Source organism: Lonchura striata, chromosome 3, assembly GCF_050655825.1.
Source record: "Lonchura striata isolate lonStrDom1 chromosome 3, ASM5065582v1, whole genome shotgun sequence".
Classification (NCBI taxonomy): Eukaryota; Metazoa; Chordata; class Aves; order Passeriformes; family Estrildidae; genus Lonchura; species Lonchura striata.
The window spans coordinates 64980834-65037196 of record NC_140705.1 but is presented as its reverse complement, the minus strand read 5'-3'; the positions used below and the strand labels follow the sequence as shown (position 1 = coordinate 65037196).

The 56363-nt window shown below is 38.0% G+C and overlaps 1 protein-coding gene across 1 annotated transcript; it reads left to right on the top strand.

Moving 5' to 3' along the window:
* The first annotated feature begins 6591 nt into the window (after window positions 1-6591).
* SHPRH (SNF2 histone linker PHD RING helicase) lies at window positions 6592-55662 on the top strand. The gene is made up of 30 exons (XM_021527009.4): window positions 6592-6749; window positions 9031-9694; window positions 10098-10227; window positions 16525-16743; window positions 17054-17132; window positions 17908-18058; window positions 19212-19317; window positions 19796-20052; window positions 21403-22098; window positions 25278-25529; window positions 26328-26406; window positions 28826-28989; window positions 29080-29336; window positions 32128-32249; window positions 34677-34765; window positions 36491-36580; window positions 38562-38669; window positions 39166-39308; window positions 41128-41301; window positions 41613-41675; window positions 42726-42951; window positions 43818-43961; window positions 45176-45277; window positions 46092-46163; window positions 47920-48108; window positions 50522-50614; window positions 51186-51272; window positions 51702-51880; window positions 53667-53747; window positions 54911-55662. The coding sequence occupies exons 2-30, from the start codon at window positions 9062-9064 to the stop codon at window positions 55005-55007; spliced, it is 5082 nt and encodes a 1693-aa protein (XP_021382684.2). The 5' UTR covers window positions 6592-6749; window positions 9031-9061; the 3' UTR covers window positions 55008-55662.
* The last annotated feature ends 701 nt before the right edge of the window (window positions 55663-56363 follow it).

Sequence of the window (56363 nt, the reverse complement as noted above, 5' to 3'; positions counted from 1 at the left end):
CAGCCAGTTCTGCTGTCCAGCTGAGATCTACCTCTCTGTAATTCCCCTGTGGCTCAGTGTCGCATCATATCCACCTCCCTGGAATACTGCAGAGAGAAATACCCCTCTGTCTCCCATCACAAATGCTGCCTGGCACTAAAACACCCAGGTAAGGTGTAGCTCCCCTGAAGCACTGGGCAGTTTGCTGACAGCTTTGGGGCATCTCCTCGGCTCTTCCATGCCCTGTGCAGTCCATGAGTCAACACTGCCTGCTCCTGCAGCCCAGAGCCAGAGCAAATGCGGCGTGCTGCACAGCCTGCCCCCTCTGAAACCTACTGCTTTTTCTGACTCAGCTAGTCACCCAAGCGGGTTCAAAGGTGAATTTTGGACAGAGAATTTAATATAATACTCCTCTGAAGAGAAGGATTATTAACCCTCCACAAGGAAGTTACGTCAATCTTTATGTACTTGTTTTAACATCAAACCTTGTTAAACTCAAAGAAAACATCTGTGGTGGTATCTCTGGATTTCCATTGATTTCCATTGGTGTTAAATAAATACATTGATTTCTGGTTTGAGAACTGCAGATCTTTCTATACTTTTAAGTTGATAAATCAAAGAAATAATAACCCTGATAAAGTTCATATTTTCTTTGACAGAAACTACCAAGACTGCTTATCAATTCTTTATGAGGAAAGAGGCCAAAATAAAATAGTTCCAGAAGACTTCTAGACTAAATAATTTCATTTTTGTTTCAAAATCAATTTTATTTGCCTTTTTTTTATAGTATAAAACATAGGTAAGAATTTTGCAAGCAGCTTTGGTTTGAGTGTTTTTATATTAGAGCAAGTTATTAATTCAAATTTTCTCTTGCCAGAGTGTGAAAATCAGCATTTTTCACTGCCAAGAAATACATCTCTAATAGATAATGTCTGAAATATCTCTTTGTTGTGATCATCCTTCAGATCTCTTTCAAACCACAGTGCCCTGTATTATATTACAACCATCTATATTTTGAGCCTAAATTTCCAAATGTTTTTACTGATGTTATTGTAAACATTTTATTTATTTAATTTCAGTTTTATTAGACAGTTTTCTTAGGAACTTCAGACTTTTCCTTTGTTCATTTTTGTTACATTAAAAAAAAAGAAAATTATAAAAGGAATATTAAAGCAACAAAAATACCTTATTTAGGTATATATTTAAATAACTCCAAGAACTGGATTCTAAATCCTACACAGTAACTCTAGATGATGTCCTAGATGCAATGACATGGTTATTTTTTTTTCTGCTCTATATTTAGATAGTCTTTTCAACTGTCCTTTCCTCTTGGAAAAAGGGAGATGGGCTTAACTCCCACCAGTGACAGATCAGCTGCTGCTGTCAGTCGTGAGGTCAGGTGTATCACCTGGTTTTCACAAAACCAGCACGTAGCTCAGCTGAGTGGCAGATGGACAAGGGTGTACAAGAATTGTGCGCACACGTGAGCTGAGACAGATGGCCTGCAGTGTGCTATTCTGTGGGGTGCAGGTAGATTCCCCCAGGAGATGCTATACTAAGAGGCAGAAGGACACAAGAGATATGTTGAACTTCTCTGTTCTAAGGAAACAGTAAAGAGTGGAAGCCCTGAAGAAGTGAAAATGGGGAGGCTTGCCATCACAGCTCCATGGTGTTTCTCACATGCTGGGTTTTTATCTTACTGGCTTGCATGATGGTTTTTTGCACACAGTAACATTCTGCTCTTTGTAGCTCTCCAAAAAATATTTAAATCCTCCACTCTTTTGTCCAAATCAGCATTTTGAACTGTGGATGGTAGCGATTATATGATAACACTTTGAAAGTCCCACTATGATAGTTATACTATTTTCTATTACATATACACCAAACACTCTGGAAGTTGGTTAGAGCTTAAGCTACAAAAATAATTTCCCACCAGGCCACAGAATACTGCTCATGACTTTATTAATCTGGAATAGACTGGAACAATATTAAGCCTCCACTGGGGTCCATCTTGCCATTTCTGTCACATGGTATCAAAGGAGCTGAATATATTTCTCCCGCTAGTTAACCACCCAAGTAACACACGGGTTTGCTGAGGCACAGTATAACATACAGTCATTGTAGTGCAGGGAATAGAGTCTATCTACCCTCAGTTTCATTCACTTGCTACAAATATTCATATTTCCTACCAGAAACAATTTGGAGGCATACAATTTTGATTTTCTTTAGAAGATTTCTGTTTGCCTTTGCAAATAATAAAGGACTTTAAAATACCACAACAACTAACATGCTGTTTTCTCCAGCCTCCCTCAAAAAGGAAACCCTTTGCAAAGTAGCACATCTCCTGATTTTATTTGCTTAATCTTTCTGGGCTTTAAGAGTTGCTACTGAAAGCATAGGGGAATTTTTATTCACAGGCAAGGGAGGCTATGTTCTCAAGTGTGGTAAAAAAATCACATGGTCTTATTTTATGTCATATTCTCTTCTCTTTATACTGCTCTGTTTCATTTTGTTAGGTTAAATGGAAATTATCTTCCTTCATGCACTGAAGTTCTCTAGAACAGGAGAAAAATTACTGGGTGCTAACCCCTAGGATCCTTAGTCATTAGCTGCTGAATAAAAACAGGGATTTTTCCACCTGCTCTCAACCTTTATTTCAAAAGATCGGTTTGCAAGTGGCTAGACAGGAAAGCAAAACTCGTTCAGACAAAAGATGGACACAGCAGGTGGAGGCCCCTTTGTATCCTCCTAAGAAATGCCTCAAACACTCCTGTGGAGCCACAACAGGCAAGATAACAGTAAAGTGTTCCATGAGATATGCCACAAGAAATGTAGCTAAGAGATTTCCATGAGATGTGTGAATGCTGTGCTGAGGGAGAGATCATCCTTATCCTTGCAGTCAGATGGAAGAGGGAGTGCTGCTAAGGTGTCATGGCTCTGCTCTGCCCTTTCACTAGACCCACAGTCTTTGTAATCCTCTTTGTTCCTCTACGTATAAACTGCTACTTTTACATATAAATTGGCTGCCCTGCTCCCATTTATGATGGCAGCATGGTCTCACCTCCATTTCTTCCAAAAGTAAAAATGAGCATTTGAAATCCTTCATGACAGAGGCTGAGAATATAACCACCTCACAGACAAATCAACAGGCCTGCTCCTCTTTCTTCCCCAAAGCAGGGCAGCTCTTTGTGCCTCTGACTGTGTTGGAGTATACTCAAAAACTTCAGAACTAGTGCTCTGGTACTCCATTAGCTTGCTCTATGCTGGATGCAGGACAGATGCTCTCTTCTCTTTCCCCCTCTTGTTTTCTTTTCTCTCTCTACTTTTCTCCCACCCTCCTCTTTCTCATATGACATGGCAAGGTTTATCAACATAGTGTTTTGCTAACTGTGTGCCATCATTCACAAATGTGAATTTTTTTCTTCAAATAAAATCATTACTTGTTAAAGTGTTGTTTCACTGCACCTCTACCCAAGGGTATTTTTGAACCTGAGTCACTTTCTTCTCCTTCTTGTGTTGAAAAGCCCCAAGGGGTACTGAGTCTTTACCCAATAAGTGGGCAGGGAGAGCTGGGAAGTGACTTCTCAGCTTTAATCCAGCAGGGGCTCGAGCAGTGCCAAGACAATGGCTACCTGAGAAAGGCCAGAGCATGACTGCAATCTTGTTTGGAGTTATCTCCTCCTTCCCTTGGCAGGAGGACCATGCCAAGGTTATTTAGCCTGAGAACTAGGAAAGACCTTCTTATCAAATGAGGGTGAGAAAAAGAGAGGCTCAGACAGATATTGTCATGTAGAGCAGGCACCCTCTTGGGGCCATTGTGTTTTCCCCCCTCTTCTGAAAGCAGAAATGTTACTCTCTTGCTTACTTGTTTTCATGACATATAGATTAGAAAATAAAATTCAGTTTCACAAATGCTTTATATTCTAAATCTTTAAAGATCATCCTCACTACCAAAGAAAGCAGAAGTCCCAATCCAGGAGAGAAATTGTTAATAGAAGACATGGACAATATAAAAATAGAAGAACTAACTAAAGGGCAAGCAAGATTCATTAAGAGGTTTATGGCCCTGTGAACAGCCCTGTAAATAAGTCTGTGAACAGATCTGAGGCATGAATTGCTGTCCATTATTTTTACAAGTGTTCTGGAAGTGTTTTCTTTCCTGTTTCCCTTAGCTGGTGGAGTCCAACTTTACCAAGTGGAGAAGAGTGAGCAACAGTCACTTGTGGGACTGTCTCACAGCATCAGGTCATCAACAGCAGGTGCAGGACACTCACAAAGGAGTCACACCTTTGAGGTCCCATGTGGGGGGACTCTGTTGTCACAGACTCACAGCATGCCCCCCTCACTTCAATAAATGTGATGGAAATTGTCCTCCAGCTGCCCTCACTCCTACTGTCAAGACACAGTTCAGAATGAGAAAATTTGATATTCACATCTTACAACACAAACCTGGATGTCACGCCTTTAAAAGTAGCTGCCTACCCTACCTATGCATATGTATAGGGATGCATACCAGTAGTAGGAGTGAAACAGGGTACCTTCAGGAATTCCCAGCGAAGTGCAACACTTCAGCTGCTCACTGTGCCACAGACTGAATCAATAGGCATCCTGGCCTGTATCAGCAATAGTGTGACCAGCAGGAATGGGGAAGTGATTCTCTCCCTGTACTTGTGAGGTCACACCTTAAATTCTGTGTTCAGTTTTGGGCCTCTCACTTCAAAAAGGACATTGAGGTGCTGGAGGGTGTCCAGAGAAGGGCAACGGAGCTGGGGAAGGGTCTGGAGCACAAGTCTTATGAGGAGCAGCTGGGGGAGCTGGGGGTGTTTAGACTGAAAAAAAAGGAGGCTCAGGGAGGATCCTACCACTCTCTACAACTCCCTGAAAAAAGATTTTGGTCAGGTGGAGATCAGCCTCCTCTGTCAGGCAGCCAGGGACAGGATGAGAGGACATGGCCTTAAGCTGTGCCAAGTGAGGTCCAGGTTGGACATTAGGAGTAATTTCTTCACAGAAAGGATGACCAAACATTGAAATGGACTGCTGACAAGAAGATGGTGGAGTCACTTAAACAAGGACAGACTGGATGCGGCACTTAGTGCCATGATCTAGTTGACAAGGTGATCAGTCAGAGGCTGGACTTGATCTCAAAGGTCTTCTTCAACCTTAATGATTCTATGTGATTGTGTCTACCCTTTCATCTCTGTTCTGCAGCAATTTCCTGTTATAACATAGGACCGACCAAGTGATGCTTTTTAAACTAATTTTAATCTAGGAATGTGAAATTAAACATTGTGAATTAAAACAGCCAAACCACATAAGGTTGGTGTAAGGGCAAGCACTCCAAAACTACTGCACAGCATGGTTTTAAGCAACTCTTCTGAACCCACCCTTGGAGACAGGCTGAAAATGGCAGAAAATCAACAAGGTAAGTAAGGAATTAATCTGTAAAAACTAATACTAAAAAATAGTTGAAAGAATTGTTATAAAAGAGAACCCCACCTTCCTGCAGTAAAGGGTGTATTTACTATTTGTGTCTATTTGTGTATTTACTCCTGTCTCCAATTGTCAATCTGTGCATTTCACAGAATCATAGGATCATTTAGGTTGGAAAACACCTCTGAGATCATAGAGCACAACCTTGGACCGCATACCTTCTCAGCTATACCACAGTGCTAAGTGTCATGTCCATCTTTTCTTGAACGCCTCCAGGAACAGTGACTCCACCACCTTCTTGTCAGCAGTCCATTTCAATGTTTGATCATCCTTTCTGAGAAGAAACTGCTCCTAATGTTCAACCTGGACCTCCCCTGGCACAGCTTGAGTCCATGTCCTCTCATCCTGTCCCTGGCTGTCTGACAGAGGAGGCTGACCTCCGCCTGGCTACAGGCTCCTTCCAGGGAGCTGTAGAGGTGGTAAGATCCCCCTTTGAGCCTCCTTTTCTCCAGGCTAAACTCTCACAGCTCTCCCAGCATCTCCTCCTAGGACTTGTGCTTAAGACCCTTCAGCCCCTTCACCAGCTTCCTTCCGTAGTTTTTACTGAAGTGATATTTGCTGTTAAAAATTAATTAGCCTGATTTTGCCTTTTCCAGTGCTAACAGCCCAGAAACTCGCTCTTTTAATCGTTGAACAGTCCTCTCTCTTCTGCCGAGTGTTTCACGCACAAAATCACAGAGCGGGACACGATGGAAGGGGCCGCAGGGCTCCATCTGACCCAACCCCCCTGCTGAGGCAGGATCATCCTGGAGCGCACGGCACGGGACCGCGAGCAGTATCTCTAGTGAGGGAGACTGCTCAGCCTCTCCGGACAATCTGCTCCAGTGCGCGGCACAGTGAAATCCTCTGCCAGGTTAAGGGGAGCTTCCCGACCATTCCCTGGCTCCCGCCCCCGGGCCCGCCCCCGCCCCTCAGCGTCCCGCCCGCGCGGCCACGCCCGCCGGCGTGACGTCACAGCCCCGCGCTTGCCCCGCCCTCAGCCCCGCCCCACTGAGGGCACCGTCGCTTTAGCCCCGCCCTCTGCCCGTCCCGTCTCTTTGTTCCGCTGACGTCAGAAGGGGCGGGGCACATGCCACGGTTCCCGGAGCCCATTGGCTGCCGCCCGGGCCAGCGCGGGTGCGCGCGCTGCCCCGTTCCTGTCCGTCCCTCCGCCCCCTGCCCGCGGGCTCCGTCCGGCGCTGCCAGGGGCGGCGCCAGGGGTCTCGTGCCCTCGGACCCGCGGGGGCCCCGCCCGAGCCGGGAGGAGCCGCGGCCGCCGGGGCAGCAGCGCCGCCGCTTCGGTACGTCCGCGGCTCCACGCCCCGCTCCCCTCACCCTGCGCCCCCGGGGCTACCCCCCGTCCTTCGCTACGGCCGTGAGCGGCCGCTCCTCCCGCCTCGCTAGTCCCTGGCTGCGCGGCGGCCGTGCCGCGCCGGGGCCGGGCAGCCCGAGGCCTGTGCGAGTGGCCCCGGGTGGCGGCGGATGCCGCGGGCCCGCTGCGCGGCGGCGGCGGGTCACCGCGGCCAGGCGGGGCGGTGGGGCAGTGCCGGCTGCCGCGGGTAGCGCATTCCGCTGCTGGCTCGCCCTCCCGAGCTCCCAGTCACTTTCCTCGTTCGCGACCGCGACGGCTGCCCGCGTCCCTGCGGCGGGGCGCCGTGCGGCAGGCCCCGGCCCTGGCCGTGGGGTCGGCGAGCGCTCGGCGTGGCGGTGGAGCCGCGGGGCCGCCTCTGCGCACCGCGCGGCCGCTTCCCCTGCCCCGGGTGCGGCTGCTGCGCCTCGTAGGCACGGGCGTCTTGTGGCCGCTGGAGCTGGGGCAGCCCCCGCTCACACAGAGCGGTTCCTCTCGCTCGTCCCTCAGGCTGCTGTGCCCAAGCTCGTGCAGGCCGGGATGCCGCAGGGACCCTTCTGCCTCTGGGTTAAGTGCAGGGTGTGCTCGCCGTCGGGATTTCCTTCGAGTGCTATCAGCATCGCTCCGTGTACATGAGCATCGTTTCGAAAAACTTGCCCTTCTTTCCCTGAAGTCTGTTGTGTAATTTTGGGAGATTATCATTCCCTACAACGCCTTGAAAGAAGGCTGTAGCCAGCCAAAAAACTGTGATGAGAAGAAATGGCCTTAAGCTGTGCCAGGGAATGTTTTGATTGAAGCTTTGGAAGAATTTCTTTACAGAAAGGGTGATTAGGTATTGGAATGAGCTGCGCGGGGAAGTGGTAGAGTCACCATCCCTGAAGATGTTTAAGGCAAGATTAGATGTGGCACTGAGTGCTGTGGTCTAGTTGAGAGGGTGGTGTTCAGTCACAGGTAGGACTCATGATCTCAGTGGTCTTTTCCAACCTAATTGATTCTGTCTTTGAGTTTCAAACACCGGAAGATTTATATATTCTGCTATATTTCATTCAGCTTTCATTAATTATCAGTTCGTGTTTGTTAGTTATGTTTTTTGGGTTTTTTCCAAGACCTACAGATTATTCAGTAACAGGGAGTCTGTTCTGTTCCAGCATAAGCCCCTTTAACATTAGGATATGGCATAGTGGATTTAGTAGCTTGGAATATTTTCCTCTTATCTTCCTACATTCCTTTAAAAGTTGTATGCACAAGCTGAGTTGACATAAATATCTATACTGACAAAGTGTAATATGAAGTCACAAATCTATTGCTGTGTTCCGGCTTCTTGTAAAAAATATTTTCTAGAAAAAAGTTCCTACTTGCTTCAGTATTTAATTATAAGCATGTGGTTTTGGCTATGTAGTTATTAGTTTCTCAGATTGATTTAATATTCTATAATTTTCTTCTTCATATATACCGTTTAGCAGTTGTACTTTATTTTCTTGTATTTTATCCACAAAATCTGTTCTGTGCCCAGGTTCAGTTAAGGAATTGGATGTTTGTCTTGACTTAGTTTTGCGGTTAGTCAATATCAGTAAGGCTGTACATTTAGTTTGCTGATTGCTCCCCCTGAAATGTACAATAACTAACTAAGGGCTCTTCTGCAAGCAGTTTGTATATCCAGGGCCCAGGATGCACACTTTCCTGGGAAAATTATCAATACTAGCAGCAAGGTCATTGGCAACTTTGGAGGACAGAACTTGATAGCTTGGGCTCTAAACCATATTTTATGTAGTGATAGCTTCAGACTAGCCCTATGTCAAGTTTAAGTTTCAGCTCGATGTAGGCTTTGAAAGGAAAGAGGAATTTTATGTGTATTTACCCCACTCCCGCCCCCAGATCTCCTGTACTTCTGCACTTTTGTTTTGCTGGCTTCTTCCACCCCCATCTTTGAAGGATTCCCCTGCTTCTTGCTTTATATCTGTTCCACAAGATTCTGAGTAACAGCTCTGAAATGAAGCAGTCTTGTTGATCTTTATAGCTGTCTGGCAAACATGTAAGATCGAGTACGGGACCATGCTTCATGTCCAGCTTTGTGTGATGGCACAGGAATAGGAAAGCCCTTTAAAGCTAAAACTTCTGAACAGTTTGAGTGCATAGTGCATATATTTGGGTCCCAGAATTTTACACAGTGAAATTCTAGTGTGGCCATTTGATTTTGTAATGCCTGTTGTTGACTGACTTATTTCACCTTGCAGAGACTGAAAGCACTGCTGAGAAAACGGCAGAATGAGCAGTCGTCGGAAACATGCACCTCCATCCAAGGTGGATGAGGAGAAGAAGAAAAAGCTCTGCTGGAATATGCACGATGACCGGAGAAATGAGATGATGGCGTTAGATGATGAAGTAACTAATGAGGACGATATTCCAGTTCCAAGCACTTCTGCATCCTTCATTGTTATAAACGATGATAGCACTGATGAAGATCTTGTACAGAAAGAAGGCAGTGGCTCAAAATCTGTTAAGTTTTTGACAGTTAATTATGACCCTTATTCCATCTTGACTGCTATGTCTGTACAGCTAAATATTATAGTCTTGCCATACCGTGCAGATAGGTCTTGGAAGGCTTTGTTGGGAGAATTTGCTCTTCGTCTGCCTTCTGAGCAAATTCTAACTGATGAATTCTATGACAGGAGCTTTACGTTAATGAGAGGAGACTCTTATGGTAAGCTGCAGGTCTGTGTTCACGAAAGAAGTGAAGAAGAGTACAGTAATGAAACAAAAGAATACCTAGGCACTTATGAACAACGTATTCCAGTGGAAGCAACTTTAAGTGGTGAAATATTGGAAGGTTTGAGATGGTTGCAAAAGAAAAAGATACTTGGACTTTATCAAAGACCTGGGGAGGCTCAGGCTTTAAAGGTATACATTCATTATACTTGTTTTGCATTATGAGAGTTCTTTTTTTGTTTGTTTGAAATATAAAATTAAAACAGCTGAACAACGAAGTCTGGCAGCTGCTCTGTATTTAATATATATAATGTGATGAAAATGTACAGTTTCTACGTGGTTTGTAATGTTTTCAGTGTGTTTCTTCCTATAAGTATATTTTTATTTTTTCACCATTAGCAATGTATTACCTGAAGGAATCACAGAAACTTTCAGCTGTGTTTCCTCTACATGGTGTTTTTAGTAGATTCTTTATATCTGTCTGTACCTGCTAATTTTCAAACCACTGTTATTATTTTCATGCTCCTCTGATTATAATATTCTTGTCATCAATTTAAGAGTTAATTAAATTGTTAACTGCATAACCTTTTCACAGGTTGGAATTTACCTTCTTGAAGCTGGGCTAAGTAAACCAGAATTTCTCAGTGATGGAGGTGGAAGACCCAAAAAAGCTAATCAGATGATTCAAAAACTCATGGAAAAATTCTACAGTTTTTTAATTCCAGGTAATGCAATAAAATTAATTGTTGATGTACAGAACAGTTTTGTCTAGTGTAGTAGTTGTAAATTTAAGGGAAAATACTAGTTATTCCTGCCATCTGGAGCAACTTTTCTCTTCCAGGCAGTGTTATTAGGTGATTTGCACAATACTATTATCTGGCCATTAATCATATGCTAATTCATTTATGCTGAAATTAGAGGTGATAATTCCCCTTTACAGGTACTGAAGCATAGACATGTTTCGAGTTCTTACTTTTTTGGAAGTAAATACAGTTTTCACTGGTTTGTGGTGGTAGTTTGAACAGATCTACAGTATCTTCTCTGAATTATACAGGAACAGTGTAAAAGAACCAGGAATTAAATTTGGAAAACTTGTTCCCAGGTTAGGGGCTATCATACAACTGCAGAAATAGATTTCAGTTCGGTTTATATTGTAAAGCAGTTACAGTGTAAAATACTACAAAATTCAGCTTTGTGACAGTTTTGAGAATATACCAGTGCATATTTAGAAGAATGGGGCCTTCCTATAATTTTAGAATTAAAGGTGTGTTTGCCAGATTACACTTACTAGTAGCACAGATTTATAAAGTGATAAACAATGGCTTTATGTTGTAATGTCCTAGGAAACTTGTGGAAAAACCGAACAAACAACCCGAGCAACCTTTGCATCATTCCTGAGTGTAGAGTTGATTCAAAATTTGGACTGAAGACTGATTCAGTGACTGTAGTATACAGAGTGTGTTCTTGTGGCCAAAGCCTAACACCCACCCCAAAAAGGACTGCACTTAATTAGAAAAGGCAGAGTTGTTTAAAAATCAGGCAACTCAGTCTAAAGAGAAGTTAAAAGGAAGAGCTAACAGGATAAAATCTGTTACCTGCTGCAAAGAAGAAATGTGCAACTGTGAGGAACGACTTGAGATATACCAAGGCATGGGCAGATATAACTCAGTAAGTAGGGAACATACTGCACATAAGAAATCATCCTTCCAAAAACTGAAGTCCAACTGACACAAATATGCCAGTTCAGGTTTGAAAGCATGATAAATCAGATCCAATAAGAGGTCTGAAGAATAAATAAAGGTCTAGAAATTAATAGTAGTGGTTCTAAATCCATTAGGAGAAATACATTATTATAAATGCATTAGAAGCAGAATAGTTACCAGAGAATTCACAGACTTGAGATGTCTAAGGTGTATGATAGAGTGCTGAAATAAAACTAATGCTATAGCAGAAAGCACAATTTTCTTCTCTGCATGTCTTCTCATTGTGGAAGAGTTGGGGAAAGAGATTGTGAAGAAAATGATTGGTGACTTACTTTAAGGTCCAAACTAATTTTCTGCTGGAACCTAGGGCCTTTGCCTTCAGTGTGCTAAAAGATGTGTTTATAGGGACTACCTGGTTCTGTGTAGCTTACAGATGAAGAGGCTTTTTCTGAAAGGGAAGACATGCCCCTCAAAGTTTCTAGGGCAAGAATGTGGTCCTGAGAAACTGGGTTGTCATGCCTTAACTTTACAGAAGCCATGCAAGCAGCTCAGGTTTGTAAAGGAGGTATGTTGCCAGCTGGTAAAGATTCAGGCCATTTTTCAGCATGTACGTTTTTATGTGCTGTAAAATAATAATAGAGTCTTGATTTCATGCCAATGAATGCCATGTAAGTGATGAAGCAAAATAGCTGACACAGAGAACAGAAATAAATTATTGCAAATCACCAGTCAAGTCCTACAAAGGCATGTGCAGCTTAGTGTATTACTAACGCTTTGAGAAAAAGAGTGATTGGTGGAATGGTATTAACAATGTTTAAGTGTATTATTGAGCATAACAAAGATGAAGAACAACTGAAAGCTTGCAAGCAGACTAGGCAATGGAGTTTCAGTAGAAATTCAATAGATGAACAGAAAACAATACAGAAGAAAAAATTATGGTCTCTTTGCTAACTGTTGCAAGCAGGGTTGCAGTTCAGTAGGTAGGTGTATAGCTCAGTAAATGCATCAGCTTAATGTTCAGTGTTAGTGAAACCAAATAAATAGTAAAGAATTATCCTGAAAGTGTTAGAGAACAAAACATGATCGTTAAACCACTATGTAAGTCTATAGTGTGCCTTATGCTCTGCTCAGAATTCAGAAAAAGCATGTCACAGAAATGAAAAATATTTGTGAAGGGAGACCCGAGGTGATTATGCACTGTGAAATTATTTTCATTTCCTAACAGTTTTTGAGCACAACCTTACTGATGTAGCATAAAAAAATATACCCTTGATTCTGTGCTGATTAATGCATTTCTCTTAAATGTTTCTGACAACTTCATTTAAATGCTACCTGTTTTTAAACAGAATTAGTTGAGGTTTTATAAAATTACACCTAGGTATATATTTTAACATTTACAATATCCATCTAAAGTGAAACCTATACAGTAACATTCGAAGATGAAGCTTCTTGTTCCCCCCACTGATGAGCAAATTCTCATGCTGATGGGGTTGTGCACATGGATTTACACAAATATGGAGTATGACCTCTCTACTACATTTAATTTGAATATATTTTTCCTCACTGTACTCAGTTAATTCTGTTAATATCCTTCTAGATAGCTTAGAGACTTCGAGGCAGGAAGTTCGTCTGTGTTACAGCAAGCATAGCATAGGTGCATTAAGTAATCAGAAAAAAAAAGTTATAAAATATTCAATATGGAATCATTGAATCATTTAAGTTTTAATCCAGCACTGCCAAGTCAATCACTCAACCATGTCCCTAAGTGCCACATTTACAAGGCTCTTAAATATTTCCAGTAATGTTGACTCAACCATTACCCTGGGCAGTGTATTCTTATGATTTGCAACCCTTTATGGGAAGAAATTTTTCCCTGTTACCCAATCTTACCCTCCCCTGGTTGAACTTGAGACCATTTCTTCTTGTTCAGTTACATGGGCAAAGACTGACCCCCACCTCACTACTACAACCGCATGGGCAAAGACTGACCCCCACCTCACTACTACAACCTCCTTTCAGGTAGTTGTAGAAAGAACTAAGGTCTCCCCCCATCAACTTTTTGTCCAAACAACCCTAACACCCTCAACTCCCTCAACTGCTCCTCTTTACAGTTGTGTTCCAGATCCAGTACCAGCTTTACTGCTCTGTTCTGGATATGCTCCAGCACTTCCATATCTTTCTTAGAGTGGGGTACCCAAAATTGAGTACAGTAACCTCACAACATCCTTGTAGTCCTCCCAAACTGCCAGCCTTTTCTTCCAAAGGTCATAAACTCTGTTTTCCCTGAGTCACAGCCAAATCTGCCTGTTCAGGCAGATGTCTCTGCCGTATTACCTTTTTATCATACACCATTTACTCTCATTTTTCTTAAGAATAAATTCTTTGTACAAAGACGGTATTTGTTTGGTACTTGTTTATTTGCTACCATATGTGAGACAACAAGTTTTCCATTAATCTAGGCTGTTTTCATTAATACAGATACTGTTATACTGCAGTCTGGAAAAGGAAAGATCCTACTGTGTTGTGGTGTGTTTGGGGGGGGGCCCCAGGCTGTGAGTTTGCAGGTAGCAGCAGGCAGGCAAGGAGACTCCACACGGCTTTGAGGGTGCTCATTAGATGAGGGTTTATTGGGGGTCCTACCCCCAGGAAGCAGCATGGTTTCTGAGGGAGGGAAGGGAGAAGGAGGGGGAGAGAGGGGCCGAGAGAGCACTGGCCAGGAGTGCCAGCCAAGAGACAGAGAGCCCGTCCCTTTGGCACACTTACCAGGGAGATTCCAAGTGGGCGCAGATAAGGTTTGGGCCAATGGGATTACAGGATACTTCAGGGGAGGATTACAGGCGTGGAATAAACCATACAGTTTTGAGAGGTGAGACAGAGCATACCGTTTAACTAAAATGCAACACCACACTACTGCAGATGCAGTAGCAGGACTGTAGTTCAGTCATTGAAGGAATTAAATAGAGTACTTGAAAAGCATGAGAGGAACTGAATTTTTAGATAGTACAATACAATCTGTTTTTCAAATGTAAAAAAGATTAAGATGAGACCTCTGTAACTGAATTACATTTTGAAATGGTTGAAAGCATAATTAAATATTCACTGTTTAATAAGTAACTGAGAGAAGGATAAACTTCCTTAAGCGTCCTTTTATTCAAAATTCCTATGGTAGGTAGAACCATTTAATAATGAAAAAGAAATCTCTGAAAGAATGGAAAAAACAAGAAAGATGTTTAAAAAAATCCAATTACATTTAAAAAAATGCTTTGAATTATATTGCAGTCTTTGCTTTCCTGCAAAATTCTGGATAGATTTAGTTTATGGAGAAATCAATTTATTATGCTTAAAAATGTGAGATTTGAAGACTTATTTTAGCAAGTATAATGATAGGTATCATTATATATCAAATTCATTGATTGAAGTTATACTTTGCAATCACTCTAATTTTTTGTTCTTTTCCTAAAGTGAGTGGTATGTGTTAGAGGATCCCTTTAAATGGTTTCTTTAATATATAAAGCTGAGTGCTTTCTTGGTGCTTTTTATTTGGCTGGATCATTAATAACCCCACATGTGCACTTTGCATTCTTTACATTACAAGTCATATATATAGTTTTCATGAATATGTAGAAACTTAATGTCTTTCAGTATTCTCATTTCCCTTGACAAGCTCTGGAATTGTTCCTTTGATTTAAAAGGACTAGGGGAAGGCACTGATGGCTGCCATATATAGGCGTATAATTTCCTCCTTTTGTTTTGGAAATCATTCTTCACCTTCACCACCCATTTGAATGAAAGAAAGCTTTTGCTTTTCATGAGAGTCATAATACCAGCTTCTGAACCTTATTTTAAGATAAGGCTGTCTGGTTTTTACCAGGTACATCTCTTCCTTGTTAGCCCGAGGCATCAGAATTAAAATCTGATTTAAATGTGTCAGCCATTTGCTGCTTTATTAGAATGTTAAATATACTTTAAGGTCACTTCATGTTGAAAATTATAGCCCTTGACTTGCTTCCAGTTTTGGTGGTGTGGTTTTTATTTTTTGTGTTTGTTTGTTTGTTTCTAATATAAAAATTCTGCAAGGTGAGTTTATCTCCAAGGCTAGCTAGGATTAGAACCAATCTGTATTTTTTTTTATACTGATGTTTTAATTTTAGGCCTAAAATGCTGTTAAAACTTGTTCAGCAAGACTTTCATTCTCTCATATCTGTTTTCTAGAATGCCAACCCATGAATTTTTCATGAATTTTTTGTTCTATGTTATTTAGATTCTGTGTTTGCCCATATATCCAAATTATGTGAAAAATACATAAGCACAAGGCGTTCTTTCTTAGAGGGTAGAAAAGAAGGGTAGGCCTTCTATCCTGAAAGGTGCTTACTTCTCTTGAGGTGGGTTTTTAATTTTGAAAGTATGCTTTGTCTGAACTGATGCAAGTGGTGAGAATTACATGTTGTCCTACTGCTACAAGTTTCTTAATCAGATGAATAAATTAAGGTTAACTTTTCTCCTTTCTATAAGGACATTTAAATCTATAAATATTTAAATCAGAAGCATGAGATATTTGTGATTCTGTACCAACTGGAATTTTTTAGTGGAAAGTCTATTAAATAAATAAGTTCAGGTCATTCTATACCTAAATTTTAAAGAAATAGCTTTGCTGATTATGTATACATGTGTGATCACCTTAGCATGTTAACTTTTAGGTGTCCTGGTTCTAGCTGGGATAGAGTTAGTTTTCTTCTTAGTAGCTGATCAGTGCCATGTGTTTGGGTTCACTGTGACAATAATGTTTGTAATGCAATGATTTGTTACTTCTTACTGAGTGGTGCTTACCCCAAGTCAAGGACTTTTCAGTCCTTGCTCTGCAGGTGCACAAGAAGGGAGTGAGCATGGCCAGGACAGCCAAAGGGATATTCCACACCACAGAACAACATCCTCAGTTTATAAACTGGTGGGAGTTGGCTGGGAGCCACGAGTTGCTACTTAGGGATGGGCTGGGAATTGATCAGTGAGAGGTGAGCAATTGTATTATGCATGATTTGTTTCTTGGGTTCTTTTAATCTCTCTCTTTCTTCTTTTTCATTGCTATTACTGTTATTATTACTGTTGTTATTTTTGCATAGTTTTTCTTTAGTTTTGTTATTAAACTGCTCATTGTTTGCCACTGCTGCTAGCTGAGTCAGATGCAGTCATGGCATATGTTTAAATGACACTTTGCTTTGCTTATTTTCATATGTGTAAACTAAATATGTTGCTGCAAAATTTACTGAAATGTTGTCCCAAGTTGATTGATGATGCATGTCTTGAATTATTTGGTGTATGCAGATGAGCTGGAGGAAGATGAGGAAGAATCCGACACGGAACTAGAGCGACAAAATATTGAAGAGCTTTATGACTTCGTACGGCACACCCATCAACAGGATATCCAATTACTGAGAAAGGATGTGCAGCATCCTGCATTAATTCCCATTCTGAGGCCATACCAAAGCGAGGCTGTGAACTGGATGCTTCACCAAGAGAACCACACAAGTACTCCAAGTAGTGGCAAGTATATGGATTTGAAAAACTTGCATAATTGAGGAAAAGGTCAGCAGTAATGTTTCCTTGCTATTTGATTAGAAGTTTTGTGAGTTATTTCATTAGTATTATCATGAAAGCTGTTGTTTGGGTCATACACTAAATGATAAACTAGGTTTTGCTGAACAGCAGGTAATGTATCATGTTGGTCATGAAGCTCTGTGGAGGTGGATTTCAGCTTTTTTTCTCTTAATGTCACAAAAAGTCTGAATAATTCTAAGGAGTGTGCTGTTAATAGAGAAACTTCATCATAGTAACGTGAACACTTTCTCCGTAGAAAATGCGCTGCACTTCTTATGGCGGGAGGTGATCACTCTGGATGGAGTAAAAATCTACTATAATCCATTTACTGGCTGGTACGTTTTTATAGTTACTCTTTCTGAGGACACCTCAGTGTTGTACTTTGTGAAAACCATGTTGGCAGCTTTATCCTGAAGGATATAAGATATTCCATAACTTGTTTTTCGGTTAGCAACTAAAGAATTAGAATAATTATATCTTTAATTTGAAAAAAAGAACAAACTCGAGTATGTAATGCACAGATAAATATGTAGATCTCAAGTTGAAGATGTAATTATTAAAGCTTTTATTAAAAATGTCAATAATTCAGTGGTTTAATATTAACTTTAAATTTAGAGTATTGGAGGCTTTGATCTTCTGATCCAATGTTTTCAAAGTCCAAAGGAAGGCAGCAGGATAAAGCTTTTTATTAATGCTGGGTATTGCATTACTAAGCCTGTTTCTCTTTTCTCATTAACTTGGTCAGAATAGAACCTTTTGATTGCTAGTTTGCTTTTTATTTTTCCCTATGTAACTTTCAGGTCTTTTTCACATGTGAATATAAAAATATTTCAAATTTTTTGAGACTAATGCTATGATATGCTAAGGTTAGCAAGGCAAGACCTATTAGGAGGTGAAAAAATTGTAAAAATTCTGTCATGCATATTTGTCTTGGTCAGGTTCATACACCCAAAAAGCTTGCTAGTTTATGTTAATCTCAACTAATAAATGATAATGCCTCACCTTACAAACTTTGCCGTGCTGAAGCTATGCTGTGTGTCCCTAAATGCACACTTCTCTGTCACAACATTCTGTAGTTACTGACTGACTGGGAATATACTTGAATTTTAGCATTATCCGTGAGTATCCAACTGCTGGACCCCAGTGGCCTGGAGGTATTTTGGCGGATGAGATGGGTCTTGGAAAAACAGTAGAAGTGTTGGCTCTTATTCTGAATCATACTGGACCAGACATTAAACAAGATGATCTGACATTACCTGAGGTAAGGAAACCAGGTTGAGAGTTATTATTAAGAAAATGCTTTTCAGAATGAATGCAAGTGCACTTTTTATTGCTTTAGAAGTCCATATTTAAAGGTCTATTACTGTGAAAGTTTTTCCCTTAGTAGGACATAGTAAACTAAATTATGTATTTAGTTTACTACGTTGGAGGTCGTTCTTCCCTTCATTGTATTGATGGGTGCCAAGCATCCATTAGACACATGTTCCATGCTAAAGTAGGGACAGTTTACATTCTGAATAAAGATTTCTGCTCTCCTTCTATTTCATATAATAAATGAGCTTATTTATTTTCCATCTTTTCGCTTTCCTCATCATGCATACTGTGAAAATTTGGCACATCCACTAAACCAAAATTTTTTTTTCTGATGGGAAAGGACCATTATTCTTAAGTAAACTCTTACCACTTCCTGAATTCTATCCCTTGGAAATCATGGCTTTTATCATAGTGATCTCCTGCCTGCTTGTCATTTTATCAGTTAAAAGGACTTAATTCTTACAGAGAATAAAATAATTCTTAAATATATAAGAGGGTCAGCACCGAGTAGTGCAAAGAGAGGAGTATAAGCACTAAAATGCCTGGACACTGACTGATAACAATACGTAGAGACCAGAGGTTTTGGAGCGCTGGAGTCACTGAAACTGTTTCATGATGTAAGTAGTTGGGAGAGACATCTTAGCTAATACATTACTCTAATAATAGAGCAAAATTTTGGGAGGCAATCCCTAAAAGGAGAAACATACTTTTTCTACAGCTGACTAGGGCTCTTCCTCTATATTGCTTACTTCCTTTTGTATTTCTAGCTATATATTAAATATATTTTTTCCTCCCCCATCAGGAACCTAGATCACTTACATCTGTAGATTCCTGCAACTTAGTGCTAAAGCAGTAGAGGACCCAAAAGGCTTTCAGAGCTGCTTTTTGTGTTTCAGTTAGGGTGCTGAACACTGTTTTCCAAGAAACTGAACTGAATGATGTGTCACTCTGTACGTTAAAAATGAGCTATCTAAGAAAGTTAGATCAGAACATACATTTGTAGCAGCTCATGCTTACTTTCAAATATGAGGAGATTAATGAAGGTCAGAGTGACTGTGAAGAGACATGAGCTAATAACTGTTTAATGTTGTCTGCATTAGGGTAAGCTTGTGAACTTCTTTGTTCCACCTCAACCTTTAGAGGGAAATAAAAAGAAAAAAACAAAGGAAATGGAGCCTAAATTAAAGGAAAAAATACAGTATCCCAGTAAGTATTTCTTATAAGTTTTAAAATATGTTTTGCTTTTAGCGTTGTGTTATATTGGGCACTGACCATGAGTTAGGGCTACTCTTGACTTCTTCAGAATGAAATTATTATTTTGCTGAGCACTGTCATGTAGGATTACATGCTACAAACAAGTGATACACAATTAAAAGTAAAATTACTAACTCGGAACTCTGCTACAGAGCTCCATGCAACTAGAGGTCTTTGTAAAGAGTTTATGCCTTTAAATGAAATAAGCTGTCTTTTTATGCCTCAGTAAGAAAATTGAGTGATTTATTTCTATTACTATTCCAACACTGTTTTAGAATCACTGCAAGACAGAAATCTGTAGAGCTGCATCAAGTAAAAGCTTGTCAAAACTGCTGCCTATCTGCATTTTTTAGATGAACACTATGTTTAGAGTTACCTTAATACGCATTCTGTGAGGTAACTTCATTTTTTGTTTTGATTCTTCATACAGGCTTACGAGTAATGATATTAGCAGCTGTAAAGGAAATGAATGTGAAGAAAGGAGCATCCATAATTGCAATATTTAAGTACATCAGTTCTACATATAGGTATGACACGCAGAGAAATAAACGACTTCTCAAAAGAACTCTAGAAAAACTAATTGCAGAACGGGTGGTAGAACAAGTTAAAGGACATGGTCTGGCTGGGTCTTTCAAACTGGGAAAAAATTACAAGGAACAGAAGAAGCGAGAAAGAACGAAAGAGCAGGTAAAACATACTACTGTAGTTATTTGAAAGAATTTGCAAAGGCTGTTCTTTTTTTCTGCCAAATGCATGCTACTCTCATCTGCACTGTCTATATACACTAGCTCAGTGACACTGATTTAGTGGTAAAAAGGAAGAAAACTGCAGCAATTGCTTCAACACTTAAAAATAAAGAAGGAGAAACCATAAGTAAATAAAATTTGAGGCTAAAATATTAACTACATCTGTCATAAGTCTTCTAATATAGTGTCACTGGGAGTTGTATTGTTCTTACTGGGAAATTGTTTTTTAAATACTGCTAAGCATTAATCAAATCCTCAAACTGCAAATTGATATAAGCCCTTAATATCTATGTAACTGATGTGTTTATATGTTCATTAAAAAAAGGGTGAGGAGAAAGTTGTTTGGGTTGGATGTGACTTTAAAACTCATCTAATTCCAAACCCCCTTGCTGTGGGGAAACCTTCCACTAGACCAGGTTGCTCAAAGCCCCATCCAGCCTGGCCTTGAACACTTCCAGAGTTGGGGCATCGTTGTCTCTGGGCAACTTTTTCCAGTGTCTCACCTACTCAGTGAAGAATTTCTTTATAATAACTAAACCTGTTCTCTTTCATTAAAAGCTATTCCCCCTTGTCCTGTCACTACATGCTCTTGTAGATAGTCCCTTCAAAGCTTCTCGTAGCCTTTGCTCAGGTACTGGAAAGCCATAATTTAGCCTGAAGCTTTGTCCAGGCTGAGCAATTCCAGCTCTCTTAGCCTTTCCTCATGGGGGAGGTACTCTAGTCCACTGATCATCTTCGTGGCCCTCCTCTGGACTTTCTCCAACAGCTCCATATGCTCCTTATATTGGGGGTTCCAAAGCTGCATTGCAGTACTCCAGGTGGGGTCTCACAAGAATGAATAGACAGATAGGATTCTCTCCCTGGCCCTGCTGCCTGTGCTGTTTTGGATACCGTCCAAGACATGATTGTCTTTCTGGCCTGCAAATTCCCATTGCTGGGTCATGTCCAGGCCTCTCACCCACCAGTACTCCCCAGTCCTTCTCAGCAGGGCTGTTCTCAATTTCTTCATCCAACCCATGTGCAGGACCTTGCACTTGGTCTTGTTAAACTGCATGAGATTCCCATCGGCCCACTTCTCAAGTTTGCCCAGGTCCCTCTGGGTGGCATTCCTTCCTTCAGGTGCGTCAGCTGTACCACTCAGCTTGGTGTCATCTGCAAATTTGCTGAGGGTGCACTCGATCTCTCTAGCTATGTCATTAATGAAGACATTAAGTAGCACTGGTAGTTGTTAAATGTCACTGGGCAAGTCTGAATATAAAGTCTGACATTCTTGGTTAATTTTACATTGTAGGTAGCGAGAACTTCAGAAAACACTCAGAAGGAGCAATTGATTGATGCTAAAACTCAAGCCAAAGAATCAAGAAACAGTGATGTAACATCTGAAAATGTCTTTAAAACTGCTTCACATGAAAATATCGCCATGGAAGAGCATGATTATTGTACAACTAGTAAAAACAAGAGGAAATCTGAAGCAGATCATGAGAACTCTGTAGAAGAGAAAAATGTTAAGCAAGAAGCTGTGGTCCCAAAGTCTCCTGATTTTCATGGCAACCTCCTTGTCTCCAGTGACATGAGCAGTCATCCTGATGTTGATGTTTCTAAAACTACAGCTGTTATCCAGCAGGAAAACCCAAAGGTCCAGTCCTCACATTCCCAAGAACATGCTGGCAGTAGTGTACAACATACCAGCTCTGTATTTCCATTTAATACCTCTGAATATCGTTTTGAATGCATCTGTGGTGAGCTCGGATTGGCTGACTATAAAGCTCGTGTGCAGTGCCTGAAATGTTACCTGTGGCAGCATGCAGAATGTGTAAACTACAAAGAGGAGAACCTGACAAGCAGGCCCTTCTACTGTCCCCATTGCCTTGTGGCAATGAAACCAGTTCCCACAGGAGCGACTCTGATAATTTCTCCAAGTTCTATTTGTCACCAGTGGGTAGATGAGATCAACAGGCATGTAAGATCATCATCTCTTCGAGTTCTGGTAAGATTATATGGTTTGATATTCTAGAGAGTTATTTTAGCAAGGCTTGGGGCTTCCTGTCTGATATTCTGCATCACTGGAAGTTCAGAGGTCTTTGACCTCTCTGCCAGAGCTCTACATTTCTTGATGCTAAACCAATGCTTTGGCATTATGTGGTACATTGGTGTCCCAGAAAGACAATCTGCAGTTAGTTTTGATTTTTTTTCTGTTTTAATTGGTCACTGGAAGATAAACCAGTGGACTAGATTGCATAGCAACTAAAAGCAAATTTTTGTGTGGTTGCAACAACGTGTGGTTTCTGAGAGGAAAGGCTGTTGGGAAGACTACCAAGGGACTTAAAAAGGACTATGGATGTTTTGAGTGTTGTATTGCTGTACGTGTGCACTTAAGCAATTCTATGACTGTTGCTCCTCCTTTTTTTACAGATAAAAAAATGTTTCCATAGGTAAAGCCTGTAGTTTTGCATTTCTGATTCTCAGGCTTTATAAAAGAAGTCTTGGGCATTGGCGTTTACTGAAAACAATACTGTTACAACTTGGCTGTTGTGTCTATAACATCTACCAAATTTATTAGGATGTTGCTCATTTGGAGACCATGTATTGTCTTTTTACTTAGTTTCTTGTAACCCTGTCACTAGAACAAATCTAATTAAACTTAGAGTAACAATAGCTATACAGGTTTTTAAAAATATTGTTATCACAGTATTCAAGAGTCTTTTATTACTGATGCAGCCAAGTTTTGTCCTTCATATTTTTAGCAGTCAAGAACCTTTGTAATGATCAAGAGCTTTGAAAACCAGCAATCACTTGTATTTTGAACAAAGTAGTGACAGACTGATATAACTTTGTATTCAGGGATATATCTGGTACCTTTGGCTATTACATGTAGTTGCCCAATGTATAAATGAATTCTAGGTCTCCAGTGCTATTTCTGTAAGCAGTCCCAACTAGATTTAATGCAGGAACTAACCAATGTGTAAAACTCACATGGTTTTCCTAGGACTCAGTCCAGGTTTAATACCAGCTTTGATGAAAGTTATCAGAAATAGATTTACTTGGTAACAATAAGATAGTTTAAATACTGAATGTCAGGACTTTAAACTGTTTGACATCTTCCATTCTGCAAGATTGTTTTCATATTCTTTTAACTGCCAACTATGAAACTCGTTTTCAGGGTTGCTTCAAAATGAAAATTTGGTGGTTTATTTTCTGTTAAGGTAAAATGAAAGTAGTGGAGATGTTTCAAAGATTCAGTTTCCCATGTTAACAACTTTTTTATTGCATGTGAAGTGTGCTTTTTACTCTTCAACTGCTTACAACCCATGGGAAATTCTAATGGTTTTATGTAATAGAAAAAGAAATTAAAATTTACCAGTAAGTCTTGCTTGTGGCAGACGTCTTTTCCCGCTGTTGTGAAAACCAAAACTTGGCGAAGTTATAAATCTCCAGAAAATCTATTCATAAGTACTTGAAGAAATCAATAGACTTTGGCAGCTGTTTGTTTCTTTTTGGTTGCTTCAGAGAGCATAGTCTTTTTAGTTAATTTGTTTCTTTTTTCTTCCCCTTTCAAGCTCCCCTTCTCTCTTTTGTTTCATGTGCAATGACCTGGGTTGTCCCACTCTGGGGCTCAACAGAAAGAAATTATCTGCAGGTGTTTCTTTCAATTGACAGAAACACTGTTGCTATATACACAAATGTAGAGGAAGATTATTACTGGGAGAAAAAGTAGGATTAAGAGTGAAATTAACAGTGAAATAATGTGCTGATCATCAAGGGGTAAAGAGCAGTTATTTTAACTTCTGTGTGTTTCTAAAGGGATTTGGCTTAACATTATGAGGGAGATAAGAAATGTACTTCTGGTAATGGAATAAATGTCAATAGGAAGGTTTCTGTTAATGCACAGGGACTTTATTTTACCTAGGATATTTTTTTTTAATCTCTTAAATCTCTGTAGGTACAACTTTACTCAGAATGTCATTTCTAGTTTTTATATATTTTGATGAATATTTCTGTCTTTGCCTAATCATCCATTAAATTTCAGTGAGTAAAGTTTTTGGGAGATGGCATCTACAGTAAAGAAGAGAAGACTGAACATGTAACATTGACTTGCATAATGTTGTTACATACAATATTACAGAATACTTAATCTTCAAACAGCTGTTACAACAAATAACTATTGTAGTGTGGGAACTCAAAATGTCTCTCAGACATTTTTGGAGGTTCCAGGCTGTGGTCAGAGGCAGTCTGGACCCCGGCAGGCAGCTGGATTTAGCTGTGATTTCGAGTTTGAGCCATGGAATGAAATACCGACTTTGAAGGTGGAACAAGCAGTCACAAAGTGTTAGATAGTATAGTAAATGTAATCACAAAGTAGAGGGAAAAATTTTTTGTTAGTGTACAGGGGGGTTTTAGTGCATGTACAGGGGGGTTTTTACTTTGTACATGGGGGTCAGAAGTTCTAAGATGAAGGAAAGTGGGCTGAACCCATCCTTCTTCTTTCTTCTTCCTTACCTCCATGTTCTTGGTGATGTTGGCACTCACAGATTGGTTTAGAATAGAGAAACACTTGGCAACGTAGGTAATAGGTATTGGGGAATAATTGTAAACATGTAATACGTAATATATCATATAAAAGATAGCAGCAGCCCTGGGCGGGGAGAGAGGAGAAGAAGACACCAGACAGTCAGGGTGTCAGGAGTGTGTGCCTCTCTGCCTGGGCCGCTGACCAAAGGGCCGCAGCCCGAGAACTTAATCTGTTAGATAACTAGCAATAAAACATCTTGAGACCGAACAAGAAGAGACTGCGGAGTTTCCCTTTGGGAACACAGGTTGGAGGAGAAGCTCTACCACCACACGAGACCCCAAACCAAACCCGGGGTTCTCACATTGTAGAAAATAATGAAGTCCTCTCTCCTTCAAAGGAGGAAATAAATGTTTTGCAAAGTCATAAAAAGACAGTTTTTGCATTTATGACTCTATTGGATTTATTATTAGGTTACTTAGATTAATTTCCCATCATACTATTAAGTGAATACAGATTTTATACACAGTTGCTTTTTATATGAGCAGCTTTGCTACAAGCTTGCACATATTAAGCTGTATTGATATTTTGTAATTTTTATCAAAGTGTCTCTTACCTCCCTTCTTTGCTATTGTGCTGCTGACTGTAAATCCCTGTAGGTGTATCAAGGTGTGAAGAAGCATGGCTTTTTGCAGCCACACATGCTGGCAGAGCAGGAGGTGGTTATCACCACCTACGATGTCCTGCGCACCGAACTGAACTATGTAGACATTCCCCACAGCAACAGTGAGGACGGGCGCCGCTTCAGGAACCAGAAGCGCTACATGGCCATCCCCAGCCCCTTGGTAGCAGTGGAGTGGTGGAGGATCTGCCTTGATGAAGCACAAATGGTTGAATGCACCACTGCAAAGGTATGACGTTCCTGGTCGTGCATTCATTTAACTTGAAAATGTTTGGACAAGTTTATTGTAAATAATAGAGTTTTTCCTTCCTGTCTCTTAATGTTCAGAGTACACTCATGTAATTTGTCTTTGTCCCATGTTCTTCAGAAGTTAATTTTCTGCTGGAGATACTTACTATTAAATGGTTCTCCTGATGGAATTTGGGCAGATTGTGAGGTATATCTAGCTCAAAAAATACTTAACATAATCTATACTGACAGCTTAAAGAACTAGGTCATCATGTTGTATATGGTGTTTGATAGTTTCAAACAAGATTCTAGCATTGTTCAGTGATGTGGTTCAGAGGCATAGATATGTCCTTTGGGTCTAGAAGCTGAACAAGTCAGGAGTCTGTCTGCAAACTCAAGGGATACAGTCTGCAGGGGGTATTATTTTAATTAGTCTTTGTCCAGTCTTTTAGCCCAAGACAGGAAGACAAAAATGCTACTTATATAATGCCTTACAGGCTTTAATGTTTAAATTTTTTTTAACATACAGTTTATTTTGCTATTTGTTTGCATTCTTTGAACCCTTAATTGCACTTGATTACTTGGAAGAGGACATGTCTTTTATCAGCTTTCAATTACCTTCTAAAAAGATCAAAAATGTTATATATGTTTTTATAATACATTGCACCAATGCTGTTTCTAGGTCTTAGGGTACATTCTGAAAAGATGTTCAGACTTCTCAAAAATAAGATCCATGTGCTGTCAGACTGTGTTCCACTGTTTTTCCATTCCTGCCCCTGGCTCTGTATCCTTTCATTAGGCTGCTGAAATGGCGCTCCGTTTGAGTGGAATCAATCGCTGGTGTGTCAGTGGCACTCCTGTGCAGCGAGGATTAGAAGGTGAGCTTTTATGTAGCGGTGTAATGTGTGGGCTTTCCTTGTGCTGATAACTAGGTGGGGCTTTGAAACAGCTAAAAAGTCTGCTAGTTTTGTCCTGAATTCACTAGGTACTCTAACTTTGTAAGCCATAAACTTTAACCATGATAATAAAACCATCAATACATGTATCAATATAAAAATTAAAGAGCTGAAGTCTTTTTGTTTCCCTGAGTTAGACAAGTAATCTGGGGAGCAGAGAAGCTGTATGTCTAATAGCTGACTCAAGTGTGTTCTTCAGTTTTCACTTAGTGGAGTGGATAAATACTAACCCTTCTCTGTAGCAGATGGTCCGCCCTGGTTACAGAATCCTGTGACCTGTCAAATACAGCAAGCAAAGCTGTATTTACTTTTTGCATAGTTCTATATGAACTACCATGGGCATCCACTGCCATGAATATAAAGTCTAAAAGTCATGCTAAAGCTTATGAAACTGTCTCCAGTCCTTATGTAAGGACCTAATGAATTGAGATGTGTGGAGTAGGTAGCTGTATGTTAGCAGGTGACATTTATCTTGTCTTTTTTTGTGTGGTGCTCAGTTTCTGTAGGCAGCCTTCAGACAGAGATAGAATAAAAGAAAGGGAGCTGACTAACTGCTTTATCTCCCTGTGTTCTCTGATGGATTTTGAAATATAAGGTACACACTGGGGCAATGCATTTGAAAGTGGATAAATCAGTGTAAGCATTTGTGGACTGTTGTTTGGATACTAAGTTGTAAGAATCAATATTTTAGATTTGTTCATAATAGAATTTTCAGTTAAATTTATAAATACATGTAATAGTTGTGAGAATACATCATTCATGAAGCAAAGCTGTAGAAAGAAGTGATTGATTTTAGTGTTATGAACTCCTTCAAGGCCTTATTTGTGATAGTGTTGGTTTAATGCATATCTGAAATGTCATACAGTTCATAATACAGACTCTAAGGCAGCCCCCATCAGATTGGGGATGAAAACTGCTGCTTCATTTCAATCTGTGCCACTGCTGCTGTAATGTGTAGCATCCCATGAACTCTCCCACCTCGGTCAATTCACCTTGTCCCTGGCAACACCATAGAGTCAGTCTTCCTGGGGAGAAAAACAGTCTCCCATTTGGGCTTCTGTGCTGCAACTTCCCCTGTGTAACTTGCCCTGGTGTCTCCTTTCCCTGTCCCCTCATTGGATTGGTATCCCTGGCGGCCACCCCCCTTTCCCTGGAGACCAAACCCCTCTGCACAGCCCTTAGCTCTGCCCCCACCCCTTCCCCTTCTTAAGCTGTCTCCTCCACGTGGTCAGCTTTTTACCTCGCTGGGTTCCCTTCAGCCACATGTGATATCCTCCGCTGGAATAAAACCCCGCAAAAAGAGCCTTTCTTGCCTCTATCGCTGAGCCAGCTGCGGTGAGTGTTGAGAGGGTCTGACTGCATTGCCTAAAGGTTATCTCAACTTGCTTTTCTACAGGAGAGGCTTGTGGGGGACAGATTTTAGGCAGCAGCAACCACTACTCTAGCACTCGCCTTTTTAGTAATGCAGTGAGATATGACCTCTGGGTAAACAATTGCTTCTTGCATAGAAATGATTCCCAGGATTTTTCTTCCTCTGGTCTGTGATGTATTTGGTGAATGTCTCAATGCTTTCAGCTGAATACTGAATTACGATAAAGCTGAGAGAATAAGGAATGCAGCCACCAGATTTTCAAGAACTATCAGATATCATCACATATCTCTGTTTCTGCAGTATCCACATGAAACATTTAAATGTGTGCTTCTGTATTTTTCTAGTAAGATTTAGACAGAAGTTTAAAGTCAGGATGTCCTTAATTTTCATTCCAAAAAGTGATGGGTTTCTGAATTACGCAGAATTAGCAAGATGTATTCTCTCAATTAGCAAGAAAACAATTGAAGTGTATTTTGTTAATTTCTTATGCATTAGTAGAGAAGTGAAAATTCTTCTGAATTGCAGCCCCTTCTAGGACTGTGGGCAGCAGACAGTTGGTGCACAGCAGGCTCTGAAGTAATGATGCTGAGCAATATTGGTTTAGAAAAACCTGGCAAACCCAGTTAACCATATGCAAACATGTAATTTTTGCCTCTTGTCTCTGCTCTGAGTAGGCTTAAATTCTTTGCTCCCTTCTGCTAAGCTTGAAATTAGGAAAGTGTCTCACAAACAGCTATATTCTCTCAAGTTGTATGGAAATCAAAAACGAGCTAAAGGAGAGAATGTCCGCCTTCCACCACCCAGTCCCTTGCCTCAAATATTTTACTGAGGGAGTGACTGGAAAACAAGTACAAAAGGTAAAGGCCAGAATGGAGATGTTTTTTGCCTTAGAGGCAGTTTGTATGACAGTTATTTTTTTTAAGACATATTGTGAAGTATTAAAACAGAAACACTTTCTTTTCTTGGCAGACTTGTATGGATTAGTCCTTTTTCTTGGAGTTGATCCTTACTGGGTCAAGCATTGGTGGGACCAACTACTATATCGACCTTATTGTAGAAAAAATCCCCGGCCTCTCTACAGTCTAATTGCGAAGATAATGTGGAGATCAGCAAAGAAGGATGTGCTTGACCAAGTAAATAAAAGTTTTTGAGTTTTAGAATTCCTGAACATCATTTATCAATAATTTTATTTGCAAATTACTTATTTTATTTTTAAATTTCAGATTCAAATCCCCCCTCAGACAGAAAATATACACTGGCTTCATTTCTCTCCTGTGGAGAGACACTTCTATCATCGCCAGCACGAGGTGTGCTGCCAGGATGCATTGGCAAAACTCAGGAAGATTTCGGACTGGACTCTTAAGCTTAGCAGCCTAGATAGAAGGACTGTGACTTCTATTCTGTACCCTTTGCTACGGCTGAGGCAGGCCTGCTGTCACCCACAAGCTGTTCGAGGAGAGTTCTTGCCACTGCAGAAAAGGTAGTAAAATTTCTGTCATTTCTTAAACAGCCTACTTTATCCAAAGCAAAACTCTGATTGTCTCCAGCAGTGCAAGTTCTTGTACAGTCCTCAAAGAAGCCTAATTTAAGCTTCTTTAGTTCAATATGTGACTATGACACACCAAGGTAATCTGACCTCAGACAGTGAACACGGCACAGTGGGGACATTAGTGTAATTCTTGTGTTAAAGAACATAGTACTGAAGGCATTTGATTCTCCAGTGGCATTCTAACCTTACTATAACTAGGGTGTTGCAGGTAACAGATTGAGTGTGAAACAAATCAGATTCTTTTTTTTTTGTTTTAAAATAAGCCTGCTGCTTTTTGTTTTTGATCTTGTACAAAACTCACATTCATGAATGAGAGCAATGAAAGAACTGAATCAACATAATGGAATAATTCGTAGTTAAATGAAAATGTTAACATGAGGTTGAAGAATTTGTAATATAGAAGAAGGTTGAAGAATTTGTAAATATAGATCCAAATTTGAAAGCTGTTCAAATACTCTTTTATTTACATGCTTTCAAGATCCTCTTCCTCCACAAGTCCTCTGCAAGTACCAGTTTGGTCTCAGCTTTTGTTAGACCAAAAAAAAGAAAAAGCATATTGCCAGTCCTGTTGAGAAATGTAGCTGGTACCTTTTCAGTGAGTTAACAAGGAGGTTGTGAAAGAACAGGCTGTTTCAGTTCCAGCCTCTCAGAGTGGTGTCTATGTTTCTTTTGTTAATCTATAGGTAGGGAAGAACTTCAGCTTGTAGTGCTGCTAATGTTATTGCTACTGTTTCCTAGTTCATCCATTCTATTCAGTCTCCTTCATTTCTTGTTAGAAGTTTTATGTCCTACTCCTTGCTCTTTGTTATACAGGGCACCTGCAGTGCCTAAGCAGCTGAAGCTGACTTTGCACCTACTTGAGCAGAGACCAATAGTTAGATGCTGTGCTGTCACACTTCCTGTGGCAGTCTGCTAATGTGGAAGCAAGGATTCAAACATAGGAAAAATCAATATTCCCACCCATCATACAAGATTATTTGCATTAAAATGAGCCAGTGTAGTATAAGTGAAATACATGTAAACTGAGCAGAGTATGGTGGGAACAGCTTTGTACTGTGTTGATTTTGGTGGAATGGTTGTACAGTGACAGCTGCATAGTAATTGATGGAAAAACCAGCAATGGAAATTAAATCTTTCTCAAAATTACATGTACAAAGAAAAGTCAATTCCCAGCACTGTTTATATACCTTTTTTGTGAACCAAACTTGACTGCAGCAGTGGACATTCCCAGAATAGAGAGAAGATTTGGTTCCTGCCTTTGGTTATATGTAGGAGAATAATGAAGAAATTCTCTGCTAGGACCTTTGATGAATATGAGAAATTTACTGAAATAAGAAAGTTGATGTTGGAGTGTGTAGATAAGAGAAAAAGGGCCTGGAATAAAAACCTGAATTCAGAGCATATTCTGTTCTATGATAGATGACTTTTTTCCCCCACCTGTGTAGTGAAGGCAGTAAATGAGATCTACTCAGGAAGCAAAAAAAAAAAAAAGCTCTCCTTGTTTAACTGAGTAAAAAACCCTTCTTTTTGACTTAATTGGTAGTCTCAGGCTGTGTATCAAGTTGCATATTTTACATGTAAATCCTTCTGCTGTTACAATTTTTCTTGGAACCACTGACGGTTTTGAAAATAAAAGGTAAGTAGCAATGGTGGAAGTATCACCATATGTCATGTATATTTACTATTGCCTTTTTAGAATTCAGTAATTATGAATAGTGATTATATTGATTTAAAGCTGACTCTGGTGTAACACTGTACTATAAAACCAAGAATCAGTTTCTGCAACTGGAACAGTGTTGCGGGGAAAGTAAAATAAAGGCCTAGGCAAGGGTATCTTTCCATAATTTGAGCCCAATCTGTGCAAGAGTTCAGTACTCTGTTCCACAGTGTTGAACGCTAAATAGTAAGTGCTTCTCCTGAAGGTGAATGAGCCTGAGGAGCAGGGTTTCGGTGAGGTGGGGGGTGGTGTCTGGTCTAACAGCAGCAATTGGCATCAGAAGCAGCCTCAGGTCAGCTGCTGTAGGCTGTTGTTATTGTTTACTCTCCTGTCTCTTCATATCAGTCCTCTCATTCTTTACCCTGTGACTTTACTCCAAGGTATCCTTCAAGCTTCCTTCTTGCATTCTCCTCATTTCTGTTCTTGCTTTTCTCTTTTCATTTCTGGTATTTTTATGTGAAACTAATTCTCTTCTGGTAAAATTCAGTTCTTAATTTGCAGATATGACAAATGTAGAAAAGGAAGTTTAGAATGATTTTTGCTAGTCTTCTCAGTTCTCATTTCACATATCTCCTTCTTTACATTGACACTTCATGTGTTTTGTGTTTGGATTGGTAGCAGAGGGTAGAAATGTAGTCTGTCATAGCTGTTTCCATCCAACAAGCTTTTGACAAAATGAGGTCTATTTTGCTTGTTTACAGTTCACTACTAATGGAAGGAGAACAATATTTTTCCCCATGAAGGATTATTTTACCAAGTTCAAGTTTTCTTCTTGCTCCTTATTTTTTGGTGTTCCAGGAGATGGCAACCTTTGGACACACTCAAGTTAGGGTAAAAGCTCTAGCAGGAGGAAAATCTGACAGCTAGATGTTTTTTAATAATAAAGAAATCTCAAAAAAACATTTACAACATGTTGGATGGATGTAATGATCTGCTATGCTGCTCAGCATGACCCTCTTATTTTTTGGTACTGTGATTTTGTTTCAAACTTGCTCTCCTTTTCAGCACCATGACCATGGAGGAACTGTTGGCATCTCTGCAAAAGAAATGTCGAACAGAGTGTGAAGAAGCTCACCGACAGCTGGTGTGTGCTCTTAATGGTTTAGCGGGTATCCATATCATTAAAGGTAAGGCAAATATAGGAGTAAAGAATATGCTCCATCTCTGTGTACTGGGAGGTTAAAAGAAGTCATACTTGTGTAATTGTACTTAACCTGCTTTTGTTCTATCAGTAATGCTTTCTGGGCTTCCCTTGTGCCCCCAGCCATGCAAACTGCTATGCTAAGATTCCTTTTCCTGCTCCTTCTAGACGGCTCTGTCAATGTCAATTTTGTCTGAATTATAAGGCAAAAAAAGCTTTGAATGAGAAACAAAAATAATTATATGAATCTTGAGTGGCCCACAAAATAAATATCAAATTACTCCATTATGAATGTGTAAAAATGCCACGTTTCCAAGTTCTTCTAAAGCTGACATGCTGTTTGAACTTTTCCAGCTCATGTCAAAGTCTTCCGTCCAGAACAAGAAAACTGCCTTTTCTCTTACCTGCCTCACAGAAAGACTATATTCAGTCAGTAGGTTTGAAATAATTTGTTACAACTGCAGCATGGAGATAAGTGTTTCTGATAGTTAAGTGCTTAGAAGGAATTAGGTACTGATGTAATGCTTTTAAAACACACTAGTAGCCAAAATTATGTTTGGCATATTTTGTAAACCAGATTAATAAACGTTTCATCTGATGAGAAACAAAAGCAGGACAAAAGAGGCAGAGTTCTGGTCTGTAACTCCTCCCCCAGTATTACTCTTACACTCAGTCTTCTTTATCAGGAAAGGGGAAGCACACCTTAAATAAAAGTAAGGCCATGAATTTAGCCTTAGTATAACTGAAAACTTATAGGTCTAATTATTATTAATCCAAATTAAATTGCTACAGGCAAAGAAAAGAGTAGCAATCACATTTACTTGTTTCTACTTGTCCTGCTTTTCTGCTCACCTTTCTGCTTAGTCCCATCCATACTCTGAGGTCAGTGGTTTCATAGACGTGGTAGCAGTGCAATTGCCACTTGTCACTATCTTCATTGGGAGGAATAAGATGATTGTGTTGATGGTTTCTTCCTCACACAAGGATCCAATGAGTGTCATTTTTATGTTTGCTAGCATGTTTGTATCTTTCTCTTTCTTCATTGGTCTGCAGCTCCATGAAAACACCAAATTTAGTGGACATGATGCCTTTTATGAATGTTACATACTCTTTCTTTGTTCTCTTTGTTGCCCCTAAAACCAGTTTTGTCCAGCTGTAAGTCTGCATTTCTTTGACTGTGGGTGAGTTGTTTATAGCCATGGCTTTTTTATTCACTGCCAAGCCTGTACACCATCTCTTAGCATCCCATGGCTGTACTCTACACTGCATCCTATATCTTTACTTGTCAATAGCCTCTGCTATTGTTACTAGGCCTATATTTCCCTACACTACATCATTGTGGTAGTTGTAAATATCTCATTCTACATGGAATAACTGCTTGTTACTGCTGTCTATATAAAGCTGTGTTTGTACCACACAAAGATAAACAAAAGTTTAACAATATACAAAAAATTAGCCACAGACACCTAGTGAATTATAGAAATTGCTATCACAGCTAAGCCAAGTAAAAGTTCAGTCAGGTCAAGAAAAATTCAAGGGAGGCCTGACAAGGTAGCAAATTCAGCACATAGCTTTTGGCTGGTTACTAGTAATTGCAATCCTATATCTCGGGACTACACCCTTAAAAATGCAACTGTTTCAATGTAAGAAGCAGCAAATCTTGTAGCCATAGAATTGGTACACTTCCATATAGATAGGATGATGTTTTTTATTTCACTCTCATCTGACTTTATGCATTTCTTTTCTCTCTACTTCTCTGTGTTTTAAGAGTCTCTAAGAGTATTACTGGCTAAGTAAACTCCCATCAGTTGAGAAAAGAAAATTAAGATGGATTCATTTTTTCACTACTTTTCCATACACAACTTCAATTTTGTATTTCTTTTTAATTGATATAAGCTATTTTCTGAGAAGTGATTGTGATGCTGGCAGCTTGTATTAGTAGTTATGCTCCCTGCATGTACCTAATAATTTCTGCATTTCTGAAGTATGACATAACTTTCATGGTTTTCACTGGGAGAGTGAATAATGCATTTGCAGTGCAAATTTAGCAATACATGACTGGAGTCAGTTGTAGATGATTTTTTTAAGTACAACATAAATTTTTTTATTTGGATTTATGCAACCATGAATACATATTTTAAGAGTAAGAGGTTTACAGATCTTACAGTCACAAAAGATATTTAATTTGGAAACTGCATTGGTCTTTATAGAATATCATATTCTGTCTTTTACCAATTTTTGGAGGGAGGAATGACTAGGAAAGAATTGCTTGAAGACAGGTGCTTAATATGCAGACTCTCTGAGAACATGTTAGTATGTTCCAAGTAATGTAACACTTACAATATTATAGCAGTTTGTATGTTTGAAAACCAAGACAATGTGTCTGTGTTTTTGCTACTCTTTTTTAATTCAGGAGAATATGGAATGGCTGCAGAGCTCTACAGAGAAGTACTAAGATCATCTGAAGAGCACAAAGAAAAGCTCAAAACAGATTCCTTGCAAGTGAGTGAGCATTGAAATGTAAAGAGACATAGTTAAGAACTGGAATACTTTAAATTTAATTTAACAGGTCAGTCTTTTCTTCATCCCAGTGGTATGCTGAATTACTCTTTCAGCCTGCTGTAATGATAATAATCTTCTCATCACAATGTTTAGATAGGAATCTGTCCCATAACTCACATGACCTTCATGTTTCCTTTTTTTTTAAAAAAAAAAAAAGCTACTGTCTTTTAAAAACCTGCTTGTGAGTTTTCTTGATGTCCCTGAAGCAGTGTGTGATCTCCACCTGCTGTTCTGCAGTACGGTTAACTAGCTGAATTCCTAGTCTGGTGCATATGACTGTGACTGTTCATGTCAACAGTGTTGTATTACATCCTGCAATTACAGAATGCAGGGTTTGCACTGAGACTGATATTAATGTGCCAAATGATAGAGAATAATAAAGTATTTGCACTGCAGAAGATAAAAGTGCATCAAAACATGAAAAAGAATTGAAATGCCTTTTCGGGCATTTGACTTCATGCCTTTTGAATACTATTTTAAAATACTAATATATTTTCCTTATAAAAATGTCAATAGCTCTCTAAGTAACATATTTATAGTTCTTCAAGAACTATCAGTTCTTAATTGACCAGAATTTTCTTCAGCATAATAAGAGATTTAAAATGTTAGTGACACATAGGTAAGAAGTGGTCAGCTGTCTGTTTCTTTATTTGCTTCTACAAGCAAATTATTGTTCAATTGTATTGTGTGTGGTCACCTGATGTCTCTGTTGTGCATTAGCATAAACTTATTAAGCTGCTCATAGGTTTTTAACTATATTGTTCTACTGGATTGTACAATTCAATAAGGTTTTTTTTCCCCCTCAAAGTATATGCTGCCTAATATTGCCTTAGTGTAATAAAATTTTACTTCTGTTAAGTCTTAGTTGTGTAGGATTAGCTCTTTGGGATAATGGCAAATCACTGCTGGCCAGTCCTCTTAAGTGACAGAGAGGGCAGAAGTGAAGAGAATCCAGGATGTGAGAAGGGCACAAGTTTATGATAGTGGAGGTTATTAGTATGAGTTTGTGGGAGCTGTGCAGGAAGCAGACTATTGGTCTGGTTTGAGATACAAAGGGTGATGCCAGAGAAGAGGAGCAGAGTTTATATTACTAATCAAATTTATTTTCCCTAAAAGTATACCAAAAGGTCATGTGTTTTTCAATATCTTTTATTTCACAGAAATGAAAAATATGAAAAATTATTATAGCTCTTGGGATCTGGTCTTTTCTTTACACTTTGTTTTGCTTTGGATAGGCTAAATGAATTGTTTCCTCAGAATATTCCAAAAGACAGTTACCAATGAAAGTGCTCTGAGATAAATAATTTGTTTTTCATAATAGTCAGGGGCTGTTTTAATTAGGAGGGTGAGTATGGCATAGGATCTGATGACCTGGTATCACACTTGCCTGCTGATTTGCTTTTGGGATGTTAAAGAAGGTCTTTTTAATAATTAATTTCCTGTAATTTCCTATCCTAGTAAAATGTGGAATCTTTATTTTCTTTATAAGATGCTTCCATCTTATAAAGATGGAATCTTTCTCTTCCATTACTAGAGAAAGACAAAACTGATTTTAAATGCATGCTTATTTCTTGCTGGAAGCTTTCATTGCTCTTCAGGTTTTTCCTGTCACGGATGTTGCAATGGATTTTTTTCATGATTGCTCTTGACTTTGTGTATATTTAGAGACTTCATTCTACACATAATTTGATGGAATTGTTGGCAAAGCACCCAGGAATCCCCCCAACTTTGCGTGATAGCCGACTTGCAGAAGAGGTAATCGTATTTGGTTTTTACATAAATATTGAAGAACACATTTTTATTTTTTGTCACCTCAGCATTTTCTTCAACTAAAGAAACAGCCATTCTTTTCATTTCAAAAGAAATAGCTTTTGCATTAACTACATATATTTTCCTTAAACTTAGTAAAATCAAGAGTTGTTTACTGTGTAATGAGAGCAGAAATGTCCAATACAATACTGTGGTTCTCAATGCTGGTGGCCTCTCTTGAAAGTGTATTTGATGGAAATTTTAATAATTTTTACCTTTAAAATGCTGTTTCCCCACCCCCATGTTCCTGTGGAAATTACTTACATAGATGTAAAGATAAAGAATAAGATAATGATAAAGAATGTGTCATCCTGAATTCTTCTGAGTCCCCTATTTCCTCGCATTTTCTTTAGCATTCCTCATTTTTAACTTTAAATAGTCAGTTTTCTGTAGGTGAGGTTTATTTTTCTTTGATCAGATGGGCAAATCACTGTATATCACTTTCTGTGTGCCTAAGATTAACTATGTCCTTAATCCTAAACTGGCAAACTAGCTGGAATTACTCTTCCCTGCTGGTTACTTGGGATGGACACAAGGACAGCATTTGTAAGAGACCTTCATTATTGTGTCACTGTTTGGGCTGAAAGGGACCTTGGGACATTCTTAGCTGATCTTCCGCCTCAGAGCAAGGTCAACATGGAATTCTGTCCAGGTATCCCAGAGCTTTATCCAACTGGCCTTTTAAAACTTCCAAGGAAAGAGATTTCACAACTTAACTGCATAACCTGTTCCAGTACTTCATATATCTCATAGTAGGGAGGCTCTGTGTGATTTTTTTTCCTGTTGCAATTTATGGCTATTGTTCCTTGTTCACTTGCCATGTTCTTCAGTAAAATGCCTGGACTCCCAGTCTTGGTGATTTTCTTCTGCCTGCTAGGAAGCTGTTCTTTGGTAATCTCTGAACTTCTCTCCTTCAAGTTACACAGGCCCAGTTCTTCCAGCCTCCCCTGTTTTAAGCTGGTGATGAGTATCTGTCTTACTATTTGGCTGTCTTCTGATATTTTATCATTTTTATGCAAATTCTATGTAAGCATGGCAGTTTTTTCTGTTCTAATGAGCCTTGTTCTCCTAAATATATAGTTTGTCCCCACCTTATAGAAGTTCTATAGAACGATTGCCTGTTTTTTATTGGCCTATAATTCTAGCAGTTTTTAAATACCACATTATCCTGACATGATTATAAAGAAAGCTATTAGAAAATTTGCTTTGTTTATAAATGAGATGCAGAAGTGGTTTTTCATAGCAACCTTTTTCAAGTCCTGTCCACTCCAGGTAAACTAGACTCTGTAACAACAATGTATTATCTTAGTAGTAGCAAACACAAAAAGACTTAAACGTACACTAAAATGCACAAAATAAATGTATGTAGTGAAATCAGTATGTAATGGTGGAAGATACATGTTACTTTTGAGTTTTTTGTTCATCAGTTTCTAAAATACAAAATAAACTGGCACTGCTTTTATAGTGGTGGCACTTACATGTATGTAATGAAATTTAAGCCTTTCTTGTTTTTTTATGAGTAAGTTTTATATGTCAGTAAGTTCAATTGTCCTGTTCTCGGACTGTTCTTGGATCTTTTTATTGTTTGTTTATTCAACACAGACAAGTAAGAATACTGAGTTATATTCCGGTTCCCTTTTGTAATGCATTTTATTCTTATTGTATTGTTTGGGCTTACCCAAAAGCAAAGTTGCACAGTTAGCATCCCAGTAGTAATTTCTCTTCTCACATGTTTTTTGTGGCTTACTAATAAATGCTGGATTCTAGAGGAAGAAAAAAATATTGCTAAATATTGCTTACAAATGAAGGTGGGTAGCACATTGATAGTGATCATTTAAAAGCACTATGGTAGTTGGGGAGTTTTTATGTTTGCAGTATTCCTCACAAATATGATTTGTGCATAGTTTAAACTCTTATTTCCTTACAGGCAGAACAACTCCGACAGCATTATATGAGTAAGTCCAACGCAGAAGTTGCAGAAGCCCATCAGGCCTTACAGCCAGTTCTTCAAACCATTCGGGAACTTCAAAGAAAGGCAGGTACCTCTAAAATGTTTTGTCTCTGACTTTTGGCATCTTTAAAGAATATTATTTTCATCTTTTTATCCAGAACTCTAGCTGTTTATCTTTCACCTGTTAAAATTTCAAAGTCACTTCAGTGTTGCTCTACCAATTTCACAGGGAACTTTGCTTTCTCTGATTAAATGATTTTCATTTGCTTTTGAGAGAGAGAGAAGGAAGAAACTTTGAGATCACAGTATCTTTGTGTGGCTGTTCTGTGTAGATAGCCTTGGTGAATCTGACTGTATTGAAGGAATTTAAAGGTATGGAGAATGTAGACAGTTTTTTAGTCCTGTGTTTACATGTCAACAGAAGACGGGATGTTTTTTAATCATGCTTATCCTCCACTTTTCATGGAATTATCCAGTCTGTTTTTGACCATGGCTTAAAGATCAGTATACACCTCTGCTGCAATGAGTAGATTTGTTTTCTGTTGAATGTTCAAGGATAAATGTCTTGTTTTTCATACAGATACATTCAGGTTCTCCTTGGTGGTTGGATGTCATCCAGACAGCAATACAGTATGCCATCGATGAGGAGCTTGTTCAACGTGTGCAAAACGAAATAACCTGCAACTACAAACAGCAGACAAGTAAACTCTCCATGGCAGAGAAGTAAGAGAATAACTGAAATAGACTGTTTAATGCAGTTAAATCTACTCAGGTCTTCTTACTAGTTTGTGCTAGCTGTTGCAATTGGATAGCAGACATTTTTGTTTCAGAGCATCTGGACTGCAATTATGTTTCAAAGCCAGTCCCTGAAAAAGCACAACTAGATAGCAGACTTGGAAAGAAAACTGTTTTCTCTTAGATAAGCATTCTTTGAAATGTTCTTCTGCATTATCTGCTGTGGTTTTACAGTCTTCTATACTCATGAACCTGCTAAGTAAGAAGAATTCAAACTTTATTACATTAAAATTGAGTAACCTGTAAAAGAAATTGGCTTGCTTAAATGGAAAGTAAACAGACAACATCAGAAAATCCTTGTATAACACCATAAAATAGCATCACTGTTTTTCTGAGCAAAGAAATTGAAGTTGGTTTCATGTTCAAGACAATAGTGTACTGCTTCTTTTTGGGTTCAATTACAGAGTAATGAATTCGGAAGGGACATTCAGAGGTCAGTTAAATCAACCCCCTTTTTAAGATCCAGACCGATGCTTGTTCAATCCAGCAAAGCTGCACAGGGATTTGACCTGTTAAGTATCTCCAAGGAGGGAGAGTCAATAGTCTTTGTGTGAAGTCTGTTCCAGTATTTGGCACACTTGGTGGAAAAAAAAGACATTAAAATTATTTTACCTAGTTAATATTTCCTGTGTTGCATCATGTGTACATTGTCTCTTGTTCTTTTGCCAGGTGCCTTTGACAAAAGTTTGACTCTGTCTTCTCTGTATGTTCCAGTTAGATAAATATAGAAAGCAATAAGGTCTTCCCTCAATTTAACTTAAACTTAAAAAACAGTGCCTTATCAAGTTCTAATGGTCAATGGTGGAAGCAACAAGTATTCTGAATTGAGTACTGGATATGATTAATCCATGGTATAGTGAGGGAGATTTTTATAAAGCTGATATTATTTGGCAACTGATGATATTAACAGCAGACTCGTGGTTTCAATTTACATTTCTTTTCAGATTGCCTGGTTAGGCAGACTTTGTCTACGTTATATTAAAATACACATTACAAAAATAGGTCATATTGAATGTCAAGCTTTAGTAGTGTAAAACCTGTGCTTTGCTCTCTGCACTGCACAAAATGGATGTCTTGGATCAAACTTTCCATGTAGTGTAGAACCACAGTCTTGTACATCAATGTCAGACCTTGTAGGAATGATGCACTTTCTTTCAGCAAGAGACTTCTACTCAGTCAAAACACAATGTAGGAAGTGCTTAACTTGTGTTTATGTTTGTGTTCATTACCACAACACCCCTCTAGTCACAAAAGACAGCTAGGTTTTAGGAGAATAGGTTATTGTTATGTCCATTTAAAAAATTTAACTTTGAAAGCTAACTTGCTGAATGAAGTGTATTTTAGTGATGGGTCCATGTGTCTGCTGTGAATTGCACAGGTGCATTAAAAATCATTTTGTTGGCCAGCAAATACAAGTAAGACTGTATGTGCAGTGGTTTCCATTTAGTTGATTTGCACTGTGGACCAGAATATTGCAGGTTGGTGTTCACTACCAGTATTTGGCCACACCTCTCAAGTCTTGGAAAGAGTCTTTCTGTTCTAAAAGTACCAGGCATCAGCTCTGGGGATACGCTGGAGTGCTTTCTGACAGCATTGCATGTAGTAGTAATAAGCATTTGCTTGTGGTACCAACTTTGTATGTTGTTCTAGATTGCTATTTAGCTACTTTTCTTCTACTTTAAAATACTGAATCAAGTTTGGATTTTCTGTCTTCGTGTACAGTAATTTCCCTTTTTCTTTAAATCAGATTCCGTGACTGCAGAGGCCTTCAATACCTACTCACAACCCAGCTGGATGAAGTGAAGAAGTTCCAGAAGATTGTAAGAGAAGCAGTGAAAAACTTAGAAGGCCCTCCTTCAAAGCAGGTTATTGAGGCTGCCACTATCTGCCACTTGCGACCTGTTAGACTGCCACTTAACAAGTAGGTCTTGAAAACTGAAAATACACCTTAGATGTCCATTACTAAATTTTCCTTTATTTGAAATAACATAAAGCCTTTATTATGTACTCAAGAGATGTATGCACACAGATATCACAGACCTATATGTTAGATCATGACCTTTGTTTTTACTTTTATAAAATTTTCTAGTGTCAGCTATATTATTGTATATATGACTGTTATTTTGGGTTTTTTAAGAATTTTGTGTCGTTTTTTATGTTGGAATAGGGGTTTATGATAATTTGGTTTCTGATGAAATTGAGTGCTTGTGTTTTCAATTTCCTGTGTTGCAGCTGTGTCTTTTGTAAGGCTGACGAATTATTCACAGAATATGAGTCAAAGCTCTTTATGCATAGGTAAGTTCATAGTTTTACAAATTTCTCACTGTTAGAAAAAGTGAAAGTTGGATTTGTTTATGTTGTCTGAAATAAGTTTATGACCAAATGACAGAGACTTCTTGCTGATGGCTTTGACAGTAATTCTATTAGGTTTAATTTTCTGTGTAAATTTCATTTGAAGTAATGGTGTTCAAGGAATGTATGCATGCTGCTTTCTCTCAAGCCACTATAATATGACCATACATCTGAAATGAAGTGGTGGCATGTTCAGAAAGCATGTTTATAAATACAAGTATGCTAATTTAACACAAATTCCTATTTGTGTAAATATTTACTTGGAGTCCAGCTGCAAGTGGTATAATACCACCCTCATTTAATGTTAGAATGAGACAAGGGATCTCAGACAGGATGAAGCTGGAAAAAGGGTGACATCTTGGAAGGAGTGTCAGAGAAGTGCACATAGTGGGCAGTACTGAAAGACATAGATTACAACTCTGTGCATGCTTTCTTTTGGACTTCTCTCTCTCATATTCCTCACAATGTCAAAATTGGATTGAAAAGTCTTGAGGTTACTGGGAAAATATTTTGAGAAGTCTTTTGCCAGTGGGAGTTCCGCCTCATGACTGCTGAAATCAGGAAGAATCGATTATTTCTAAATTAGCATTATTTGTCAAGGAGAGAACTGGGAAGCTGTACTGTTCTTTAACAGTGCAATACAGAGCAAATTTTGCATCCAAGTTTAACTGTAATTCTTGCTTATATAAAAAGTCAGAATCTAAATTTTTTAATGAATATTACATTAATAACTACTGTAAGACGATTTAGATGTGTAAGCCTTTACAAAAGCTATAGATGATTTTGGGGTGACAGAATGGCCTGAAGATTGGTACCAAGGTCACTGTGTTCAAAGCAAGCTTTTGATTAGGTAATAATACAGCTGTTTATATTTACTTGGTTTGCATTATCCTTTAATCATATATAAGAAAGCTAAAATAAATGATGAATAAGTACAGATGGATGTGGAAGTACAAAATCAGTGCTAAGTGCTGTGTTTGGTTTGTTTTGAAGTGTTAAAGGCCAAATGGCAATATTCGAGGAGATGATAGAAGACCAAGAAGGGCTTGTTGATGACCGTTTGCCCACCACTAGCAGAGGGCTCTGGGCAACCAGTGAGACTGAGCGTGCCTTGAAAGCTCTTCTTTCCTTTGCCAAAGCTCACCGAATGGATGCTAGGCTAACCGAAGAAGGGAGCGTATTCCTGGAGCTCTTCGAAGCATGGAAAAAGGAATATAAGGTACAGTAAATTACATGGTGATCAAACAGATGTGTGATCCATTTAATTTATTATAAACAAATTGCAGCTGAATATTAACACATCTAAGTTGTATTCCTGAAATTAGGGTTTGCCTACCAACCTTTTCCACAGTGCTTATTACAGGATTTTATTTTAAATTATTTATATGTGAGCTAATAGTTTCTAAAAGCTATACTGTGTACTAATCAAATTACTAAGCAATATAATTTCATCTATTAAGACAGTATAAAGATATAATTAAATGTGTTCATCTGTTTACTTGAATCAGAATGTAACAAGACTCAGCAAATCCAACACTGGTCCATTCTGTAATTCAGGTTATTTTCCTGAAGTCTTGTGAAGAAGGAACAGTATTTTCATGTGCCTTTATGTTAGGAAACAAAAGATGGGACTTACATGCCAATGAAAATGAAGACCAGCCTTATGATTCTGTCTGTTGTGAATTGAAAATATTGATTCAGTTGTCTTTACTACTCTAATATACACTAAGTTACAAGAATGATACTCTGTGAAATAACTCTTTTTTTATTCAGCAGGGTTTTGGTTTTTTTGTTTTGCAAGGCATAGTTTCTGAATTTTTATTTGCATTAATTATTGTAATACTAGTAGTTGTAGAAGAAACGAGCGACAGCTATTTCTAGCTTTTTATCCAGAGAGACTGGAGAAGAGAGCAGGCAAAATGATGTCTAAACTTCTTGTTTTCCATTATAATTAGTTGTGTTGTTGCTGAATGCTGTCTCTTCCTCCAAAAAGATTCTCACATTTCATTTTACATTGTATGGCAGGGTCATGTAAGTGTAACTCAATTCAGTTCTGCTGTTCACTTGTTTGGGGTTTTCTTATAGTTACTTCATGAGTATTGGATGGTCCTTAGGGATCACGTGTCTGCTATTGATGAACTGGCAATGGCGACAGAGCGACTGAGAGTGCGTCACCCCGATGAGCCAAAACCAAATCCACCAGTGCTCCACATTATAGAACCACATGAGGTAGAGTACTGGGCAGGAAATAATGGTTTCTTTTTGAAGGAACCTACCTACTACAAAAATAAAATCAGCATCTGAATCTATGCATAATGTCCATAATGTGTCTCTTTTCATTTCAGACAGGCTTGGAGGGGTATAGAATTCTTACCTATTTCTGCCTTAAGTACATGGGCCATTTTGAGCTTTAATTGTTACTTTAATAAATTTTTGTTAGCCTTCTGACAGAGTGGCATGTTTCCAAGAGGCTGCTGTCCTTTCAGCAGCAGCAACTTTCTTTCTTTACAATTGCCCAGTTTTCCAAGCTGGGTGGAAAATTAAGTTGACCTGATTCCTTACCCATAATAATACTTTTCACAAATACCTATATAAAACAGAAATAACCACATCAAAGAAGAATCTTTTTTTTCAATATTTTGAAATTTCTGGGCTACCCCTGACTCTGTTTATGATGATGGAGAAAATGTTGGGTTGATTTAACCTCTTAATTTTTTTTTGCACCAGTTGAAGTGTATTTTCTTTAGACACATTTTGTGCTTTTTTTCTGTGAGATGGAGTTAGATAAAATTTCTTCTTTCTGTAAGGAAATAAATTTCATCTCTGTATTAAAACAATTTTTTAAAAGGAGCACTTTGCTTAACAAATGCCTAATAAAGTCTTAAGATTTATGCATGTCTATGCAGCCATAAAAGAAACACCCATTTCTTTGGCCTTCATCCTTCAGGTGCCTGCCTCTTCTGCAGTATTAAACTTCTCCGTTAATACTGTAATTAATCTAAAAAAAATTCAGCTTGATGTTTCTGTCTCTGTATAGGTTAAATCAAAAGTGGAAATTTCTAAGAAATGTAAAGAAAATAATTGACTCTTACACACTGTTTTTGGAACCAGCATTTAATTCTGGTATATATATATACACAATTGAAAGAAAAGAGATGATAAATTGAAGGAACTTCAAAAGAAACATCTAAAAATTTGGGTTATTTTAACCAATAATGTAAATAAGTAATTTTGTGTGCCTTCTGCGTCTCAGCCCATTCATAGTGCTGTGTTCATACTGGGTACAGGAAAGGAGTAGATAATCAATTTCGCCTGGGCAGAAGCATGTCTTAAATTTCCAGCATGAGCTGGTTTTATGTCTCTTGCCAGTAAATTACTCAGTAAATTATTCTAAAACTTAACTTTTTTTCCCTTTTAACACATTTTTTATGTTGTTTTCATAGGTAGAGCAAAATCGAGTGAAACTTCTGAATGACAAGGCAGTTGCCAAATCACAGCTTCAGAAGAAATTAGGACAACTTCTATACCTCACTAATCTGGAGAAAGTAAGATTAATGGTTCCTTGGTGTACTCTGTTTATCTGTGGAAGGGAAGAAATCTACCATTATTTTTATTTAAAACTTCCATCTTAAGAAATTTTTGTATTTTCTGTGAAGATTTGCTACATTTTGAAATTATATGCTGTTCTTTGTGTTACTGTGTGCTCATAAATTTTTTATTGCATTATATATTTTAGTTACTTGTTTAATTACATGCTTATTAAACTATGAACTAGTTTTAGATGTGTAAAGTTTTCATTAAAATTAACTGGACCGTGTTTAGTATAAGACTTATAAAACTATGTATGTCTCTGCATACCTTTGGTATTTTACAAAGAACTTAGTGAAACAGAAGAATAATCATGTCTGGAGTTTAAGTAAGTGTTTAAAAAAAAAAAAAAGCAAAACAGACAACCTCCATGTATTATGTTATTTTAATCATAGTGTGCACAAGTGCATTTATGTTAAAGGAAGCATAACTGAGTAAAATTTAAGTGGTTTTGCAACCATGTGAAGCTGATAGAAAATATATGGAGTTTCTTGTTTGAAGCTTGTATTTTACCACGATTTTTCAGAGTTGTTACAGAGCTGCAGATGCCATCAGAAGGACAGTAGAATGAAAAGTGCTCCTTTTGCTTACCATAAGTTACATATTTTTTAATTCTTCAAGATGGACTTGAGTACATGAATATGCTTTTAATTTGCTCACACAGTGTTTTGGTTTGATTTGCTTTTTTTTAAGGGGCTTCATTATTAATTTCTTCTAGAAGCTTGTACAATAACAAAATATAAAGCTTTTTTTTTTTTTTCTAATTTGTAGTCTCAGGACAAAACTACTGGAGGAGTTAACCCGGAACCATGTCCAATCTGTGCACGTCAACTGGGAAGACAGGTAAGATACTTATTCAGCAGGTATTAGTTTTAAAACATCTTTAGCCAGAGGTGAGCCAGTTGTGTGTCAACTTTTCAAGATATGTTTTTAAATTCATGTTGTATTGAAACAGGGCAAATGAGCTGTTTCTGTAATGTATCAACCAGCCTCTCTCCTGAAATAACATCTTTCTCAGATTCAAGCACCTCTGCTGCTTTTAAATTTTGACATCAGTGTTTAAGTGTTCCAAAAATCGTCTTCGTGATCTTTTTATAACTATGAAGTTATACTTTTGACAGAAAGATTTATTTGCCATTTATAAGCTAACAGAAAGAAGAAGTAGGTAAACTTCTATTGATACTATTGTATTTTATTGTAATTGTTCCAATTGATAGTATTTTTTTCTTCCAAAGAAAAGGATATTACATATGCAAACAGTAGCGAAATCCAATAGAATAGATACTGGCCATGTGGATTTCTTTCCCTGCTAAGCTGCAGGACTTGAAATTCAAGTGAGACTTAATCTATATCATAAAGTACAAAGCCATAATTTAAACTTGACTTACCATGCATTAGGGGAAAACATAAAAGGACTCGTATATGGTAAAACTAAATTGTCTCTTTCTTTTAGGGTAGCTATTTTAAGGACGTTTAACTTCTCTTTGCATTATAGATATACAGCATGAACTGCTGTCCTGCCATATTTCCAAAATCCCCTCTGTGCGTTTCTTCCAAGGGTAACACAGGTTTTTACAGAGAGCAGCTGTTAGTCCTGTTAACTGCCATTATTCTTTATCTCAGAGCTGGAAGAGCTTACTGTAAGGGAAAATAATCTCTTAATTTTCTTTATCTTTTCTTAGCAGCAAGACTGCTTCATTAGATGAGAGCAGCCTTCATGTTTAAAATACTTCTCATTCTGTTTATGCACAATTGAAAAAACATTACAAAGCCTAAAAGACCTACTTGATAATCAGTGGTTTAGTCAATCCCTTTGCTACTTGGTCCCATGAAATCTTCTAGTTTTTCCTCCTGGAATGGCCTAAAGAACAGACTAGTACAGCAAAAGATATTATTTTGGATTTCAAAACTACTGGTCTACAAATTGCTTCTCTATTATGGGAGGTTCCAGCTGACATGTAGATGCTCTAGGCTCACAAGGGGAGAACAGCTTCTGCAATGCCATCTTTTTTCACATATATTCTGTCAAAAAGAGATTAAGACACTGTATAAAATTTTTCTTCTTAAGTCAAAAGATGCTGTCTTGGAATTACCAGTAGGGAAAAATTAAACCATTTTTTCTATCACTTATTAAGTAAGACCAATCTAATATGAATGCACAGATAAAGAATTGTAGTGAAGGCAAATAAAAACATTTTTGTAATATTTTAAAAGTATGTAAATACTTAATCTGTGTTTACATATGAGGCATTTAGAATCATCTTTCCTAGAAATGGAAGATTGTAATGTCTTTCCTGAAGTTCAAAACTGAGACAATGTGAGCAATGAACAGTAAATTCAGAGACTTCCTATAGATCATGAATTTCTCTATGCTGGAAAACTTTAAAATTCAGGCTTTTTAGCAACTATAATGTAACAATTGTAAAAAATTATTTTTAATCTAATTAATATATTAATTAATTAACATATATTAATTAATATAATGAAAATAATGTAATTTCTCTATGAAAATGTAATTTATCATGGATTAGTACACTGTTTTTCTTTTGCACTGGCCCAAAACTGAAACTGTGTTTGGGTTTTTTTGTTTCCTGCATAGTGGGCTGTGCTGACGTGTGGACACTGTTTTTGTAATGAGTGCATAGCAATCATCATCCAGCAGTACAGCGTTGGCACCCGCCGGAGCTCAATTAAATGTGCCATTTGCAGGCAGACAACATCTCATAAAGAAATATCTTATGTCTTCACTGCAGAAGCTGCAAATCAGGAGGATGATATTCCTGTGAAGGTAAGTTGTTTGCAGGAGCTCTGTGGCCCAAACTTTCAGCACTGCATATTTGTTGTGTTTTGTAGCATACTGCATTTGGGCTGACAAGTATATTATATAGTTTTAGAAATAGTTTGTCCTAATGACAAAACCTCTAGACACAAACATGTAGGAATTCAGTCCTGATTGCACTGTTGTATCTGCTTTTTTTTTACTAAAGGAGAGTTTTCATTGGGTTGAAGAGACAGCATCTCCATGAGTCTTTAGCAATACTGACATATATGTAGTGCATAGTGCTTGTCTGCTCTGTATTAATGTCTTAAAGAAACAAAAAACCTGTGTTTATTGCAGTTGTGGAAAAAATAGAGGATTCTGGGCTAAAATGCAAAGCTAAAATACATAGATAATATTTTGATTTAGATGCTGCTATCTTTCATTAAAATATGGTTATAATAAAGCTGGACATAACTTGTCATAATTTTAATCTGATTAGTATAGTTTAAAATAATAAAATAATAACTAGTTGTGCTGACAGGCTTCAATGGTGTCTGTGCAAGTCTCCTTGAACCTTGCACAATTTCTGGTGTTGCTGCCCTGTATTGTAGACATCGCTACCACCTAGTTATTTCAACCTCCCTGGACAAATGGAATTCCATTTTATGAGTAGATGATTCCTAACTCAAATTATTAAAGTAGTTGACAGTATGTGGCACCAGGGGGAGTAAATAGGCTGTATTTTTCAGGTGCTACTTCTCAGAACATCACTTCATTCAGGGGTTTTTGCATATTCATTCCATATACAGTTTAGAGATATCACCCTGTTTCTAACAAAATTTCAAATGTGTTTTATAAATTACATTAAAGAATAACTAGGATAATCAAATTTCATAAATAAGACTTTGAAAGAACATTTCATCTGCTGTTCTGTGTAAAGAGTTGTAGTGTTTTCTTGAAGTATTTCTGCATCAAAACCTTTGAACAAAGCAAAAATAAACTAAAAATGTGCATTCTGTGTGAATTTGTTTGAGCAAAGCTGATTCTTAGTTCATGAAAAACTAAAAATGTACACTGTGGCTTCACTGTATTTACTATTTAACAAGCAATATTGTTAAAAATAAAAAAAATTACCTCATATTCCTTTTAAGTTTACAGTTTACAAAGAATAACAAACTTACTATGGTTTTTATAGAATTCTGAGGTTAAAATCATTATCTTTCAGGACAGGTACAAAAATTGTGTGATTTATTCAGTGTTTTTATTTTAATCTGATCTTTCTCAATCCCTATTAAAGTATTCACTACCTCTCTTTCTTTTAACTTTTTATATTACTGACACTAACTATCTTAAGGTAATGCATTAGATGCAAAAGGAGTACTGTAAATGGAAGCAGTTTAAGCCTTTGATAAAACAGTCTGCAGAAAGTCTTTTACATGTTAGCAGCCCGGCACTGGTTCCCAGCTTGTGCTGAGACTGCTGACATCCTTCCCAGCCAATTCTGCACGCAGCATGACTTCACTAAATTTGAGCTGTCATTGTAGTGAGCCAACATAGTTAATTCAATGTTCAAAAGACAGGTGCAGACAGAAATAAAACTGTATTTGTCCTGCTGAATCTAGCACAGTTTGAAATAATGATGTGTGTAGTAAGTAAAGGCCTCTTTTAAAAAGACATTAGGTAAAATTGCTGTAATAGAAAGTGCATACTGAAGGAGATGGAAAAAGAATTGCATCTCATTGTATCCTTTCACTGGCCTAAGGTGAAAGGGAAGAGTACAAAAATCAAAATGGACAAGATGTAGAATAAATTATTGGTTTTGTTAAGCACTGAAATACTTCTGAATGCAAAATAGAAAGATTTTTTCATTGCAGCTCGCCATCATTCAAAAATTAATTATATTTACAATTTTCTTACTGTTTTAAATATAATTAAAAAGCTTCATTGTACTGAATGTAAGTTTGATGTTGCTAGAATGAGAAACAAAAGCAACATAAATAGCATTCAGGTAGGTTTTTTACTTTGATCTATTTTCAAGGGGTGTGAAGGTAGGGAAATTTCAATGTGCATTTGAAATATTCACTAAAGACTGTGCCACAAAGTTAAACTGCAGGAGGCCTAATGGGTACATTTGTTACCACTGCCCTGCTTGGGCCGTCTGTTTTGCCTGGTGCAAAGCTAGAAAGTGTGTCTGCATGGCACTTCATCCTTCATGTGCTGCCCATGCTGTTTCACACTGCCGATCCTAGTGCAGTGCATCATAAGGGAGAGGTAAACGTAGTTCAGTGCTACTTAACCTGCCCTTCCTCAAGGCTGATAATTGTAAACTTCGTGTGAGATGTGTAAGAAACCTAATATAACATCATTTAATAACGCAGTGAATGTGGAAGGAGTTTTTCACTATCCTACGTTACTAATGCACTTCTTTGACTTTTCAAAGGGAAGTCACTCCACCAAAGTGGAAGCTGTGGTCCGAACACTGAAGAAAATTCAGTTTAAAGATCCAGGGGCTAAGTCCTTAGTTTTCTCGACGGTATTAATCACCATTTTCTGTCTTGTCTTTGCATGTGTGTTTTGAGTTCAAAGCATTTGTAATATTTTCAGGAGCTAGTTTAGCTACCAAAATGTTGAATCACCCTGTTACAACCATTTGAGTGTTTTGAGGATTTGTAGGGCAAGTCTTGTAACTGGTACAAGAATAATGATCATAGTCAGCAGATGTGAAAGCTTTTTTCTTTAAAGGGCAAACACAGATTTGTAAGAAAGCAGTAGAAATTCTAGTAGCAGTAGAAGCAGTAAGGAAGCAGTAGAAATTTTAAACATGATATCCAGATATTTTTGATACATAGTAAAATTGTTTTTGCAATGGCTGCCAGTTTCCTTTATTCAAGTTGATCTTTCTAATTACCTATTTTAGTTTTATGAAAGATTTGGTTTCTAGCACACAATTTTTTTAAAAAGTTGCAAATCCTAGCATTTTGAAAAGCTTTTAAATTTACTCTTTGTTAGGGAAGTTAATTATTTTTTAGTTTTCATTGCTGTTTGTAATGTTGAGTTACTTTTATTGTGTTGTGTGGTTTTGTTTTGTTTTTTTTTTTTTACAGTGGCAAGATGTGTTGGATATAATTTCAAAAGCTTTGTATGACAACAACATGGTTTTTTCTCAGATCAATGGAATTAGTAAATTTCAGGTACATAAAGGATATTTTTCTTAAATTATTTTCAGTGGGAAAATCGTAGATGTTCATAGAAGTTAATCTGATCCTTTTAACTTTGTTGCTTCATTTCCGAAACTAAAAAATCAGCAAATCTGTCTTTCAGAAGCTTTGATTTCTAACTTATTCATTCTAAAAGTTATAGTCTCAAAAAGTTCTAGTTTAAAGCATTTGGAGATAAACAGTGCACTTACTTTTGAGAAAGACGCATTGGTATGGAAGTCAGTGTTGCAAGAAGTTCATGCCTTCCTGAGATTGTCATGTATCTGTTCTGGGATGACAGACCTGAAAGAATGTTACTCTGGAGCCTGTATTATCTGCCATAATTTTTTGAAAATACAGTCCTGTCCCCCACACTCTTCATTGAGGAGCTTTTGTCACACTGCTGTCATGTTTGCCTTTTAGGAAAACCTGTCTGCATTTAAATATGATCCCAACATCAATATTTTGCTGCTGCCTCTTCACACTGGCTCCAATGGACTAAACATCATCGAAGCAACTCACGTTCTGCTTGTGGAGCCCATTCTGAATCCAGCACATGAGCTACAGGCTATTGGCAGAGTACATCGTATTGGCCAAACAAAGTAAGATTTACAATTGTGTTCAATTATTTTGATATGATCCGGAATAGATCTGAAAAAACCTTGTTCAGCTGCTGCCCTATTTTATGTGTGCCATTGTTGCCTCAGTTTTTAACTTTGGACTTCTGCTTGCAAAAATGTCCAGAAATGTCTTAGCTTTGCAGGTCCAAGCAACTCATCATTTATGTCATATATGGCTACGTTCAGGCATGGCCTTTTGGAGTTTCCTTGAGAGGCTCTTTCTAACTGGTCATTCTCAGCTCCAGATGAGGAGCTGCTTAAGTTGTTGGGTTTTTTTTTGTTTCCTTGTTTTGGGCTTTTTTTAGTTGGGTTTTTATTCCAAAAAGAAAGTTATAGCATGCTCTCATTAGAACTGATAAGTTTTTAAATCACAGTTCTGCCCTTGCTCCTGTCTTTTTGAAGACATTAATGAGTTTGCATCTCTTGTTTGTTTCAGTGTTGTTGCTCTGACATAGGTAGCACTTTTAAAAGGTTTTAGAAAGTTGGTCCTCAGCATGTGAGGTGTGTTTTTCCTAAGGTCTCATGACTTTGGAAAAATAAAATTTAAAGCCCAGTACATGAAGAAGAAAAGTAACTGCAGTCGATTCTGGAATAACAATACTCTAGAATAATAGCGGGGGTTGTGTTCTGGAAGTGGACATGATGGAGCATGTACATGAAAGAATGTTAGGACAGGTGGATATTTGTGTGTGATGGTAAAGATTTTGAATTAACTGTGAAAGCCTGATTGCAACAGCCCACACTGGAATTCTACATGGTGCTGGCACTAAAGATGTGGCAAAAATGTTGCAATAAAACCAAGAATACTTTGTACTTTTTAAGAATTAAGATTTCAGCTAGGCTTATTTTTAAAAAGGGCTGTGTCCCAAGTACACTGAGTGTTAGGGAATACTGTTCAGTGTCACTGGTGCAATTATTACCAGTTCAGTTCTTATTTACTTCTCTTTTTTGGGGGGAGACCTTTGCCTGTAAATCCAAAAGCATTCCCCCTGCATTTTTCTGTGAAAGGTTACCTGCCAAAGTTTCAACCTAAGACCTGAAAACCATCTAAGCATTCCTTACCTTTAAAAATGTTTATACTGGGGAGCATGGTGTGCTTTTTCATTTTTATCTTTGGATCTGACTTTTTTCCATTTTACTTTCTGGTGCCTGTCATTTTCTAAATTATTGCTTTATTTTTTGAAATTTTATTTCATAAATGGAATTGTAATTTTGTGGTATGTTTATTGACATTTTGGATTTTGTATTTTACCAGTGTTTACTGACTGCAATTACCGACTTCTTTTTTTAAAAAAATGGTTATATTTTGCTGTCTTCAAAAATAATATTATTAAAACTCTGGGTATTAGGTTTAATTGGCCATCATATTGAGCTCTTCTCTCTTGGAATAATTTGTGACAATGAAGTACGGACACTGTATATAACCAGTGGGCAAAACTCTTTTTTCTTTAGGCTCTGGAGGAATGTTTCTAGTAAGGACACAGAAAGCAGAACTTTGCCCTATATCTGTGTTAGGATTTTACAGCTTACATTCATTTAGTGTGTGATCAGTAAAGTGAAAGTATGTTTACAGGGAAGCACTAAGCACTCTGAAATGTCAATGGAAGTTGCTAGTCACTTCTAATATTTATTTTGTAAAAAACAGAGACATATTTTCAACACTTTTAATAGAATTAGTATGAGAAAAAAATATGGTTATAAACTTTGGCAGTAACAGGGCAACTTCTCTCCCTCATGGTGGTGTTTTCTTTTTTTTTAACACATTCAGATCTACGATTGTTCATAGGTTCCTGATAAAAGCAACAATAGAAGAGAGAATGCAGACTATGCTGAAAACTGTAGATAGAAGGTATGTGTTGATTTTTTTTTAAATGCCATTATTGCACTGAAAATGAAAAGGTGGCTCTCCATCATACTTTTATTATGGTTAAGAATGTATATCTTATATATAATTTCAACTGTTCTTTAAACTGTTTTGGTTGGCGAAACAGTTTTTAGACTTTCAAAGTTTTAACGTGGTTCCAGTAACTTGCAGCTTAAGGTATTTTAAAAGCCTAAGTAATAAATTATATATTATGGTGTGGTTTATCTTTTCAGCTTATCTATTTTCATTGGTATAAAAACTTTGCAATTGATGGACTAGTACTAAGCCTGCCACTAGAGCAACAATATATCATAAACTGTAACACAGGACATGGGTTCTTTCTTTTGTTATTTTATTTTTTTAATCCTACAAACCTTGTCTGACAGTGCTGTGTCATGCTTCTTGGTTTCACAGTCCATGCAAGCATTGTCCAGATGCTAAGTCATGCATGAGGCTGGTGTGCAGACACAGAAAGCAGTTCTCACTGTGGTTTAACTTTCCAAAATCTATAAGCAGTGATGGATTGGAGCGGGACTAAAAATGCTATTTACATTCCTTATGCAGACAGTGTAAGATGTTTGTACCTTTTAACCAGATGGTATACACATGACAAATCTAGGAGGAGGCCTTAGTTTAAGGAAATTTTGCCTGTTACAGATAATTAAACTAAAAATTACATGCACATCTTTGGCTGTAGTTTTGGAATATTTCAGTTTTAGCTCTCAAGAATGATTTATTATCCTTGTCTGTGAAGTAGCACTACTATTGCACATAAAATTTGGATAAATGTACAATTGTCAAGTGATCTTGTGAGGGCTGATGTTTTGAAAGTAATATTAAACCTCATGTTTGGAAGCTCAAGCAAATCCCTTAAATGTTTAGACGTCAAAGTGGATGTTCTGCTGCCTTTGTAGTGTTTGGTGTTGACCACATTTGCGGACAGTAGATGGACTTTTTATGTTACTTAGAATGTGCAGGAGCGGTTGCTGATGAGTGTATGTGTTTCCTGGACAGAAGGTGTGCTTTCCTGCTGAGCTTCAAAGCTGAGCAGGTATTGACTCTGAACTGTGTGCTCTGTCTTCAGTGCACACAGCTCATTACTTACACTGATTCTTTCTCTGATGCCCGTGTGCAATTTTTTCCCACAGCCACACGAGCTCTTCCATGAAACAGTCAGAAGCCTCAGTGTTGACAGTGGCAGATTTGGCTGACCTTTTTACAGAGGAAACAGAAGAACTTGAGTAAAAACATTGGTTTGGCCTAATGAAATTGGAAAGCACCTGACCCAGTAAGCACCAGGATAAAATCCACTTGATCTGTCGTTCCTGTAGACATCATCTAACCTTTGTCCGTAAGAGAGCAATTGAAAATTGAGAAGTCTTAAGTTTTACTGATTTATTCTTTGGTGATGTTCATAGCAGCACACACTTCTGATGGCACTGGATAAAAGTTGCACTTTGCACATTATACAAAAACATAGATATTTTTCCCCAAAGAACATTTGAGCTGGATGCTGAAACTGAGATCTTGGACCCTTGGCTGAGAGGATTTTTACCATCAGGCTTGATCGGCTAGTAGCTCAGTCTGAGAACAAAACCATGTGTGTGGTTGGGTGGGAAATGGAAGCAGAAAAATAAAAATTAATTTTTTTTATTGTACAAAGAGTTGTTAGAAAGAATGACTGTAAATTAATATTCTTCTATAAAAGGCTTGTTAGATTTAATGCAGAGTTATTAAATGTCTTATTGTTAACACTTCAAATTACAAATGTTAACTAATAGTTTGGATATTTGTATTAGGCTTTTAGATATTCATAAAGACTTTTGACAGTTAAATATTTCATTGTTAATGCTTACTCATGGCAAAAAGATGATTAAATAAATTATGCTTTTTTTATGTGTGTTGGTCTGATGATCAGTTAAAGACTTGAACGTTCTGTACTTGTTTTCACTTGAAGCCATCACTAAGTTAGTGCTCTGTTTGAAAACAAGAAAAACATTTGCTACAGAATTTCCAAAACTTAATTGCTTACACTGCTGATCACTTTGTAATTATTTAGTGTTTCTGTGCATTGCCTGACCCTGATCTTTTTTTGTAGCTCTTCCCTTTAGAGATGCAGCAATCTAAATATACAAAATACATTAAATTATGATAGGCAGGCTAGTTATTAGGTCCCTGGTCTAAGTTAGAAAAAGTGTGGAGAGAAATGGAACTTTTGTGAAGCTTCATTTTTAGATATGCAAGAACACTCTACCCCACCTTTGTTGACAGTAGATAGTTTGGAAAAGAAATCTAGGCTAACTTCCAGACTGCTGAATGTAGGCATGATAAATTTTAAGCCTTTTGGCATTGGGTATGGATGTGCATTTACATAACATTAATTTCTGAGGATATGACAAAAGCGAGCTCAGTTGTGCAGTTGGTGTTAAACACAACTTTGTGTTTAGCGAGTGGGCAAATGTGTATGCATAAGCAACAGGTTACTTCTCTCAGTTTGCAGCAAGAGAAATGGAATAGATAGTAGGGCCTTCTTTAGATAAGATTGATCAAGCAGTTTACACAAACTAACATCTCCATGCTTGAAAACACACGGAACTCAAA

Excerpts from the sequence above, each read along its gene's own strand:
- SHPRH (XM_021527009.4), top strand. The coding sequence starts at position 9,062 with ATGAGCAGTCGTCGGAAACATGCACCTCCATCCAAGGTGGATGAGGAG. Across the intron at positions 10,228-16,524 it reads CTACAGTTTTTTAATTCCAG|ATGAGCTGGAGGAAGATGAG; the intron begins GTAATGCAATAA and ends TGGTGTATGCAG. Across the intron at positions 53,748-54,910 it reads CTGAAAACTGTAGATAGAAG|CCACACGAGCTCTTCCATGA; the intron begins GTATGTGTTGAT and ends TTTTTCCCACAG.